The 71,118-nt window shown below is 41.4% G+C and overlaps 4 protein-coding genes and 1 pseudogene across 5 annotated transcripts; 3 read left to right on the top strand and 2 right to left on the bottom strand.

The window, feature by feature from the left end:
• Nucleotides 1-5,659: 5,659 nt before the first annotated feature.
• LOC104416893 lies at nt 5,660-15,198 on the top strand (annotated as a pseudogene).
• Nucleotides 15,199-32,720: 17,522 nt separating this feature from the next.
• Nucleotides 32,721-39,370, top strand: LOC104457398 (BTB/POZ domain-containing protein NPY5). Of its 2 annotated transcripts, XM_010072348.3 has the most exons (6): nt 32,721-33,231; nt 33,374-33,536; nt 34,084-34,849; nt 36,758-36,827; nt 37,130-38,308; nt 38,474-39,370. In XM_010072348.3, exons 3-6 carry the CDS (start codon nt 34,788-34,790, stop codon nt 39,041-39,043), a joined length of 1,881 nt encoding a protein of 626 aa, XP_010070650.2. In that variant the 5' UTR covers nt 32,721-33,231; nt 33,374-33,536; nt 34,084-34,787; the 3' UTR covers nt 39,044-39,370. The 2 variants fall into 2 exon arrangements, with proteins under 2 accessions (XP_010070650.2, XP_010070651.2); XM_010072349.3 differs by lacking the exon at nt 33,374-33,536.
• Nucleotides 39,371-44,989: 5,619 nt separating this feature from the next.
• Nucleotides 44,990-49,569, top strand: LOC104457397 (queuosine salvage protein). Its single transcript, XM_010072347.3, has 7 exons — nt 44,990-45,191; nt 45,323-45,466; nt 46,783-46,881; nt 47,680-47,756; nt 47,902-48,010; nt 48,164-48,492; nt 49,154-49,569. The coding sequence occupies exons 1-7, from the start codon at nt 45,122-45,124 to the stop codon at nt 49,244-49,246; spliced, it is 921 nt and encodes a 306-aa protein (XP_010070649.2). The 5' UTR covers nt 44,990-45,121; the 3' UTR covers nt 49,247-49,569.
• A 138-nt stretch (nt 49,570-49,707) lies between these two features.
• Nucleotides 49,708-55,895, bottom strand: LOC104457396 (formamidase). The gene is given in 8 exon segments (XM_010072344.3): nt 49,708-50,011; nt 50,441-50,548; nt 50,806-51,049; nt 51,501-51,699; nt 51,702-51,735; nt 51,886-52,076; nt 52,195-52,432; nt 55,085-55,895. Coding segments are annotated over 8 exon segments (1,356 nt in total). The 5' UTR covers nt 55,307-55,895; the 3' UTR covers nt 49,708-49,891.
• Nucleotides 55,896-57,480: 1,585 nt separating this feature from the next.
• On the bottom strand, nt 57,481-61,151 carry LOC104457395 (formamidase-like). The gene is made up of 7 exons (XM_010072342.3): nt 60,656-61,151; nt 59,925-60,162; nt 59,614-59,804; nt 59,229-59,464; nt 58,518-58,761; nt 58,162-58,269; nt 57,481-57,744 (listed from the first exon to the last, which is right to left on the bottom strand). The coding sequence occupies exons 1-7, from the start codon at nt 60,872-60,874 to the stop codon at nt 57,625-57,627; spliced, it is 1,356 nt and encodes a 451-aa protein (XP_010070644.2). The 5' UTR covers nt 60,875-61,151; the 3' UTR covers nt 57,481-57,624.
• Nucleotides 61,152-71,118: the final 9,967 nt, after the last annotated feature.

Raw genomic sequence — 71,118 nt, 5'->3', positions numbered from 1 at the left:
CGAGTTAGTGGAGCTGCCTCGAGTGGAAGCCATCCTCATCGCTTAGATTGAGTCAAGTGCGATTTGTAATGGGACCATACTCACATGCGTTACAATGTTAAAGAATTTGTCTCGAGTCTCAATGTTGGGAGTTAAAAGAATGTCTTTCCATTTTGGAAGTAGCTTTGTTTGTAGGGGTTTTCTATCATGTTTTTCTTGTATTATGTGGCAACCTAGCTTCGAATGAAACGAACAAATTGGGGCAATTAGATCTTTGTCGTGGGCCGACCGCCTAATTATTACTTGTACTTATATATGCTTATCTACCTTTGCTTCAGGTACTAACCGATCAATTTTCTTCTACTGATCGTCGACACGGCCAAGCGAAGATCCCCACCCGCACGCGCGCAAAAGTCGAATGGAGAACGATGACACCAACGTGCGCATGACAAAGATGGAGGACCAATGGCCCAACTCACCGCAATGTTGCTTGAAATAAGCCAGAAGCTTAAGGAGCCCCCCGTCGTAGCTGTCACTGGAACATCCACTCCTGCATTATCAGGACATGCTTCCCCGTCGGCGGGAGGCATGCACGTTGCTGATCTCCCCGGGAAAGAAATTGCCGGAGAAGCTCCTTCTGTCACGCCAGTCATCGTCAATTTAGATCCTCCTCCGAAGGAAAACCCAACACCTCGCCTGAGTGACGAGAGTGAAAAACGTTTGGCAAAGATGGAAGAGCGACTATGTGTCTTGCAAGGTTATGAGTTGAAAGGAGCTGATAGGTTATCTCCATACACCAAGACGAGCTTTCCTGAGAATTTCCAGGAGCCTGAGTTCACAAGAAAGTATGACGGAACGGGATGCCCAAGGACCCACCTTAGGTATTACATGAGAAAAATGGCTCGCTATGCCGACAACGTGCCATTCCTCATACACACATTCCAAGATAGTTTGGAAGGCATTGCCCTGACGTGGTTCATTGCGCTGGACATTGAAGAATTCACTAGTTGGGACGACTTAGCCAATGAGTTCTTACAACAATACCGGTTTAACACCGAGCTTGCCCCCACGAGGGAAGAGTTGACTCGCGTTGAGAAGAAGAGGAATGAGTCATTCAAGGCCTTCGCGCAAGGTGGAGGACCATGGCCTCACAAGTGAAGCCGGCCTTAAATGAGAGGGAGATGAAGCAGCTGTTCCTCAAGACTTTGCCCTCTCGAATACTTCCAAGGGTTAGTATTCTCGGGTTGCCAAACATTTTCACAGCTAGTTGAGGTAGGTAAAGGAGTTGAATGGGCAATGGTTGAGGGAAATATTTCAACCGGAGGCGCGAAGAAATTCCCACCAAGAAAGGATAAGGAGGCCGCAATTGAAGTAGCACTTGTGCAAGAGCCCCATTTCCCTCGGCCAACCGCAACACCCGCGCACAAGCCTACGATGGTTCCGTGTAGTTCATCACAAGCATTCGATAATGGCAAGAGGCCGTTTCGAAAGGGGTTTTCTCCACTACCACGCCCGCTGTCAAAGTTATTGCCCATGCTTCTTGAAAAGAGGATGGTCGCAAAGGAGGTGCCTAGAGATAACCCCCCAAGGTTCGCCGGATTCGATATAACCAAGACCTGTGAATACCACATGGGAGAAGTGGGGCATGATGTAGATAATTGTCACATGCTAAGATACAAAGTTCAACAGCTTCTAGACAAGAACATATTGACTTTCGGGAAGCTCAGCCCAATGTGCAACGTAACCCTCTACCAAATCATGTAGGGGAGTGAACTCAATTTCCGAGGACACACGGGCGAGTCGGCAACCTCTAGTACTGTATGCTTCCGAGTTGTATGAATCCCTAGTGCTAGCGGGATACTATGAAGGCCAGGAGGATGTGACCCTAGAAGAGAGATTGAACCGCGTCCGTAGGATGATAACCATGGGAGTAATCAAACGCGGAGAAGAGGAAGAGAATGTCGTATATGTGACAATGCCATCATCATTCCGCTCATCTTTCTACAACTTTGCTGGTATGCCTCGGGCGAGGAAAGCTATGCATGGAATTTCGAAGACCCCAGCTTTATACGAGGAAGGGTTGATAGCTATGATTACCCCAATGGTGATTGAATTGTCCGATGAGGAGCTCGCAGGCGATATCGAGCTGGAAATTGCTGAACCCACAGTGATCGACCTTATGGTCGAAGAGATGTCGACAATCGAAGTCACGGGAGGACACACAATGCCGGTCACGATTGAATTGCCTCCCCAGGAGGAAGACGAAATGGTAATGCTGGAGTATCATCCCAAATTCGATTCCAAAGCTGTACCTTGGGGTTACGGAACCAATGAGGTAGATGCTGTCACGCGGTCAGGCCGCTGTTACGCACCTGATAAGGGAATAGAAAAGAAGGCTGTGACCGAGGAGGAGGCAAAGCAATTTTTGGCTGTAGTAAAGTCTAGTGAGTTCAACGTGGTGGATCAACTGCGGAAGTTGCCGGCTCAAATCTCCCTCCTGGAATTATTCAAATCTTCCGAGAAGCATAGGGACATCTTGCTAAAAGTCCTTAACGAGGTGCATGTGCCAGAGTCAATTGATGAAGTCCAATTGGAGGAGTTCGTTGGGGCCGTTCTATTAAAAGACCAAATTTCCTTTACTTGATGAAGATCTCCCCCGATGGTCCTAATCATACCAAAGCGCTACATATCTCGGTGAAACATGAAAGCACTCTTGTTTGCAGAGTATTGATTGATAACGGTTCGGCGCTCAATATATGCCCGTTGGCTACTCTCCACCGTCTTGGCATTGATCTTGGGAGAATCCGTACTGGCAAGTCAACTGTGCGGGCTTTTGATGGGATGAAGAAGGATGTGATAGGGGAAATTGAGCTTGAGCTGCTGATTGGCCCTGTACTTTTTCAAGCCGTGTTCCAGGTATTAGATATACCAAGTGCTTTTAATTTTCTGCTAGGGAGACCGTGGATCCACACAGCAGGTGCGGTTGCCTCCAGCCTCCATCAGAAAGTACGATTTGTGGTGGACAACAGGCTTATCACGGTCCATGGAGAATCCGACTTCAAGATCTATCACGAGACAGCCATCCCCTATGTGGAGCCAGAGTGTACCGAGGAATCTAGCTTTCAAACCCTCGAGCTGGTATCCATGGTCCATGTACTTGTAGGGTCCTTCACAAAGGCTCCTAATTTGTCTAAGCCGGCCATAGCTGCGGGAAAGATTATGTTGGCAAGTGGGTATAATCCTGGAGAGGGCCTTGGATCACACGGTCAGGGTGTGCGAAAGCCCATTGAAGCTCATAAAAACTCGAAGAGGAGAGGCCTAGGATATGTTGAGGGGCGAGAAGTTCGTAGCAAGCAAGGTGGTCATGGCAATCGAGGGGGCCGTGGAAGGCAGAGAGGCCGAAATGCCCGAGGAGGCCGAGGTGGGTATAGAGATTGGAGTGAACGTATTGTCCAAACCGAGGAGGGTGAGGGCGATCGAGGCCCGTTTCATCCGTTGTTGGAAGAAACATTTCCGGGACCTCCAAGGATGTTATTCGAGGAAGAGGGGGACATTTATGGTGTGATTGAGCTATTCGAGGAAGACGTCATATGTGCCATCCCGGCATGCGAGGAGGCCGAGTCCTCTCAAGTCATGGTTGTCCCTTCAAAGTAGGGCGGTTCTCGTCTAGCCTAGTCTTTTGTCTTATGTCTTCTCCCCTGCATGGGATCTCGTAGTTTTTCTTTCTTTATTTCCTGTTTATGTCATTTGTAATGCGAACTATGGTCAACCCCGATCTTGAGCCGTTGGTCGTGGGCGGTGTGTGTTTAAATACGGCCTTATATTTCCTCATTCAATAAAATAGACACATGTTTTATTAAGGACATGTGGAGGCACATCAAACTAGTCCTATGATGGTCACTGAGGCCTAGGTCTCCACATGCTCCCTTATTTGACTGCCTTGCAAGGACAAGGAAATCCGAGGATATGAGGATGAGTTCTTGAAACTTTTACAAAAAAAATACTTCAAAAAAATTCTTCGAAAAATGACATGCATTATTTTTATGGTCGACATTGCTCTAACTCATTTTATTGCATCTCAGGCATTACATTATGCATAATCATAATAAGGACGCATATGACTCGGACGTGCATGAAGAAAGTCTCTCAGGTTCCGATGACACTGACGATGACGATCAGAAGGGGATTGAACGCGAATGGAATCGATATGAAGGATCGAAGCCGTTGACCGAAGAGCGAACAATCACCATAAATTTAGGTGACGCAGAGAATGTCAGGGAAGTAAGGATCGGGGCATGTCTCTCAGAGTCAGAGGCGGAAAAGACGACTAATCTTTTGAAAGAATATCAAGATGTGTTCGCCTGGACATATGCCGATATGCCGGGATTGGACCCCGAAATTGTGGAACATGCTCTACCAACAGATCTTGATATGCCACCCAAGAAGCAAAGACTCAGGAGAACTAAACCAGAATTGTCCAAGAAGATCGAAGAAGAAGTAATGAAGTCTGCTGAAAAAGTAGATTTTATCGAAGTGACACGTTATCCTGATTGGGTAGCAAATATTGTGCCTGTAATGAAGAAAGATGGGCGAGTCAGGGTATGTGTTGACTATCGTGATCTAAATCGAGCAAGCCCGAAAGACGATTTTCCACTCCCACATATCGATGTCTTGGTTGACAGCACGGCAGGATTTGAGTTATTCTCCTTCATGGACGGTTTTTCCGGATATAATCAAATCCGTATGAAGAAGGAGGATAGGAGCAAAACATCATTCATAACTCCTTGGGGAACTTTCTGCTACAAAGTGATGCCTTTTGGTCTAAAGAATGCGGGGCAACGTATCAAAGGGCCATGGTCACGTTGTTTCATGACATGATGCACAAGGAGATCGAGGTATACGTGGATGATATGATTGCAAAGTCAAGACGGGGTGAGGACCATGTTGGAGTCTTGCAAAAGCTGTTCAAGCGTCTTCGGAAATTCAAGCTGCGCCTTAATCCCACAAAATGCGTTTTGGGACGAGATCGGGAAGCCGTTAGGGTTCATGGTTAGTAACAAGGGCATAGAGATTGATCCGTCAAAGGTTAAGGCTATTTGTGATTTACGAGCCCCGACCACCACCAAGGAGGTTCGCAGCTTGATGGGGCGGCTCAATTATGTGGCGAGGTTCATCCGTCGGTTATCTGCAAACAGCGAGGCCATTCTTCAAGCTCTTGAAAAGAACGCAAAGATTGAGTGGGATATCGAGTGCCAGGGTGCCTTCGAGAAGATAAAACACTATCTCACTCACGCACCAATTTTAGTACCCCCTCTCCCTAAAATTCCCTTAATTTTGTACTTGACCATACATGATGAATCGTTGGGAGCCATGTTAGCACAGAAAAGACCAAATGACGGGAGAGAATGTGCGATATACTACTTGAGCAAGAAGTTTACTATTTCCGAGATGAACTACACAGAAGTTGAGAGAACTTGCGTGGCCTTGATTTGGGTTTTGCACAGGCTGCGGCAATATACGCTCCATCATCGAATCTTGTTGGTGACCGAAAATGATCCCATCAAATACCTCCCGGAGAAGCCGGCACTTGGTTGGCAAGTTGGCCAAGTGGCAAATCTTAATTTCGAGTTTGACGTTCGAGCACAGGGCGAAGTCCATTAAAGGTCGCGCCATAGCAGACATGTTGGCGAAAGTCCCGAGAGGTCCAGGGACATCTGATGAGGATAGTGATGCAGGGGAACAAATTTTACTTGTATCAAGTGACAAATGGACGATGTACTTCGATGGTGCAGTTAATTTAGCTGGGTCGGGTACCGGGGCGGTTCTTATCTCCCCAGACGGTCAGCACTACCCTGTTGCCGCTAAATTGACGTTCCCTTGCACGAATAATATTGCCGAATATGAGGCGTGCATTCTCGGCCTCCAAGCTGCTATTGACATGAAGATCCGAAAGATGCAGGTTTATGGTGATTCAGCCCTTATAATCTTACAGACTAAAGGCGAATGGCAAACACATGATTCTAAATTGATTCCGTATCATGATTTCTGGGAAGTTGACGGAAGAATTTCAAGAAATAGCATTTGAATACTTGCCAAGGTCTCAAAATCAGTTTGCGATGCCCTAGCTACCTTGTCTTCAATGTTACAAATAGCTGGAGGCTTGGACATTGAACCATTAAGAATTGAAATCTTTAGGCGCCCACTTATTGCATGATGATTGAAGAAGAACCGGACGGACAGCCTTGGTATCATGACATCTTGAAGTATCTGCAGAATGGTGAATTTCCCGAAGGAAGTGAAGCAGCAGATAGAAAGCATTTAATAAAGTTAGCATCGAAATTCTTCGCCAGTGGAGATGTCATCTACAAAAGGTCCTTCGACTCGACATTGCTAAGGTGTGTCGACGCTAAAGAAGCCGACCGTTTGATGAAGGAGATACATGAAGGGGAGTGTGGCCCCCATATGAATGGACACTTCTTGGTAAGAAAAATCATGCGACTCGGTTATTATTGGCTAACCATGGAGTCCAACTGCATTCAGCACGTACGACGGTGTCACCAGTGCCAGATTTATGGGGATAGGATAAATGCCCCTCCAAATGAACTTCACCAAATGTCTCAACCCTGGCCCTTTTCAATGTGGGGAATTGACGTGATTGGGCCCATTAACCCCAAAGCTTCAAATGGGCATCGATTTATCCTGGTGGCGATAGACTATTTTACCAAGTGGATCGAGGCCAATTCATATGTTAATGTTACTGCCAAGAATGTGGCGAAGTTCATTCGTCGCGACATTGTCGCTCGCTACGGGTGCCGGAGGCGATCATTACCGACAATGGCACTAATTTGAACAACAAAGTCGTAGATGGATTGTTTAGTGAGTTTCGAATTAAGCATTTGAACTCGTCACCGTATCGTCCTCGGATGAATGGAGCAAAGGGAGGCGGCGAACAAGAACATAAAGAAAATCCTATCGAAGACTGCCGAGAATTATCGTGATTGGCACGATAGACTCCCTTACGCGTTAATGGCGTATCGAACTTCTATCCGCACCTCCACAGGGGCAACTCCTTTTTCACTCGTGTATGGGATGGAGGCGGTCTTACTGTTGAAGTTGAGGTCCCTTCTCTAAGGGTCCTTTCCCAATCTGTGCTCGATGAGACCGAGTGGATGCAACGAGGCATGAACAGTTAAACTTGATTGATGAGAAGAGATTGCAAGCCGTGTGTCATGGCCAATGCTATCGAGACGAGTTGCAAAAGCCTTCAATCGAAGGGTGCGTCCTAGATACTTTGAAGTCAATGACCTGTGCTTTGAGGAAAGTGCTTCCGATTATACCCGGACCCTCGTGGAAAATTCACCCCGAACTATGAAGGGCCGTATGTCATTAAAAAGATTTTGCCTGGTGGTGCTATGATTTAGTTGAAATGGATGGCGGTGAATTGCCTAGACCTGTAAACTCGATGCAGTCAAGAAATACTTTCCATGATTGAAATCAAGGTCGAAGAACCACTTCATGCGCAATCGAGTCACATGGCATCATGCATAGCATCATAGATATCATACATATATCACATACACGCATATCTATTTGTGTTTCAGGCATCTTACCGTTCGATGAGGAAAATGGCGGAGGGAAAAGTCGATTCAAATGACCCATCAAGTCTCCGCACAAATGGTTGAATATCTCTTTTTCTTAAATGAGAGGTAAAAAAAAAAAAAAAAAAAAAAAAGGGGCGTAGCCTCATTCCCACCACCTATTTTCTGGTGCCACTATACGCGCTTCATGTCAGTAATTCTCAAAGAGGGGAGCTCGTAAGAATGATGTTATTCGGATAAAAGTTGAAACATTAATCATGCCAAACAAGGAGTGCTTAGGATGAAGAAAGGTAAGTCATTTCCAAACACATCCTTCAAACACTTCCAAGAGTTGAGTGAAAAATAACCTTCTCTTAGGACGAAGGATCCATTCGCATTGAGCATGAAGATCGAAATGACAAAGGAATTTCCTTCACCAATCCCAAACACCAAGCTGACATATTGCTAGCCCTTCAGGCCAAATAGAGATGATCCTCCAAAATACCCCTGTCGAGGACAACCCGAAATTGGGGCAGCATAGGAGGTTACAGTCGTGTTGTAAAGCAAAGGATTGGGAAAGATCCTATTACTTTCACTTGAATCAATCTTCTGGTGATAGCTTCAAAGGAATTCTCATTAGATCTTGACTCATCCCAAAGTGAAGAAGAGCATTTCCTTCTCTACCCAAACACATATCCATTGCTTTAACCAATTTGGGCCTGATTATTCATTTTTAAACCCCGAGTGGTGATCATCTCCCTTCACCGGGCAAAGCATGAGAATTGACCAAATACAATTGAGAGTCATGAGGAAATGCGAAAAGCATCTCGAAAGTCATAAGAGCTCCAAAAGTTCAAAGAGCAAAAAGTTCGACAAATTAGGGGGCATAAAAAGCAGTGTGCTCGGTAAAAGCAAGGCCAATGCCCACATAAAAAAAAAAAAGAAGCCAAAAGGCTGCATCTTATGTGAAAAAAAAATTTATTATCAAAGTCCCAGTGCCTGCAAAAAAAAAATTATTAAAAAATCATTGCAAGTGCAAAGAAAATTAGAAAAAGCGGGCAAAGCTCCCATGCATAGATGATTAGTCAATGGACTTTCGAGATGCGTTATATTTCAAAAGCCAAATGATTTGGAAGGATCAAGTGACCTGGTCACAATGCCATGATGATCATCGACTCCTAAAGACCCTGTTGAAAGTTTTAAGCCTTTCGAGCCTCTCCCCAAGCCAACATTACAACCCTCTTCCGAAGTCTCCTCTGATTGGGATGGTTTGAGTGAAAATGAGAATGCCACAAAGAAGCTACTGCTCGAAGGAGTGGAAGTAATTCTATCTTGTCTCATCTCCCAAGCTCTCGACTTGTAAAGCCGATGAAGATAGTGACAAATGTTCCTTTTTGGCCTCAAAGCAATAATTTCTTTGTGTAAGCCCTAACCGAACCTATATTGCGGTCCTTTCAAAAGACCTTTTTAATCGATTAGATTGTGCTCATTCCGAATGTTTCTGGAAGCCTTCGACGTAGGTTATGTGAGATACCTTCAGCAACCAATTATCTCCCACATGAATGGATGGGATCAAGTAGCCATTTTATTGAAAGTGCGTGAGAAACCCTTTCTCACTAACAAGCTTTAGTTTGGCATGCTTAATGAACCTTTTTCTCGAGTCGTAGCCGTTCTGATAAGAACTTGTCTCCTAGAGAATTTGATGATTAATGATATATCCATGAGCAAGATGACAATTTTGCGTCACATGAGGTTGACGAACATCGAATGTTTTCTAAAGTAGTCGGACTTAGCTTGATTATTTTGTTCAACTATTGCTGCAATTTGCCAATACATCTCTTGATGACGTCTCTAATGACATTTGCTTAAGTTGAGTTTGACAGGATTCATCGGTGAAGCCATGCGGTTTTCTAAGGGGTTAGCGAGTGCTTCCCTAAAAACCAAAGGTTTATGGTTAACCTTAAACCATGTCATTTCCAAGATTGGTGGGTTCATCCGTAAACCATACTTGTCTGCCTCTTAATCGAAATCCGTTCATACACGGTGAGACTATCATTCGATCGAAACCCGTTCGTACACGGTGAAACCTACCTCTCAGTCAAAACCCGTTCGTACACGATGAGACTATTATACCCAATCAAAACTCGCTTTTACACGATGAGACCTCGGTCATTCCCCTTCTTCTCATGACCCGGAGAGCTTTGTATCCTGGAGTCTTCCCCCCTTCTTATGACCCGGAGAGCTTTGTATCCTGGAGTCTTCCTCACTTCTTATGACCCGGAGAGCTTTGTATCCTGGAGTCTTTCTCACTTCTTATGACCCGGAGAGCATTGTATCCTGGAGTCTTCCTCACTTCTTATGACCCGGAGAGCCTTGTATCCTGGAGTCTTCATCACTTCTTATGACCCGGAGAGCATTGTATCCTGGAGTCTTCCTCACTTCTTATGACCCGGAGAGCCTTGTATCATGGAGTCTTCATCACTTCTTATGACCCGGAGAGCCTTGTATCCTGGAGTCTTCCTCACCTTTTATGACCCGGAGAGCTTTGTATCCTGGAGTCTTCCACCTTTCTTATGACCCGGAGAGCTTTTGTATCCTGGAGTCTTTCACCCTTCTTATGACCCGGAGAGCCTTGTATCCTGGAGTCTTCCTCACTTCTTATGACCCGGAGAGTTTTATATCCTGGAGTCTTCCTCACCTCTTATGACCCGGAGAGCTTTGTATCCTGGAGTCTTCCTCACCTCTTATGACCCGGAGAGCCTTGTATCCTGGAGTCTTCCTCACCTCTTATGACCCGGAGAGCCTTGTATCCTGGAGTCTTCATCACTTCTTATAACCCGGAGAGCCTTGTATCCTGGAGTCTTTTTCACTTCTTATGACCCGGAGAGCCTTGTATCCTGGAGTCTTTCTCACTTCTTATGACCCGGAGAGCTTTGTATCCCGGAGTCTTCCACCTTTCTTATGACCCGGAGAGCTTTTGTATCCTGGAGTCTTTCACCCTTCTTACGACCCGGAGAGCCTTATATCCTGGAGTCTTCCTCACCTCTTATGACCCGGAGAGCCTTGTATCCTGGAGTCTTCATCACTTTTTAGGATTCGGTGGGCTTCTGCAGCCCGAAGTTTTTCTTCACCTTATTGACAAGACGCATTTTCATAATTATGAGTCCTTTTCGTCGACCTAATATGTGCATATGCACCTAGGGTCTTTCTATCGCCAAAATTAATTTAGGTGTCGTCTGTCTTTGATTGCAACCTCTTCGAGGCTACATTCAAAGAGGGGCAGCTGTTGACACCTAGTTTTTTATCTTTCAAATAGTATAAAAAAAAAAATCAATCAAAAATCAAAATCAAAAAATTTAGCTATTAATTTCCTTTTAAAAAAAATGAAAATAAAAAATTTAGCTATTAATTTCTTTTAAAAAAAAAAAAAAGTTGTGAGGTCCGGGTCGGGCCGGATCCGGCCTTGGCCCGACTCGTCCCCTTTTTTCCTTTTATTTTTTCCTGCGTGGGCCTAAGCCCAACCCTCCCATTTACTTTTACTTTTTTTTTCTTTTCCCTCACGCGGCCCAGCTCTCTTCTTCCTCCGGCCCGGCCCGCCCCGTTGTCTTCTCCCTCGGCCGCTTGCTGCACGGGGAACCAACAAGCGAAAGCAGCTGTGATCGCGTGGGGAAATGGCGAGCCGAAAGCAGGGGGCAGAGGCGGAGGAGACATCATCATCTCGCCGGCAGGTCACCCGGTTGGGGAGAGCCGATTCGGACGCACGCGGAGCTGATTCGCGCGCACGCGAAGAGAATCAGGGGGCATCTGCACCAAAAAAAAAAAAAAAAGGAAAAAGAACCGGGAGGCGGATCGGAGAGAACCGGGGGAGCGCGAGAGAAACAGAAAAAACGGGAGGGGGAATTCGCCGAGGCCACCACCGTCAACGCGTCTCCCAACCGCCGCAACCACCGCCGACGCATCTCCGGGCCGCCATCGCCGTCGCCACCGCCATCAACGCGTCTCCCAACCGCTGCAACCACCGCCGACGCATCTCCAGCCGCCATCGCCGCCGCCACCGCCGCAGACGCGTCTTCCAAGCTGCCATTCCCGTCTGAAACCAGGTAGGCCTTTCATCGAAATTTCTGGTGTGCATTTCTGGAAATGAGTCGGCCGGAACTCATCCCGGTTAGTTCGGGCGAGCTCCGGCCACCTTCCCCGTCCTTGTTACCCCGCTTGCCGTTCGCCATGTCCCCCCGAAGTTCGGATAGATGCTCGGGCTGCGACCGAGACAAAGTCTATTAGTTTTGTTAGTGTATGCAACCTGTTTGTGGAATTGTCCGAGTGAAACTCCGCCCCTCGATTGCTCCACGTAGGGCCCCCTAGGACTGCTGGTGGCCGGAGGGATACCGCCGTGACTGGAGAGCTCGAGCCGTGTCCCCCGTCGGCCTGAGACATCGCCGCCGCAGGCATTCGCCGTTCCGGCATCCTTGGTCGCGACTGAGCAGTCGCGACCCGGGGATTGCAGGTCGAGTTGGGCCAGATCTGTGGTCTGGCCCAACTCGGCCTTTATCCCGACTTGGGCCCAAACGATGGGCCCAAGTCGAAGCTAAGTGAAGGCCCGATCAAAGGCGATCGGGCCTAGCCTAATTGGAGACCGAACCCGGTCCGGGTCTCCGACCGGGACCCGACCCGGTCCGGCCCCGAATCTTATTTTAGTTTACTTTATTATTTAGTTTTTTTTTTATAAAAAATATATATAAAAAAAGAAATTTCGAAAAATCCAAAAAAATTATTATTATTTTTTTTTTTTTTAAATTTAAAAATTTTTTTAAAACAATTTCAAAATTTTAAAAAAAAATTATTTAAAAATTAGAAATTAGTTATTTTTCTTTTTTTTTTTATTTAAAAAATTAAAAAAATTAAAAAAAAATTAAAAAATTAAAAATTTCGAAAATAAAAAAAATGATGGGGTTTGATTAGGACTTGCCATGTATTGCCATTTTAGCGTAATTAGACCTTTATGTGCTCGTATTTCGATTATGTTGCATGTTTAATTTGCATATCTAATTATGTTTGATTGCATGTGTTTAATTTTATGGCAATTAGAATCTTGATAATTATGATGTTTACTTTAATGATTGCGCACCCGCATGATCACCTCACATGTTAGTGGATAAGTATAAAATTAATCCAAACTGTCTGTCAAAAATCATTTTGTTAAAATGAACAAGATTAGGTACCGAAAGGGCACTAATTGATTAATTAGTGTAATCAAGTCCCCGAACCTAGATTCTCTGGTTGCGTAGGAAGTGAGGTATACTCCCATATCTCACTTGGTTTCTAGCCGACCCCAATAGGCTAGTGGCGACTCCTTTTGTGCAAAATTTCTAAAGAATATCCCAATGTCACGCGGGGTATGGGCTTGGGAGAGCCCACGCCTGATCATGGGCCTTAGTCCCGTCTTTTAGGCAATACCTCTAAACCTGCTCCCTCCCCCTCGAGGGTAGGTCGCGACAAAACTTGTCAAGAAAGTGCGATTGAGTCATGAAATTTACAAAAAGTGCAAAAACTAGGCAAATTGGTTCAATCGAATCATTACGTGTCTTATTTTGTTACTTTCTTAAGACATGCGGCAATGATGTGGTGCCCACCAAGCACCACGTCAGAAAAATAATAAAAAAATAAAAACTAAATTAGATTATCACACCACGGCTTGGCCAAGCCCTCTCTAGTGGCTGCCACCATAGCTGCCGGGAAGGTCCAGCAGCTACCATCGGAGAGGACTTGGCCACAGCTATTCATGTTTTTGTTTGATTCTTGTACTCATCCTAGTAACCATGGGGCTGTTTGTTAACGTTCTTTTTTTTTTTTGTTTATGAACAAATTTTCTGTTTTATTGTTCCAAGGAACAAAAAAAAAAAAAAAACGCGTTTGTTTGCGTTTTTGTTCCAAATCTATTTTTTTGTTCCCAAGAACACAATTGGAATAGAAACGAGAAACAAGAAAAACATGTTTCTTGTTTCGGAATAATTTTTAAGAATAAATTTTCTCTCTCCTCTCTTTTTCTTCTCTTTTTTTCTTCTTTTCTTTTTCTTTTTTTTGGCCGGTCGGCCTTGGCCATGGCCGGCGACCGGCCGTTAAGGGCTGGCGACGCTGTCGAGGGCCGGCAACCTCGCTGAAGCGTCATCGGCCCGGCGAGGCTCGCCGCTTGGCCGTGGCTCGGTGAGGCCGAGGCTCGTCGGTGGCCGGGTGAGCTCGGGCTCGCCGGCGCGGGGCAAGGCCGGGCGAGCTCGGGCTCGCCGGATCTGGGCGAGGCCGCCAGCCTTCGTTGGCCAGTCGCCGGCCATGGCCGAGGCCGGCGACCGGCCAAAAGAAGAAAAAAAGAAAAAAATTAAAAGAAACAAAAAAAAAACAAATTTACCAAACGTGTTTCGTTTATTTTTTATTCCGGAACAAGTTTATCAAACGCCTTCTTTTGTTCAAAAATTGTTCCTTGAAGCAAAAATAGTTTTTGCTATTTCTGTTCCTTTGGAATAATTTTTGAACAGAAACGTTACCAAACGTGCCCCATATCTCCCTCACTGTCGCTTCAAGGATTTAGGGACATTTTAGACTTTCTACTCACAGTATTCTATGCTAAGCATTGCTTGTGTTTCATGTGTAGTTTCAAAACCAAGACATGGCTGAGTTCTTTGTGCCTTTACTGGTGCTCTCATACTCATTCATGGTTCCTCGGCTTAAGCAAATCTGCGAGCAGCAACTTGAGCAGGGCCTACTAAACATGGAGAACGTCATTGATATCTTTCAGCTTGTATTGCTCTGTGATGGTCCTCGTCTTAGCTTCATCTGTGACCGCATGATCGTGAAGAACTTCAAGGACGTGTCGGCCACCGAAGGATGGGCTGCAATGAAGCAGAGTCACCCCTTACTAGAAAAAGAGCCACTACAGTGCGTCATTGACGAAGACAACGTAAGCATTGGAACTTATTATTTGCGTCTCATCATTCTTTTCCCTACTTTGGGTTCTATAAGAAAAGTGGACAGAAAGGGACATCAATTCGAGATCTAATAAAGCAGCAAATTAAGGGGAGGATCAGAAGGAAGAATGAGAGGAAGATCTACTTGCAACTATGTGAAGCAACGGAAGCTCTAGTTCATATTGTAGAGACGGGTGCCAGACGATCGGGCCCCATGACAAAGTCTTCAGGAAGGATCAGCCGCCGTGCAGCTTTGAGGCTTGCAAGGGCCTAGAATTGCTGATCCGCCACCTTGCAGGCTGCAAATTACGGGTTCCGGGCGGTTGCATCCACTGCAAGCGAACGTGGCAGCTGTTGGAACTGAACTCCCGTCTCTGCGCTGATTCAGATGTTTGCCGAGTCCCATTGCGTAGGTACGTCCCCTACGTGCAATGGTTTTGTTCACTTGGTTCGGAAAGCGTCGTTTCACTCTGAACTTGCATCTCTTCAATCTAATTATAAACATTGTAATGTCAATCGAAGTCTTTAGTAAATGGAAGTTTTTCCATTATGTGGGAACCAAGGACAGGATCAACAAACAGAACAAGAAGGACAGGACCAAGTGGGGAATACTTCCGAGAAAGATCTTGAGGACGAAGACCATCGGTGTAGCACCGTTTTTACATCGGCATATGGGAGTTGATTAGGAGAGCAAATCCCCGGTTTCTGTGGGATGTCAATCCAAGTGTAACATGTAATGTTTATATGCAATGAGAAGCCAGCACTGAATCTGGTGGTTTTGGATGCATCTTGATCGACAGAATGAAGGAAAGAAAAATAGATTGCGTTCTCTTATACGTCTCGACCTTTGATGAATCTTGCAAGCCTGACTTGAACAAATCAATAATCTATCAGACAATTAAAAAGTCGACACCGAGGTGAATGCTCATCATATATGATAGGTTCACGTGATCTTAAATACATGTATGTAAGGGCTTTGAATTTAAGGAATTCCAATAGTAATCTATTCTCTTATTCTTTGGTTTGTGCCCATTAGGGAATGATCCGCATGTCCAGGTTTCTAAACTTCTGGAAACTGAGTAGCCCAAACTGCTGAACAACGTCGCCTGCATATGTCGAGATTCCCTTGGCAGAATAGTTGATGGGTTCACCAAATCAATTGCAGTTAGCTCGGTGGAACAAGCGGAGACTGTGGCGCTTGTCCAAACCCTAGATTTTCTCCTCCTCAAGTTTCCCCCGAAAAAAAGTACACTCTTTGTTCTGAGGAGTTCAGCTGGGATGCACAACCACTGGTGGACCGGGCCAAGACAAAGATGCTAGCCTTACCGGGCCTAACACTAGCCCATTGCAACAAAGAGACTAACAAAGTAGCGGATTGGTTTGTGAAAGCCCATGGCATGAATTTTCTTCCTACAAATTGGGTCTCCCAACCCCCGTTTGCTCTGTTAGATCTGCTATGTGCTGATGCTCGTGATGTATTTACCAAGCACTCGGCTAATTAATATATTTCATCCATATTTTAGACAAAAAAAAAAAAAAAAAACTGCTGAACAACGTCCACTGCGAGATAGGAAACATAGATTACAGCAGACATCGTTGTTCGAATCGTCATGCAGACTTCAGGATTTAAAAGCGTTTGGAGCGGGCAGAACGCCATACATCCACGAATGCTTGGTCAGTGCGTATCAGGTGCGGAATTAGCTCGGGTCTGGTTACGTCGGAATTCAATCTAGTGCCGCTTCACCATGCATTTTCGTGGGATGAGATGCAACCACAAACGAATCCTCCCAAGTTCAAATGCCACTTTCCGCCTGGTAACTTGGACTCTGACAAGTGATTTCAGACAAGTTGCTGATGATAATGACATAGCAGCTACCTCCAGAGATTCTCAGCTCCAAAATATAGCCATAAAATAGAGAGAGAGAGAGAGAGAGAGAGAGGAAATAAACAAAATAATAAAAAGGATGGTGACCGGTCGGAAGCTACTCTATTCTATCAGAGCCAGGTTTCGATCCTGGGACCTGTGGGTTATGGGCCCACCACGCTTCCGCTGCGCCACTCTGATTTGTTGATACCATCTTCTCACAAATTATATATAACGTATACAAACGCAAAATCTTCCTCCTCTCACCGCAGTAGCTGAATTGTGCAGGACATCATTTGGAGACCATGAACAAGATCCGAGTTGAAGGAATTCCGATTCAGGTCCAGTAAATCCACGAAAGGTCACACGTCGTATTCATAGTCCAGAACGTTTCATGTCGAATCGCAGCTCGTCGATGGTGCTCATATGAGATGCTTCTAGTGCTTCCACTTCGCCTACAAATTTTGGCGCTCTCTCAAATCTGAGTGGGTTCGGGTTGCTTTTCCATCGACTTCTGCAGTGCGGAGCATGACCCGTTATCTGGAACTTTATATCGAAAACTTTGATTTTCTCGGACAACTCTCTTGATTGACGAGAGAAGAAGAAGAAGAAGAATATGCCATGACCATGGGCCGACTGATCTGAGTTGAAGCACTTCATAAAAATTGCATTCCCTGTTACTTCTTAACATTGAGAAGATCTCATGAAACTGAAAAGCAAAACTGGAAAACGGAGTGCACCCTTTTTACGTTGCTCTATTCGGTTGCTAAAAAGCATCAGCTCACACCAAACTCTTGAAAGCTACCGGAAGAACAGCAAGATTGTAATAGTAGTGTCAACAAACCACGGTCTCTCCTCCAACTGGATTTCGTTTAGAGCTGATTAATCAGGCCAGGAATTCCCGTTGTGCTGATCGATATAAATGCTTCGCATCGTGCCTTGCTTGCAATGACATCGAACTACTCTTGCAGAGAATAACATCCTCGGTTCGAGTGATCTACTGAGTCACCCATACAGGACTTGCCCAGACACACCGCAGACGTGCTAGGTTGTAAAGACTAAAATTAGTTGACTAAACTGGGCCCAAAATACAGACCAACAAACTGGGCCCAAAGCACTGAAGTGTTTCCCATAAGATCCGTGGATTTGTTGTCTTAGAGTAGCCGAAAAGGGAAGGGTCGAACCAAATTGGGTTGAGGGGAAGATCTCTATTCAAGGCTAATCCAAGGGAGCCGTGCTCAAGATCTTGTGCTTTAATTCTCATGCTAACTTGCCAACATGTGGATGATACTATTCACCATGCTTCATCCTGGAGCCCCTTTTGGCTTAAGCATGTCAAATCCTCTGTAGACGACTAGGGTCTTGTGCCCTGTAGGTTGTCAAACCAAATCTTCGGTATGCAGTACTTTTAAGGTATTACCTACCTCAAGTTAGCTTTTCCGTCAAGTAAAGATAACGTTTTTATCTCACAATAAAACCTTTTAAAATAGTTGACAAGGTTATTGTAGGACTCAACGTTATGTACAAATAGTTATTTACTAAGGATAAAAGACCGATAGTCAAATTAAATGGGATTTTGGTGTTTTCTCTTTACATTAAGTACTTGATACTTGACACTGGAATAAATTGAGTAAAAATCCTGAAAAGACCATGGATAAAAATGTGTCAAGCATAATCAAGTCTGAAAATTCTCCCTTCTCGTAACTGTATATATGTGGATTCATGAACTCGAATGCATCGCCCGGACATATGTAGGATAATACATATGGTGAAAAGAGATTCATGGGCGATTCCAGAGACTCGAGGTCGACCTACCATCATCGACTCGCACATGATATTGTATTATTCGTTTGTCTTTGAAGAGAGGGACTAGAAAGAGGTTGGAAGGTGCGTGCATGTGAGGGCGAAGGGAGGAGCCCATGATGGCTTTGCATGCTCCTAGGCTCTCTCCAGTGCCGATTGGCCAGGAAAAAAACAATCGAGCATGATTCGAGCAGCCACTTTGGGCACTTTCGACAAAAGGAGGGGGCCTGCGAGAGAGTCCTAAAATCGGGAGATTCAGGACCACCCCTCTCTCCGATTCCCATGTGTTATAAAAAGAAGTTCATGCAATGTACTTGTCACAGTCCCCACTTCCATATCCCTAGGGCATTCTTCCTTGTTCTCTTTTTCTTCAACATAGGTTGGAGAGATTTATAAAAACCATCTTCATCCTTCTGCACCTCGGAATCGTTGAGAATGTACATTTTTGTTTCTCTTTTCAATTTAGAGGGCAAAAGGTGTAGGCAAGGAAAAAATTAGGATGGTGATTAATACAAAGTTCTAGAACTATCATCGTTCTCCCCTCTCTAGGTTGAGATTTCTCTCAATCTAGCAATAGATAGATTGATTCATTTTATCTTCAAATTACTATGTTTAGATATGCATCTTGAGTCTTCACTACTATTTTAAGCAAAATATACTTTAGATCAAATCTTTAAAAAATTGTCAACTCTTTTTTTTTTTTATAATCCATAAGCACAAGCACAGATGCTTTGCTACGTAAAAGTCTAGGGAATACCCTGTAAATTGCCATGTTCGGGGTGCCCCTAATCTAGTGTACTTTGTATGTAATTGGTGGAATTTGAATTGATGAAAATCTCCCGATGCTCCATTTAGTTCAATCTAGCAATAGATAGATTGATTCATTTTATCTTCAAATTACTATGTTTGGATATGCGTCTTGAGTCTCCACTATTGTTTTAAGCAAAATATACTTTAGATCAAATCTTTAAAAAGTTGTCAACTTTTTTTTTTTATATCCATAGGCACGAGCACATATGCTTTGCTACGTAAAAGTCTAGGGAATACCTTGTAAATTGCCATGTTTGGGTGCCCTTAATCTAGTGCAGTTTGTATGTAATTGGTGGAATTTGAATTGTTGAAAATCTCCCAATGCCCCATTTAGTTGCCGCACTTGAGGATTGACATCTCAATTCTTTCTTTTAAGAGAGAGAGAGAATGAAGAGATATTCCTAATGTAAAAAAAAAAAAAAAAAGCGTGCATTTTGATTATTCTAAGATCATGGTTTGCGTTTTGTCAAAGCTAATAATAGTTACACGAGAAATATAATCATTTTGATAAAAAAAAAATCGAAATCTTCATAATGCTCATCCTCAAGCATTGGGGCACAATGCAAATGCGCGTTAATTAAACAAAATTTGAAATCATGTGAATATAATTGAATCGTGCTTAAAATTGTCCATGTCTTTATCGTGAATTATAATGCATGCCTAATATGAAACGCTATCTGGTGTGAACTACAATCATGTCAACATAAAATTGCACTTTCCGTGGCTGGATCTCCTTGTTGATTGATTGAATGATACCTCTCGATTCGTGGGAGATTGACAATTAGACGGCCTAAAATTCATGTAACATGTTGACCTCTTCCAAAAGAGAATTCAATATGAAGGTGTGTTGCTTATGTTCTTGCATTCCACGACTGATGCGACCTTCGATGAGAGAGAGACCATTTTCAACAGATTCCGGTTTTCATGCGAGCCTAGGATTGCGTATCTTGATGCACGAACGTCAACTCCTAGCCTCGTGTCAACCTTTCGGAGGGCACTTTGGTTTTATGAATTGATTGATTAAATTAACAACGTTGAAGCGTCGAAGCAAAATAAAATAAAATAAAATAAAATGTGGACTAGCATCGCAGGATTTTGTGCCATGGGTCAAGCAGTGGATTAACTGAAATAGTTTATTCACTCTTTATTAACTTTTGTGTCTCAAATGCTTCTTCCTTCCCCTTTTCTCAACCGTAATTCTTTTCTTTATTTTTTGTATTTTCAGCAAATTTTGAAAAAATTTACACTATTTTTTCCCATTATTTTTCATTTGTTACGATGCAATTATTTCGATTGGATTTTTTTCTCTATCTTTTCATTATGTAAAGATTAATAAACCTCAATAGAATTTGTCATACGACTCATGCGGGATCCGTTTCCCTTTTCTATTTTATGGATTCTTCTTATATGTCTCAAATCAAGCCCTTAAATTAACTTTCTTGTGTCAAAACCCTTATGTTAATTATCTCAGTTTGCCCATGATGATGAATTTCAAGCAAACATTAGTAAATCTCCGACCTCGTTCGTATGCAAATTTGGAAAAAAATTTCATTCTATTGTAATTGAAAAATTACTAGGATCGCTCATCTTAAACCATCAATCATAGGTGCAACCTTACAGATCCATTCTCATAAAAAAAATTACCGATAATGCCTACGAGCATTTCCATAGTATAAGGGATTAAACAAATCATTACTCAACCAAACCAAGAATACAAGAGCATTGCCAAATGCTTAAGTTACAATTTTTTTTCCTTTTAATTGGCAATGCTTTAGTTACTTTGATCATTGAACCAAAACCCTTTTGCTGAAACTAATGGCGTTCAAAGCCAGGACTTCTCCGAGCACCGATTACTGCGCCGGGTTATCACTTAACAAAATGATTTCAGGAGATTTTGCAGTTAAGCAAATCAACATCGACCATCACCTACCATCATTAGTTTTCATGTACCTCATTCAATTAAACTATGTGCTACACTTGCAAGAGAATCCAGTCCCATGTGCTTTGTAATAATCGTAAGCAAGGCAGGGAGAGTAACAAAAGGCACATTCCTAGTTGGAAATCTGTGGGTTTTCAATCGATATCAGATTTGGATGGATCTCTAGTTTAACCCATCTTTGACTGCCATTAGCTACGAAATGTATTTGTGATCCATCTCCCAGGCAAAGAAGAAGATGGTGGATTCTCATTGGTTATCGAGCTACGCACCAGGAGAGAGATAGGTCATCCTGGTTGGAACCCAAGGCTTCATGTGAAAACGAGGTTGGAGATCCGAGTCATTGGCGTTATCATCAACTTGGACTTTTTCAGCCTGTTCTAGATATTATCATACCTTTTGAAAGAATAAGAAGTTAGCATCCACGCAACGTTAGGTTGATTCTCACACCAAACCTTGCTCATTAACTCTATTCTTCAACAGGTGCATGAACTCGTTGCTGTTCACCTTTGTCAACCCGGATTACTGTGGGATTGGTTTTTCTAGAAGGATGCGGTCGATCGTTAGACCCACATCACAGGGTATCATCGAGTGCGACTGCCAATGATAGCTCGCCTGCTATTTGTACACGATGGAGCCTACTTTCAGAATTACGTAAAAAGCGAGAGAACACGTTCTCGAATAGATACCATACGATCACCCTTGATAATAAAACACATAAAAAGGCACCAGAAAAAAATTGGTCCCCCCACTCTTTTGTTCTTAAGGATATTAACTAACTCCATCATATGGGAGTAGATCTTTCTCCAAGAAAGTGCATAAAGATAAGGTAGGGCATGACCCTTCAACTATGGCAATGGCAAGACCACATGGCAAGGGTCAAACTTCACAAAAAAACAGGCCAAGCACAAATTGACATCCCCATTGTCCAAACCCACTTTGCTTGAGTGGGCATATATATCCCTACAGCAAGAGACTGTGACGAGGCATATGAATCATTCAATGCGCAAGGTCCAGCATGCCCTTGTGTAGGACCCTACATTGGTCATTTAAGATCAGTACACAGAATGAGACCTAACGATGCATGAACTGTTCTATTCCAAAATCCCCTCGTTGCATGAACCCGACCAGTCTCGCTGTTGGATGGGATCTTTCCCAAAGATTGTGGCCGGATTTTATCAGGATTTTTAGTGTTGATTAGGACAGACCAGGACGGACATTTCTTCAGGAACCAATCTCAATCTAGCCGTAGATCCTCTCACACGCTGACACTAGCATTATGTAAGAGAGGGTTTTGCTTTAAAAAAAGATAAGGGTTTATTGTGCAGGTGATGAGATTCTTAATCAGGGAATTAAATAACTCCAGCATTTGGAAAAAAAAAAAAAAAAAAAGCTGGGAATTAGTATTGGGATGTGTTTTAAAAGGAGTGAGGATATGACCAAAACCAAGAAATTTGGTGCACATTCTTGATGGGGTTTAGTGGCATCGGGAGGAGTAGATTGGAGCAGTGCATGTGAGGCTCAGTAAAGAAGACAAAAAAGAAAGAGAGAGAGAGAGAGAGAGAGAGAGAGAGAGAAAACTAAATAAATCAATCAATTGATAGATAAAATAAATGTGAAAAAAATAAGTAAAGGTACCGAAGAGGATGTGGTCACTGTTTGTCCACTAGAAGAAAGGGAGATGGTTCCTATTGGACTAGTCAAGTAATTAAATAATTGGGTGATCATGTTATACTTCTCGAGGTCACATATCAAAGTGACTCCATCTGATTCATTGAATCACCAGGGAAGCTTTTGCCCTTTCTTCTACTTTACTATTGAATATTTGCCCTTCACTCTTGACCATTTGCTGTTTTCTATGCCCTCTGAAATGAGTGATCATAAAACAAATTGGGGTTTCATTTTGTTGTTGGTTAATAAGCCTCGTCATCACTTTTTTTGGGACATAGGATCCTTAGTTTCATGAAAAACTTTTTGTCACTGGAAAATGTTTTCATGAATTTCAATTTCAGAAAAAATAACCATTATATGGTGTTGATGTGTGCTGAAAGCAAGTTGAAAATGAAAATCAGTTTTATGGTTTTTAATACTAAGTAAATTCCACTAAAGGCACCTTGTATTGTTAAAATTGATTTCAATTCGAAGGGAAAGTAGTTTTTTTCCGATTTGAATTTATTATTTTCAGTTTATGGAAAACGCTCTTTATTGAAAGGTTTTTTTTTTTTTTAATCAAACAAATCAACCCTATGGCCATTTCAAGATATTAAGTTTTGATTAAAATACTTACTAGATATACGAGTGTGTAGATAAACTTTTAATTTTTGCTTTTTGCTTTTTTACTTAATTTAAATTTTGCAGAGGATGGACCTTGACTTTCGTTAAGCTCAAAAAACTACCATTTTCACAATGTATAAATGTAGACAAGTGGAATCATAGCTGCTTTCTCATTCTTTTTAAAACTTATATAATCTTTTAGAATGTATATATTAAACTTCTACAATAGCAAAAAGCACCAAAAATCGACTCATTCCCAGATTTGATCAAAATCCAAATTTCAAACAAGTATGAGAATTTTATATGTGAACCTATGTATATAGTATGGAATTTTATGGGGTCACAGAATAAATAAAGTCAAAGTGCATCCGATGCAATATCTGGATTAAGTAAAAGGTAAAATGCAATTTGTTTCTATAAACGCTAATTTGGGCAGGAAAGTAAAAAGTAGCCTGTTGTTTTATGAAAAACACACACAAAAAGTTTAGGACATAGGTTAATTTAAGTACGCAGTCTGAATATTGCACTTGTTGTAGTAGAGTGTTATCTCCCTAAATGCAGATGGATGTTATTGAACTGCCTATATCTCTTCCACCAAAGTAAAATTTGTTGAATGTGCCTTCACTTTGCAACTGCAGATCGTGGTCCGACACGAAATGAAGTGTGCAAATCTCTGGGACAAAATCATCATTGTCCACAAAGCTAGATGGCCAAGACCAACCATTCGAGTCGAACACATGGTGGACGCCTTCCAAGAAACGAGCGTTCCACCAAGCTTGAGATGGCACCCCGTTTGAAGCCATGGGCTTTAGGAAGGTTCTCCCTCTAATCCCAAAAATAAATTGCGAGTTTTCAAATAAATATAGAGACTTTTAACATGCCCGAGTCAACAAGGGATCTTGAATTTTGAGGTTGCAAGACTTCTCGGTAAAGTTGAGGGTTTCTTTTACGAGAATTGGGTGCTAAACACATGATTTCGAGAGACAATAAAGTGTATGAATCTCCATAGCTTTCGATTTCTAATGACTCTAATTATTATAGGTCTCTGTAATCGAATCATGTTCTTCATCAATTAAAGCGACGACAATCAAGCAAACTCTGAAATTATGAAAGAAGTGTCACGCCGTTTTCATTTTCTACTTCTAAATTTACATCGGACACTTGGATAATCATCAATAAAATATTATTAAAGGAGGGTAATCTAGACCCTTCTTGAAGAGACTAGAGTGCAATCTCTACTCTCACCCATTTTCATACTTACATCCTCGCTTTCCACCTCAAACGTCTTTCTCCTTTTTACTTTTGTGTTAGCTCTTTTTTTTCCCACTTTTCTTTTTGTCGGTATTTTTTCCCACTTTAATATTACCTTTTAAATGACATAAATCTTATACAATCAATCGAACCATGTTTAGATCTTTTGTTTGAATTCTCTACTCCCACCAATGACCAATCTTTCTCACTCTTGCCCTAACCCATTTTTTTTTAATCTTTTCTTTTGGTTTATTTTTCTTTAATTGATTATAATTAAGCACCCTATATGAAAGAATATGAAGAATCGAGAAAAGATCAAGAGTATTCTGTAGAAATTGTATTTTTATTGTATTGATTCAATGTACAATTCTCTGTAATTATAATACAAGGTTGAAATAATAAAGGGAAGAAAAGGTCTGAATAAACAATTGATATCAATCCCTAACTAATTTATACACAAATACAATCGTCCGAGATTCCTTCCAAGTATGTCTTCGGAATCCACCAAATGCGTATCTTCCAACACTCCCCCTCAAGCCGGCGGCTGGTAGATATCCAAGACGCCAAGCTTGCTTAATAGATATGTATGTTGTCTCGACATAGAGGTTTGGTAAAAATGTCGGCAGGGCTGTTCTCATGGTTCCAATTCCTCTTGTTTCAATTATCCCTTGCTGAATTTTTTCACGAGTGAAGTGACAATCCACTTCTATATGTTTCGTTCTCTCGTGAACTATGGGATTCGCTGCAAGTTTGAGTGCCGCATCATTGTCGCAAAACAATTTTGTCGGACTCTTCAATTTGACTCCTAGATCCCGAAGTAGCCCTCTTATCCATACGATCTCACATGTAGTTTTTGCCATAGCTCGATATTCGCCTCGGGCCGAGGATAAGGACACGCCGCTTGTTTCTTGGTCTTCCAAGAAAGAAGAGAATTTCCAAGCTTAATACAAAACCCGTGATGGATCTTCGGCTCATAGGACAAGTCGCATAGTTCGCATCACAATATGCTGCCATCTCCATGTTGCATTTCCTGGATAGGAGAATTCCAAGTCCTGGACAACCCTTCAAATATCTCACAACCTTTAAGGCAGCATTCATATGAGATAATTTTGGACTATGCATAAACTGACTGAGAGTTTGTACTGCATATGAGATATCTGGTCTAGTCATTGTCAAGTATATGAGTTTTCCAACAAGTCTCGATAACTCGAAGGATCCTTAAGAACAGGATCATGACTTCCGATATCCCTACATCATAGTCCTTGGTAGTCAATTTTGCATTTTGCTCAATTGGAATGACAGAGGGCTTGCATCCTGGATAAACCCGTTAAAATGATTTCTAGCACAAATTTCCGTTGACTAAGAGAAATCCCCGATCTCGATCGAGCAATTTCAATACCAAGGAAATATTTTGGTGCTCCTAGATCCTTGATATGAAAAGTGGAATGCAAGTACTTTTTGAATTTTTCGATTGCACTTTTATCATTGCCCATGATAAGAATATCATCTACATAAATCAATAGGTAGATTGATGACATACCTTGATTCCATGTGAATAAGGCATAATCATATTTGGATTGATTGAATCCTGTAGATATAAGGGCATTGGCAAATTTTGCATACCACTGTCTGGAAGCCTGCTTGAGACCATAGAGGGATTTGCGGAGACGACACACTCTATTCTCCCCCTGTCTCCGTAAACCTTGAGGAATTTCCATGTATATCTCCTCATCTAAGTCTCCATGAAGAAAGGCATTATTCACGTCCATTTGATGTAAGGGCCAATCATGGATAGCAGCAACAGAGAGAAATGATTTTACAGTTACATCCTTGGCTACTGGAGAGAAGGTCTCATGGTAATCGAAACCTTCACGTTGAGTAAATCCCTTAGCCACCAACCGAGCTTTGTAGCGCTCTATGGAACCATCAGCTTTGTATTTGATTTTGTAGACCCATTTGCATCCAATGGGTTTTCTGTTTGGAGGTAACGCAACAAAATCCCAGGTTTGATTTGCAATCAAGGCCTTCAATTCAGCTGCCATGGCTTCTTGCCATTTGAGGTCAACAACCGCTTGTTCATAACTCGGATGGTTCTTTTTCCTCCGATATCCGACTAACACAACATCTATGTTCCGGCGAAAGTCTATGAAACGAAACATAAGATGAGAGTGGATAATGAATACCTGGTGTGTTGAGCGTGGCGCACACATAATCCTTTGTCCAGCCGGTGGATGTACAGAACGCCTGCATCATCGAGGATAATCCACTTGCAATTGAGCGGGTGATGAAGATTCTTGAGCATCCACTGGTGTTGGAACGGGATATGAGGGCGATCCATTGTCAATTATGACTTCTTCTTCTTCAGTTGATGGGTGATCCTCATTGATTGGAACTCCAGCATCATCTGATGAAGGTATCTCATATGGTTGATGGATCATGACTGGAGATCTTGTCATAATAAATCCATTATCAGTTGAATCTTCTATGGGATGAATGGAATGTTGTGAGATCTCTGATGTATCTTTCAAGGATTCTTGGTTGTTGAATGGAAAGATTTCTTCATGAAAATGGACATCTCTGCTAACAAAGAATTCCCGGGTCGTCAGGTCCAGGACACGATAGCCTTTCTGCAAATTTGGGTATCCCATGAAGATGCGGCGTCGGCCCGTGGGCCCATTTTGTCCCGGGTGATAATATCGTTGCATAACATAGACACCCGAAAATTCGTAGATGTTGTATTTCGGCTATCTCTTGAAAAGCAACTCAAATGGAGATTTTCCATTGAGGACTCGTGTGGGCATCCGATTAATGAGATATGCCGCAGTTAGAATACACTCACCCCAATATTCTTCTGGGATGGACGCTTGAAATTTTAATGCTCTTCCAATTTCGAGGAGATGACGATGTTTGCGCTCCACTACCCCATTCTCGTTGTGGGGTATATACACAAGAACTTTCGTGGAGAATCCCATTGGATGAAAAAAGGGAATTGCAATCATGGCTGAAGAATTCTCTCCCATTGTCTGTCCTCATGCGCTGAATAGATTTGCCAAATTGATTTTTGGACAAGGCAATGAAGGTTCTCAAATTTGAGAAAACCTGTCCCTTGACTGCATCAAGAACACCCACGTGGCACGAGAATAATCGTCCACAATTGTTAAGAAATATCGTGACCCATCGTGATTCTGTGTATGGTAAGGACCCCGATATCGACATGGATCGAGAAAAAATATCAAGCGCACGATTTTGACTAGAGGGAAAAGGAATACGAGACTGTTTTGCAAGGGGGCATATTGGACATTTAGAGTAAGGAAAAAAGTGCTGTGACCCAATCTTGAATGCATAAGGAATTCTTTATCATTGGTATTTGCATTACACAATGACATTTTATTTGAAAAAACAGATGACAAATCAAGATTACTTGGGAAATTTTTCCAAAGGTACAATCCTTCGAGAGACTACCAATGCCCATCACTTTGCCGGTCGAAAGGGCCCGAAAGAAGCAATTGTCGTGGTCAAACAATATTCGACAAGAATTTTCTTTACGTGCTTTGGAGACGGACATAAGATTGAATCGAAATTCGGGACATAAAGCACATTTGTGAGAGTAATTTGTGGGGTCGAGTTGGACTTTCCCGTAATTGTAACATAAGTAATAGTCCCATTGGGTAATTGCACGTAAATGGGAAAATCCAATTTTGGATTTATTTCGAGAAAATTGCCTTCTCACAAACTATGTGATCACCGGCCCCCAGTCAATTATCCAATTATTTCTCGAGATATTATTGACTAGGCAGCGAGAGATACCTGAAAAATTTCCCCCTTTGTCTTTGGCGGTGTCCAATTTGTGCATGGCCTGCATCAAATGTTGATATTGCTCATATGTAATAGATTTATCAACATTGGACCCACTTACTTGATTGGCTGTAGAAAATTCCTTTTTCTTTCCCTTTTCTCCAGGTTTGCCGTGTAACTTCCAACAATTTTCTATAGTATGGTGTGGGCGACGACAAAAATCGCAATATAATTTACCCTTGCCTTTGGAGAAATTTTTCGCATATGCAGAAAAATCCCACCGTCGGATCCCTTCCCGCCGCCTCATCTCCACCGTCCGATCCAGCGGCGATCAAGCCCTTCGGCCGTCGGATCGTCGCGGATGATCTGGACCGCCCATCCCTTCATTTATAAGGGGGCGTCCTTCATCAAACCGGAACCCTAGCGCCTCCCGCATCCCTCCTTTTCGTGCGCTATGGTTTTGGTTCCCGGATTCCGCGGCGGATCTCGCCGTTCTCCTCGGCTCGCGAGTGCAAAACTTCCGCTCCCTTCGTCGGCTCAGGATGCGAGTCTTTGACTCTCTTCCCGGACGGCAAGTTGGAAGATTCGCCCGAGCGGTGGCGCGGCTCCATGGCCAAGATCCGGGACCGAAAACTCGGTACGAGTCATTCAAGATAAGGAGAAACCGGGTTGCCTTTTCTCTTTCCTTCATGGAACGATATTGCGCAAGAGTCTCCTCTGGTCCTTCAAGTCTTTCTTCCGCGGCTTCGAGATCGTTCCATAAGGATGATAATTTGTTATAACAGCCGTCACGGTCATGTTCCCTTGTTTTAAATCGCCGAGTTCCCGCAAAGAGAAAAGATTCGTGCCCGATCTAACTTTCCATACATCCGTTTGATGTTGTCCCATATGGTTTTCGAGTCTTCCGTTGGTGGTAGTCCGGCCGCAACTTCGGAGAAATACAATTGCCGATCCATGTCCTTACGAGCTGGTTGCATTTTCTCGTAATCGAGCCACGTTCATCGGTAGGAATCGGAACCGCCCGTCGAGGAACTCCGCCCTTGTCCTTCGTCACGAGGGCGCGCCGGAAGTCTCGGGCCCACTCGTGGTAATTTTCCGGTCCGGTTAATAAGTTAATTAACTTCGCCATTCGGGGCCGTCGGCCGAGACATGCGGGGGTCACCGGCCTGGTCGCCGTGACGGCAGCGACGGGGAATGGCATGAATCCGGGTGCAAGATTCGGGTAGGGATTTGTTCCCTGACCCGATTCGTTTGAGCCGTATTGATAACCCGCATTTGTAAATCCCGGGTAGGGATTCGTTCCCATACCCGGTTCTCCCGGACCCGCTTCCGACCCGATTACCTGCTCCATTCCGGGGTTCGAGTTTGCCCGTTTACGGTTGGTGGGCTCCCCGGTGCCGGACGTGGGTTCCTTGGTGGCCCACATAAACGATGATGTATTCGGGCTTGATCCGAGATACCACGGGTAGGGTATCCAATGGAACGGTTGACCCGCAAAGGGTTGCCCCAAACCGAACCGAGCCTGTGTGGGTCTCCATTGAACCGGTTGATTTTGGATTGTTTGCTTTGTTGTGTTTCAGAACATCTTGGATCTCGTAGCTTGATGGTGAAGCATCTCGGGTTGGATTGATTATCGGCCATGGAAGAAATTGAAGGTAATAATAAGAACAGAAGCTCTTATCTTCTTTCTCGAGAATGGTTCCTAAAGCGATCTGTTGAGTTATTTCGAGATCAACTTTCACTGGCAACCAGGAGCGGAAGCGAGGGAAAAATCAGAAGCCGAAGCTCTGATACCATGAAAGAATATGAAGAATCGAGAAAAGATCAAGAGTATTCTGTAGAAATTGTATTTTTATTGTATTGATTCAATGTACAATTCTCTCGTAATTATAATACAAGGTTGAAATAATAAAGGGAAGAAAAGGTCTGAATAAACAATTGATATCAATCCCTAACTAATTTATACACAAATACAATCGTCCGAGATTCCTTCCAAGTATGTCTTCGGAATCCACCAAATGCGTATCTTCCAACACTATATAGCATATTTTTCATTTACGTACCATTTTATCTTAATATGCCCCTATGTATCCACAACTAACATATCAACAATTATGCATATATACTCTATAGGGTGTACTTCTATGTGGAAAATATGGCTCCCAGTTAATGTCGAATTTTGATATTTTAAATTATGTTTACATTGAAATTACGTGGAGTTGTTACATCCATTTACGTGATATAGAAGCAAATAATATTTAGATTAGCTATTTATATTAATATTGTTACTTCCATATAAAATGGTGTTAGTTCGTTTGGACGTAGTTAACAAAGCATACTCAGTCTGATATGTTCAGCTTGAGTTTAATTGGTCTATCTCGATTAAATAAAAAGATCGTATCCAATCAGCTCATGATCTTCTATCTATAAAGATACACTAATGGAAGGTTTTGGGAAGTATATGTGTCCCTTCCTTAATCCCTCCTTCCAATGCTATTACTTTACTTCATATTCACACAACTCACCTAACCTGTTTCTTTTACTTAATTTATCATGTAAATTTGCAATTTTTTTTAAAATTCTTATCACTATCTTGATTTACAATTTCTTAATTTCCAAGATAATTAGTTTCTCTTCAACTTAATCATAACTTTTCTTTACAACAACATATAAGTAATCTCAATTTCTACTATTCACATCACTTTTTCGTTTATACTAATTTGTGTGCTCGGTATTGCTTAAAATAAAATCAAGAAATTTTGTTACCTTAGAAAAGTATATCTAACGGCTGAAATATAATAAAATTTCTAAGTGCTTTTAGATCTTAATATTTATATATCTTTAAAAAAAAAATTAAGATCATGAGTATCATCAATCACGCTGAGGAAATCAAATGATTGTGAGTTTAAAGCTTAACCAACAAGACGACAATTATATCAAAAGAGCAAGTACTAACCCTGTCTCAAATGTAATTAGATAGTGAAATCTAAAATTCTAAGTTTACATGTGTATACGATAATAGTTATTTTCATTGATACTTGGATTAAGTTTCCAATTGACTTATGTTAACAAAGAGTGATAATGAATTCAGATCAAGCAATAAAAGCTCACCATATTTAGTTTTGACAAACAACTTAAACCTTGAATGTGAAAAACTCTAGAAACTTCAAATGCAAAAAGTTGGCTACTTGTGTTTGCAAGAGCTTTGGTTCTACGCATTTTCAGTTATTTCATTATCGCATTGAATGGACTCACCTAAATTCATGCACCATCATAAGTTTTTCCTCTTAAAAAAAAATACAATAAAGTATTCGTCAATTTTGATTACTTAGTTTTATTATTATTAATAACACGGTTCACTCATAAATGAAAACTTATCTCACAATGAAGTGCGGTTTACAAACTAGGGGTTACTTGAAACTTCTATATTAAGAAAAAAAATCTTAAAATACAAACAATAACCAACTATTTCATCTATAAATTTTCAAAATGACTTATCCTATCCGAAAAATAATATATCACTGTATCATTGTTTTCTTTTGCAAAAAATGCTAGGAGAGTAGCCGTTTGTATATAGGAAGCTTTGAGCCATGTGTCATAAAAAATGGTGGGGCGAAGTGACGCATACAGTTATCCTTCTAGGCATTAGTATGAGGATTGTGCGTCAATTATGAAATATTTGATTCAAATCATAGCTACTTTCAATTATGATAGTTTGAGATCGATGAGCCTGGCATCATAACCTCATTAACTCGACAAAAGTTAATATATGTTTTCACACGAAATAGTAAAGGCCAAAAAGATTAATTGACTAGAGACTTGCTCATGATATAACTCAAACTTATATAGATGATTTTGGTAGATTTCTCCAAATCGATACGAAACAATTGACCATTTTATTTAAGCTTTATTTTTTCCTCAAATCAGGATTTTTTTTTTTCAAAAAACATCATTAAAGAGTGAGAAATAATTATTGTCGATATATTCACTATTTAAATTATATTTAATAGTTAGTTCTTCGAATATTCAGGGATTTTTTTAAATTATGCTTGACAACTACCCTTCTAAGCACATTGGTTATCTTGCAGATTTTTTGAAACACACGAAGGAATCGATTCTCACAACGCGCATCTGGAATCGCGGGCACACGAAGGATTATCGTGGGACCAATGCGGAATGGTTTGACCACGATGTGTATGCTCTGTTTAGTTTTGATGTATAAGCAAGACCAAGAAGACACGCAAGAACCGTAGTTGTTTTTCATTTTACCGTAGCAGAATACAGAGTATGAATGGCATTTAATACAGGAGCAAAAAGGATGGAGGAGGGAAAAAAATGAGATGGATGCCATTATTATCAAAGTACGAGAGAGGTGGATGGGTCGTTTTCTAGTACACAGTATCTGCTTTCCTCTCTCCCTCCATAACGGAGGATAGTCACCTTGTACATCTTGCAGGGGGCAACAAAGTTCTCCCTGTCAGATTGGCGTGCATTGCCTTGTAGAGAGAGAGAAAAAGAGTGGGGCAGAGAGAGAGTGGGGTCCCCATGGTTCTCATCTTGAAAAAGGGGAAAAAGCTTCATCCTTTGCTTTGCCCGAGCTCCATTAGAAAGAGGGCGACAATAAAAAATGCATCTTTGCAAAGGCGAGTTAACAAGAAAGGATGGAAAACGATTTAGAAGCTTTTAATATTTTTCTGGGGGTCGAAAAGTTTCGAGCATTTATATTGTGGGTAGTGAGAAAAAAAACTGGGTTGTGAACAGAGTGAGGGAGGGGAAGAGAGAGAGAGAGAGAGAGAGAGAGAGAGAAGTGGTGGTGGTAGGGGCGGTGGTGCTGATTCAAAGGAAAGTTAAGAGACTGAGGACGGGAGAGAGAGAGAAAGAGAGAGAGATGGAAGGGAACATTTGGGGCTTTGGCTTTTTGTGAGCAGTGAAGTGTGTAGCTCCGGTGGCTGTCAAAAGGGGGAGGAACAGCTCATCTTTTCGAGAGTAGGAGTTTCCCTTCTCTCTCTCTCTCTTTTTTTAATTTTTGGCGGTTTCATATACTTGTGGGTGTGTTCTTCTTGTTGTCGTTGCTGGGTCGGGGTTGTCTTGCTGAGGTGGGATTGTTCTTGGCTTTTGGTCACTGCAGGATATAGTAGTGCTCTCTTTCTGCAAAAGGAAGGAAACGCTGTTGGTGTTTGCCGTGATCATTCCTGCTTTGATTCTCTGTACCTGTTGTCAGAGAGAGGGAGGGAAGGGAAGATAAGAGAGGAGGAGGAAGGAGAGGGAAGAGCAGTTAGGGCATCAGTTAGGTGGGTATTGAGAGACCTTTCCTCTGATTTTCCTCCGTCTCTGTTATTGAAACTCCATTCTTCTCTTGTAAACAATTTGAAGTGGTTCAATGTAAAGTGTCCTGCTTTTTGCTGGAAACTTTTTCAATTTCTAATTGGTTGGTTTTCAGGTCGGTGACCTTCCTGGTCTTGGCAGGTTGTATTTCCTTGGTAGTTTCTCCTTTTAGAGCTGAGTTGCGCATGATCTCTCTCATTCGCTGTGCAAAATTGGCACTTTGGCGACATTTTCGGTGTTGGGTTTTTCGAGCTGAGCATGTTATCAGTTGGGTATTTTTAGAACGTGGGGAGCGTTTTTTTAGGTCGATTCGGGGGCTGTGGTCCGAAGCCCGGTCCTTGATTTGCTCTCACCTTCACCACTAGCTTGAAACAATCTTGTTGGAATTGATGCCCACTTGTTAGTGGTTATCCTGATAGATTCTCTTGAAATTTGATGCCTGTTGTCTAATGTGTCGGAGGTTTTGTTCAACTCGTCATCGATACTAAAAGTTTTGCCCTTCTGTCCTTGCAGGAGCTGTTGTAGTTTCAAGAAAGCAAATGGGGACGCAAGATCTGTGAATTGAAAGCGGGGTCTGTTCTGGGTTTTGGGTTTTTTCCTCTTGAACTTGTGGCTGGGTGAAGGGTGTCTCGAATCTGGAGTTACATGTGCAGGAGAGAGTCTTAGGGAGGATAAAATAAACAGGATTAGGAGACAGATAAACAAATAACAAGGTGTTGGTGGTGTCAGGTTTTGTGCAAGTGGGTGTTTCACATTCGCAGTGTGGCTTTGAGAATTTTTATAAAACCTCTCTGAGGATGTGTTGGCTGTGTCTCCTTTGCTGACCCTTTTTGCCCGGGGACTGTGCTCTTTGTTGCTAATTTAGGGGGCAAGTTCTTTTTTCGGGTCTCTTACCATTCAAGTGAAGTTTAATTTATTAATTCCATTTCACACTACTACTCCAGTGGCCTTGGTTTGTGGGAAAGATTCGGTCATACTAAGAAATACACATCCACTTTCCCAAAAATTTCTCTTCTTTCATTCTCACTCTCATCTCGTGTCGCACCACCAATTTTAGCATCCAAAAGTTCGATTCCTTCACCGGGAGTTTCTGTACTTTTTCCCCCTGGGGGAGAGAGAGATTTGCGGCCAGTGGCGGCCGGAATTTATGCGTCGCAGGAAGCTCTGAATCAGTTTTCGGAGGATAAATTGGAGAAGTAGATCTTACGTTTGGCAAGATGAAGTTTATGAAACTTGGATCCAAGCCGGATTCTTTTCAGGGTGATGGAGAAAATATGAGGTAAATCTTGAGATCCTCTTTAGGGAATCTAACATTTCTGGTATATGTTTTGGCTGAGATGCTTTTTCGTCCTGTTCTTACTCTTTGGCTTTGCGTTTCTTAATACTGTCGAGTGCGATGCGTCTGGTTTTGTACTTCTATTATTACACAATCGTTTCTTTAAGATTGCTTTTGCAGTCTATTTGTTGCCCAATTTGTTGGGGTGGCTTTAAATCTCAGGCTTGAGCTATCTGTGGGTAACCAATATTTTTCAGACCTGGACTTTTTTGTCTATAACTAAAATGACGGCTAACATTTGGGGAGCTGATTTTACTTGGTATAGGTTTTATGTTCCTTATTATTTTATTACTGCAAAGACTCAGGAAAGATGAGGTTACGATGCGGTGATTACCGTTTTCATAGTTGCTGTATTACTCTGCCCCTCAACTGTGATGCTAAAGGACAGAAAGCTGAATTTCTCCTTCATCATACAAAATAAAGCTCTAGGTTCATTTCCATTTCCACCCGGATTTCGATGTCTGCATTATGTTCTTGTGTCTTCATAGTTTATCATCTTTCTTCCATATGTTTGCTGCTTCTCTAGCCTAATTATGTTTACCTGTAGATTTCAATATGATTCTGGGAACTTTTATGTTTAACAATTTTTATTTTTTTCAATAGAATTGTCTGAGGTGAATTCTCAGTGTGCTTTTTCTTTCTATGGATTCAATCAACGGGACTGCCTAAGCAAAGTGATTATTTTTGGGGGTAGGAAGGCAGGGGCAATTTTAGTAGGCATTTCAAGTTGTGGTTTGATGCAGTAAACCTATTGCTTTACTTGGCTATCATCCCTGCATGTCAATAGGACTCAAAGAGACTGATTAGTGCATCCGACTTCTAGGCTAGTTTCCAGCGGATCTAACATCTAATCATGCAAGCGTGAGTTTAATGCAGCTAGAGATGAACAATGCTTTTGCCTAATGTTACTTATGCAGTTGCATGAAAGTTAATTTTGCAATCATGTGGCGTCTGAGGTAAACTAATTTGAACAGATGAAACTGCCCATCGACACTTTTGACTCCTGGTTTAGGTTTAGATAATAAGAAACATCGGGGAGTAACATCTTGATTCCGCCTCTCAAATCCAAAGATAGTTTCCTCTTCTGCTCATATCAGGAGCTGTTCCACTGTCCGTTGGCATCTTGTCTGTTTGACAATAAATTTACACTCGTCTGATTGAGGTAGCTAACTTCTAGAGGCAGCTAACTTATAGAGGTTATCAAGAAAGCGGTCACATGATATTTTAATTCCTCTCATGTTCATGCACTGCTGGTGTACTATTGTTGCTCTTTGGACCGGTGGGTCATACTCATAGCAAAGCAAGCTGATATTCTCAATGTTTGGTCCGTGTCGGGCTGTAAGTATACATAATTTAGCATCAGTTCTCAGGTTGACTTTGTCCCTTTCATCAGCACTCTCTGTCTCCAAAGTTATGTTGAGAGATTCGATTTACATGAAATAAGCATCTGCCTGTCGGTTTGTATTTTGAGATTCGTATTTACGAAAATAGCCTAGCCGCTAGAGCACCTTGTAAGTGCCTTCAAGATCTGCCTCTGCAATAGAGAGGTTCTGGTCACATCAGCTTTCTTTGAAAAAGAAAGAAGGAGGTTCTTTCATCATGTTTATGCTTTCAGAAAATATATTTACCCACGTTAGTTCATGACCTGAATGATGGCCGATTGTAGCATTACTTGTTCTTTTGATTCTGCTACTCGAGATTTTTTTTCTTTGATACGACATTGCTAGCCTAAGTTGCTTCGCATGTGCCTCTATTCTCTGTATTCTGCTTGTTTTATATATTGATTATCTACTTGCATACCTATATAACAGTGAAATTCTTCTTGTTAACTGCCTCTATCTTTGTTTACAGGTATGTTGCAACCGAGCTGGCAACTGATATTGTGATCAGCATTGGAGATATCAAATTTTATCTGCACAAGGTAAGAGAGTCAAATCGTGATTATTTAGATGTACAATTTGCTGTATATTGACTTGCCATGTGGTAATAGAATAAAAATCAGGTCCTTGAGAAGTTTTATTATAAACCACAAATGGAGAGTAAACTGTAGTCCCCATTTTTAATTATCAATTGGAAATCAGGAATCAAATAAAGCTTGTAAATCATCTGGATGGACCTCTACAAACCACACAATTCAGAGTTCCTTCCATTCTGATCTACTTGTGATCTGGAGCAGCTACCTTCGATGATGTTATGTATGATGAATATGTCTGCCTCTTGTAGTTTCCTCTTTTGTCAAAGAGTGCGCGGCTGCAGAAGTTGGTCGCAAGTGCAAATGATGACAACAGTGATGAAATCCAGATTGGAGATATTCCAGGTGGACCTGCAGCCTTTGAAATATGTGTCAAGTTTTGTTACGGGATGACGGTCACTCTCAATGCATACAATGTAGTTGCGGCTCGTTGTGCAGCTGAGTACCTCGAGATGTATGAGACTATCGAAAAGGGGAATCTCATCTACAAAATTGAGGTTTTCTTTAACTCGAGCATTTTCCGCAGCTGGAAAGACTCGATCATCGTTCTCCAAACCACAAAATCCCTTCATCCATGGGTCGAGGAGCTTAAGGTGGTCAGCCGCTGCCTTGACTCAATCTCTTCCAAGGCTTTGATCGACACTTCCAAGGTGGATTGGTCTTACACTTACAACAGGAAGAAACTCCCTTCAGAAAACGGTAGTGATTCTCACTGGAACGGGGTAAGGAAACAGCAGGTGGTCCCAAAGGACTGGTGGGTTGAAGATTTGTGCGAACTCCAGATAGACTTGTACAAGCGAGTGATTACAACAATCAAGGCAAAATATATGATTTCTAGTGAAGTGCTAGGAGAAGCATTAAGTGCATATGCACTAAGACGGTTGCCTGGTTTTGCCAAGGGTGTGATCCAGACTAATGACATGGCGAAGCATCGATCTTTGGTGGAGACTATTCTCTGGCTGCTTCCCATGGAGGAGGGAAGCGTTTCGTGTAGCTTCTTGCTTAGGTTGCTGAGAGCGGTAATTTTGTTGGAATGTGGAGAAATGGAGAAGAACGAACTGAGAAGGAGAATTGGCCAGCAGCTCGACGAAGCTGTGGTGCCTGACCTTCTGTTCCGGGCCCCTGATGGCGAAGAGATGCTCTATGATGTAGATACCGTGCAAAGTCTAGTCGAGGAGTTTATCATGCATAATCGGTGTGCTCAGGCTGATCCTTCTCTTGAAAGCGAATTCCACGAATTCAAAATGCCCCATCAACGAGGTTCGGATGCCATGGCGAGGGTGGCAAGGCTGGTAGATGGCTACCTTGCTGAGATTGCACGGGACCCGAATTTGCCGGTGTCCAGATTTGTTGGCCTTGCCAATCTGGTCTCAGGTTTCCCGAGAGCAACTCATGATGGGCTTTACCGTGCCATTGACATGTACCTGAAGGTGCGTTCGTGCAAAACAATCTCCGGTTCATCTTACAATTTTTTGCAGCAACTTAAAAGTGAATTCTTTCGTGGATATGCCTGTGAAAAAAAAAATTAGATGAGAAAGAGATGATACTTTTGGTTCTTTGGAAATGCGCTAAACTCAAGCTTGGTCTTTGTGCAGGAACACCCGGACATCAGCAAGAGCGAGAAGAAGAAAATCTGCAAGATGATGGACTGCAGCAAGCTGTCCGCCGATGCCTGCATGCACGCGGTGCAGAACGAGCGGCTCCCGCTGCGTGTGGTGGTGCAAGTCCTTTTCTTCGAGCAGATGCGGACCACCACGACGACCTCCTCTGGCAACACCACACCCACCCTGCCAGGGCCCATCGCCGCGCTTCTCCCCGGTGGGTCCCACGGGAGCTCAAGGTCCGCCACCACCAACACCGAGGAGGACTGGGACGGCGTCCCGACCGCAGAGGAGATGAAGGCCCTGAAAGGCGAGCTCGCCAGCCTGAGGCTGGGAGAGAAGAACGGGAACCACGACGGCCTCAAGAACAGCAGCAATGCCACCGAGAAGGCCAAGATGAAGGGGCAGCTCGTCTCGAAGATCTTCTCGAAGCTGTGGTCCAGCAAGGAGAGGCAGGGGGAGCTCAGCAGCTCGGACACGTCGGAGAGCCCCAGTCCCAGCTCGGGGAACGCCGGGGACACCAAGTCCACGCCATCGAGGAGTAGGAGGCATTCGGTGTCGTAGGTTTAATGTGTAGAGAGGGAAGAGAATTAGTTTTTTTTTTTGTCCCAAGTACAAAAGAATGAGAGAGAAAGAAAGAAGGTAAATGAGGAATGGGTCTGTCCATTTTTAAACATTAGGGAGATTAGAGATCACTTGATACAGGTTCCTTTGTGGAGGTGTCATTGTGATTCTTTGGGCTAAAAGAGGCAGGTGGGTTCCTGAGGGGGTGGTGTTTAGGGACTGTAATGGGGAAGATGTTCCTTTTCTTTTCAATGGGGATGGTGGTTCTCAAATGCTGCATTGCCCCTCAAATGTTACAGATGTGGCCTTCAAATCCCATTTTTTAAACCCAATTTTGGATGGAGTGATTAGCAAGGAAAAGAAGTGATAGTTGTGAGAGAAAAGAACAAGAAAGATTGCAAAAGGATTTCAGTTTTAAAATTATTGAGATACTGGTGAGGGAATGCAAATAGATGTAGAAAGAGGGTACAAATGAGAGAAAAAGTATTTGAGTGTCTTTGTCGACGCACTTATCCCTTCAAATCCCTTCACACCGTCCTCCATATTTGGAGAGATTAAAGGAGATTGCAAAAATTCTAATCAATCTTTCATATCTCTAGTTATTATGGGTGACTAACCCGAGAACACGACATGAATAATAGAAATGAATTATGGAAAGAAACACGAACTTGACGTGACAGAATATGATTCAATTCGAAACTTGTTCAAATTGAAACATTTTCACTTACTATTTTTTTAATTATGTCAAATTTTTGTAACAGCATGAAATGACTGGAATGATTGATGTGATAAAGAATTGTTGGCCTGCTCCTGATACATCCTAATCATTTCTCCTGTCTCTTTCCTTCCGTCCAAACCTATGATTGTGTCTTTGGATACCTTTCTTTTCCCTATCATCTATTTTAACAAATTTAGTGTCAAATTTTAGAAAGGGGATAGTAGGCGAGAAAAGGAAAATGGAGGCTTTTAAGATGTGTTTTTTATTATGGTAACATTTTTATTATGATATAATATTTTTTTTTTTTTTTTGTAGAAATATTTTTTTCTGTTTGTATTCCCTAGAATAGTTTCTTAGTAAAACAACGTATTTGGTAACTACGAATTTTTTTCATTCTTAAATAAAAAAAAACACAAATACGTTTTGTATGACTCACAATTTTTTTTTTTGTGTCATAAAATTTCTTTTAATTTTAAAGTTTTGTTAGATTTTTCTTTTTTCTTTTATTATTTTCCTCTCTTTTTTTCTCCTCGACTAGTGACCAGTGACAATGATTGGTGATCGCAAACACGAACTTGACATGATAGACTTGACATAATGGAATATGATTCGATTCAAAACTAATTTAATTGAAACATTTTCATTTACTTTTTTTTAGTTTTGTCAAATGTTTGTATCACCATGAAATGATGGGAATGACTGATGTGACAAAGAACTGTTCACCTAGGCCTGCTCCTAAAACATCCTAATCATTTCTCCTGTCTCTTTCTTTTCCATCCAAACCTATGATCGTGTCTTTGGATACCTTTATTTTCCCTATCATCAATTCTAACAAATTTAGTGTCGACTTTTTTTTTTTGTCAATCCTACTCTATTCCTACTCTACACTCACAAAGGAGATAGCGGGTGAGAAAAACTTATGGAATCTGGAGGGTTTCAAGATGATTAGTGTGACTTTAGAAAGGGGGATAACAAGACGTTTTTCTATTATGAGATAATTTTTTTTAAGAAATGGTTTTTTTCTATTTGTATTCACTATAATAATTTCTTAGTAAAACAACATGTTTGTTAGCTACATAAAATTTTTATTCTCGAAACAAAAAAAGAACACGAATACGTTTTTGTATGACCCACACATTTTTTTTTTGTGTTGTAAAATTTCTTTTAATTTTAGAATTTTGATAGATTTTTTTCCTCTCTTCTTTCTCCTCAACTGGCGACCGGCGGCGACTGGTGACAACGATTGGTGGTTGCAATCGGTGATGGCAACATGTGGGAACAACGGGCAGCAGGTCTCCATCATCTGATTAAAAGAGGAAGAAGAAGAAAATAAATAAACGAACTAAATTATTTCTAGAAATTGTTCCTAGGAAAAGAAGTTATTTTTCTCTATTTCTTGTTTTTGTTTCAAATTTATCCCTTTGCCACTTTTCTATTATGGGAAATAGAAAACTTAACTAACATTTTAAATGGACTTTGGTTCTTTTTTTTAATTCAAGGAACAAAAGAACATAAAAAAAAAGAAAAAAAAAAAGAAGAGAACGTTACCGTGTAGGCCCTTAGGTGATGTTGGTTTGCTAGAAACTGGCTAGTGCTTGACTTACCAAAATTACCCTAAAAAATCAAAGAGAAAAAGCTACACATTTATATAAGGCGGTTAATTCAGTTCAAAACTTTTTAATTTGATCAATTTAGTCTTAAATCTTTTAACGATTTTCCAATGTGGTTCTTTTAACTAATTTTGATATGAAATTACCAACATAAACTATGTTTGCAATTCTTTAAAAATTTCTGATTTTTTTCTTCTTTTCCTTTCATTTTCTTTCCTTTTTCCTTTTTTTTTCCCTGTTTTCTTTCGCTAGCGTAAAAAAAGTGTAAAAATCATTCATGTCAATACTTGTGCATGTAAGATAAGATGGCTAGCATTTGTGTCTTCAATTTTTGACTAAAATTAATTAGAATGACTATATTGATAAATCGTCAAAATGTTTAAAATTAAATTGGTCAAATTGACAAGTTTATAATTGAATTGGCTACTGTACAATATGGTTGGGATTTTTAGGACAATTATCCCTCTCCGAGACCTTAGAATGGTAAGAGTAATAGCCTCCGTTTGTCGGGACTTCCATTCAAAACTCATAAACGTGGATTCCATCCAAAGACCAATTTCAACGAGCATAAACAGTTCGAGAACTAGGATTCCATAAAGCAGACGTAGAGAAATAATCTTTCACGGAAGGAATTCCAGGAGTGTTCACTAGGCAAGGATGTCCTTGCACTGGGAATTTTGTTTTGCACGGACTGATCTTGGACAATTTAGTTAATGATTTTATGTATTTTAAGGGACAAGAGGTCGTGTTATAAATTTATAATTGGATTTTTACGCTTGCAAACATGTATTACCATCGGCTAGAGCATTAAAATAATGTGACATTTAATTAGAAGATATGGATAATAACAACCGACTATCTGATCAATATAAATGTCAATCAGTCGTCGATAATTGTCCACACGTCCAACGCTAGTGTGGACGCCCATCCAACCTCCCCCACCACCAGCCACTGTCCGTCGACATCTTTGACTGCCTTGCCGACAACGATGACGCCACTTGCCAAAGTCCAGCGACGCCCTCTTGACCTCAAGCATCCATGGCTGTAGGATGCCGGATGTAGCGACCATGGATACAAGCTCAGACGGCCAGGCTTGCCATAGCCTCGAGCTCAAAGCTTCGAGCAGGCACGGCGACTGCGAGCCTAAAATCTCGAGCACGAGCGGCCGAGCTCAGCGCTCGAGTAGCCGTGGAAGGCTATTAGCATGTCCGAAGAAATCTAGTTCAAATCATCAGCAAACCATTTTGCATTACAGATCGTGTGGCATGATTCGTGCCGAATATTTATGTGACATATCTTGGGTTATTGACTTTGGAAAACGATTTTAAAAAAATCAATATGAGGAGTGAACCGACAAAGCCGAAGAAAATAACCCCGATTGTCCCGGGCAAAACAAAAAGTAACTCGACTTTAAATCAAAGTCATCCAAAGTGGCCGCTAAAATCGGCACCAACCTAGAGTCGAAATTGCGAATGCTATCGTATAGTCTTTTAGTATTTTCTTCCTAATGTATAACAAAACCTGAAGGTCAATGGAATCGTTCCTTTGACTCGTGAAGTTCTCTCGGTCCCAAATCATCTATGGGAAAATAATACTAATGATCTTTCAATTTTGGCTAAATATGTAATGTAGTCTCTGAACTTTTAATTTTTTAATGTGATCATTAGACATTTTATAAATATTCAACTAGTCCCTGAGCTATATTGAAGTGTTCAATATTATTCCAGAACTTGAATTAATGAAAGGACAACAATGAATATTTTCATATAGTTTAGGAACTATGTTGAACCACATTAAATAAATTAAAAGTTCATTGACTATTTATTGCCATCTTTAACTGCCTTGCCAACATCAATGATGCCACTCACGAACGTCCAATGATGCCTTCTCAACCTCGAGCATCCCTGGCTACAAGATGTTGGATCTAGCAACCATAGATACCAGTTCAAAGGGTCAGGCTTGTCATAACCTCGAGCTTAAAGCTTCGAGCAGGCACGACCACTGTGACCCGAAAATCTTGAGCACGGGTGGCCGAGCTTAGCACTCAAGTAGCCATGGACGGCTCCTAGCATGTCCGAAGAAATCCAGTTCAAATCATCAGCAAACCATTTTGCGTTATAGATTTCGTGGCATGATTTGTACCGAATATTTATGTGACATATCTTAGGTTATTGACTTTGGAAAACAATATTAAAAACAAATCAATTTGAGGAGTGACCCGAAGAAGCCGAAGAAAATGACCCCGATAATCCCGGGTAAAACAAAAAGTAATTCGACCTTAAATCAATGTCGTCCAAAGTGGCCGCTAAAATCGGCACCAACCTAGAGTTGAAATTGTGAATGCCATTGACATAAACCATCATATAGTCTTTTAGTATTTTCTTCCTAATGTATAACATAACCTGAAGGTCAATGGACATGTGAAAGGGCGATTGTTCTTGAGACTCGTGAAGTTCTCTTGGTCTCAAGTCATCTAAGAAAAAAATTGATACTAATAATATCTAAATTTTGACTTAATGTGTAACGTGATATCTGGACTTTTACTAGACATTATATATATATTCAACTAGTCCTTGAGCTATATTAAAATGTTTAATATTATCCCTAAATTGAAATTAATGAAAAGAAAACATTGAATATTTTTATGTAATTCAAGAACCATGTTGAACATCTACGAAAAGTCTAGGGATTATATTAAACAAATTAAAAGTTTAGGAACTGCGTTATATATTGGTCCATCTCATCTATGTGTGATGTGATACGATAAGCCAAATAATGATCATTTTATAAGATCTTATGAGATCATTGTCTATTGTACAAAAAACTTAAATTATTAAACGAAAGTGTGATTTATTATCTAAATATTCTAATATTTCTCCTCACATTTAGTTCATTTTTTGGGCCTAATTATAAGAATAAAAATATTTAATTGAGGAGGCAAATGAGACTTTGAAAAGCAACTTCAGTCTCCCCTTCATCACTCTGGTTTGCTGCTGTTAAAGATTTAAATTCAAGATTTCAAACTTTGATATGGTATAAGATTTTTATGAGATAGTAATGTCCATTGTTTCGAAATTCCAAAGGGATTGAGAAAATCAGCGCATATGACGCACTGGATATATACGCACGTTTCCCATAACGCACTGGAACGACAAGGGTCATATATACTTAGCTGTATAGATTTAAAACATAGTCAAAGGATTTAATTTAAGTCGGTGGTTTGGTCGCAACGAGAACATAGAATCGCAGAATACCGGGCCAAAGTGGGCCCCCCCTCCTCCCTCCCCCTTGGCGAGGGGCAGCCCACGTGAGGTCGGCTCCGCTGAATCACGCGAAATTTCGCGTAAGCGGGGCGCGCACGTGGCAAGCGGACTGCCCCCCCGGGGGGGCTATAATCCCCTGAGCCGGCCTCACACGAGACCGATTCACATGAACCGTCGGATCATTCCGACGTCGATCCAGATCCGCTCGATCCAGCGCGGAAGAAGGGAGATGTTGACCTGAAGTTTCCCGTACCTTAAAAAATTGAAGAAAAAAGAGTATAAAATGCCGACCGGCAAGAAACAAACAAGAAAGCGGGAAACTTCAAATTGAGGAAGCGATAAGTCACGGAAATTTCCCCTTTTTTTTCTCCCCGAAAAAACGCATTTTTAAGGTTTCCTCTTCCGGGTTCCGCGTGCTCCTCGCTTCCGTTCCGCGGTCCGCGTCGCGCCTCGAGTTTTAGGGTTTCGCCAGCGCCGCCCGCCGCCGATGGAGGAGGTCAGGGCGACCGCCGCCTGGGTCGCCAGCCGCGCCTCCCACGTCGTCGTCGACTCCGCAGGTCTCTCCCCCCTTTCGACTCGCCTCTTCGTTTCTATTTTTTTATTTATTTTTTTTGTTTTTTTGTTTTTTTTGCTTTTAGCCTACGTGTGTGCATGCATGCGACAATCTGGGCGTGGATGTTTGGCGCAGGGATCGAGAAGGTCGTGGACACCATCGGGGACTCGATTCCGAAGGTGGAGTGGGATTTCGAAGGGATCCACTACTTCGACAATGGCCCCCTCACCGTTCAGTACCTCTTCGTCCTGGATGCTCTCAACTTCTGCTTTTGGCCCGGTAAGATATACTGCTTGCTTTTCTGCTTTTCTGTTTAGTCTGGATTGTGTTTTCGGGGTCGCGGCGGTTTCAGTATAGGCCTTTTATTTATTTTTTATTTTTTATTTATTTATTATGGTTTTGAGGGGCTTCGGCCTTCAGGGGTCGTTCGGTTAGTGACGAGGGCTCGTTTCGATGGCCGGTTGCACGCATTTACTAATCGGGCTGTTTTTTTAATGGGAATTGGTGATTGGTTAAGAGAAATGAAAAAGAATGAAGGAAAACCGGCTTGAATATGAAATGGTGACTTGGACAAGTTCACATATTTAAGGTAAAAAAAAAAAAGTTTTTTTGCCCCACACTAAGAGAGTGACATGAAAGTTGACTTATTTTCGGTTATAATAGGTGAAGTAGTTGTCCCTTGGATGAGTGACGTGGCGGTCGCAGGTTTGTGAAATGGGAATCTCTTTTAAAATTCAGGAGAATGCCTCCTTATTTGATTATTTTGGTCGAACCTTGTAGGGCAGGAAGGGAAGCTCCTGGTTTGGATGTAACATGCTGTGCTCCTCTATGACTATTTTCAGAGTGTTGGATACACATTAGACGTTTACTTTTATTGGGGTTACTTAATGATTTTATGTTGCAAAGAAGTAGATGAGTTGGTTTCAGTATAGAGAAATAGTAAATTTGCGCGATATACTCAAAGATTGGTAGCTCTCAGGTAACATTGTCTCTTTTGAGATCCTAAACATCTGAGGATGCTTGTTGCTGATTTAGCAACAAGATCCTTCAAAAAATACCTGCAGGAGTCTCTGTTTTTGCCATTTTAGAATTGCCTTTCCTTTCTTTTCTTTTTTTAATTAGAGAAACTGTGTGATGACCCTCTCTATTGTCTCTTGTGTTAATCTGAACTCTGAATGAAATAATGTTTTGCATCTTATTCTTTTAGTGGATTAAGATCCAAGGACCAATGAGTATAACAAAAGATGAAAGGATACATATATCCTGCACTGAAAATAGTGAAAATAGAATAATGGAACAAATAAATGGAAGCAGAGTATAGAGCACTGCCGTGCAGAAATATGCGTGTTATCTTAGTGGTTGTGACATTTCATTTATGTTCATGAAGAGTGCTGATACTTTAAATCATAAATGGTGTTTTGCACATTAAAAGACTGGGAATTTTGTTCTTATCAACTAGTAAATTGCCGTAACTTTTGCTAAATTGAAGGAGAGGACAATTTAGTCACATTACCTGATCAATATTACTGAATAGGAAACAACATGATTTTTCAACCTTTAACGAATATCTCATCTCTCTTGTTTCTGTGTAATAGACAAGGATTTGAGTTACGATCATCTGGCTTTGGGGCTGAAGGAAGCTCTGGAAAAAGACAAATCTGCATTTGATGCTGATCGCCTGCAAAAGTACACTGGTACTTTGACTTCCTCTTATTCTGTTTCTACTGCTCCCCATCATACAATGATTTGGAACATTGCCGTTTATATGTATATTGTGCATTGTTTTGTGATTTTCTGACAAGATATTTGATTCGATTAGCATTGATACACTATGAATTGATGTATTTAACCATTGTGCATCAATTGGTGGTATTTTGTGACATGTCTCATTTCATGGGTCATTCTTTCTATCAGGTTCTTACAATAGGTTGGTGAATCCAATCCAGTTAGCAAAACAAAAATTAGTAGATTCTGGTAGCACTGGCTGTGAGATTTTAGTTTTTCTGCTAATTATTGTTGTTTGCTCAGAGGCAAGCAAATGTTCATCTTTGAAGCAATCTTTAAACATTTTAGCACTGGTAAAGTCAAATAACAAGATAAATAGTGTGCCTGATAATCTTGAATTTTAATTGACCTGAACTTTGGGTATTTGTCCTGAATTTTGTGAATAGAATTAATAATATTGCTTTAAACTTCAACTCCATAATAGCCTTTCTGGCTTGCCCGTTGTTTTGTTCCTCAAGTTAAACATTATGTGCTATGACGGGATGAGAATCCTTAGACTCTTATTTATTCCAGTGTATATTTGGATATGCCTAGCATCCCGGACAGATTTTCTCTGCTTAAGATAGTTTGTCTTGCATCTTCTCTAGAGGAGACTTATAATTAATTAATTATGCATGAGACGAGATTTTAGAACATATCTTGGTAATTTCATCTATGCAGGTTTGTTCTAACTAAGAATCAATTTATGAAATGGTTCACTGACTTAGGTCCTCAGTTACGCGAGTTGTTGAAGTGGCCCAGGCCCCTACCTTTGGAGGATGAACGGCTTCGTTTATTGCATGAGGTATGCTTGATTTTAAACGATTTGAATGTTAGATTCAGTTCAATCCTTCTCTTGTTATTATTTGTTTGTTTATCAATTTGGATTTCAAATCTACTGTTGATGGTAGAATTTCATGCATTTGATATCTTGAAGTTTCATCTTGTAGGTTGGACACGAATTAGAAAGAAGCTTTAATGGTAAAGCGTCAAATCTTGTGAAGTCGTGTGGGAAGTCAGCAGGAAAGCTTGTAGCTCTTGTTGCACGTCACTTTCCAGGTATAAAGATTGTATTTTTCTTCAGTCGGCTATTCTTCTAAATCCGTTGAAACTATGATTGGGTACTTTTTAAATGATATTTGCAAAAGGAAGACATTTGTTTTCTAAGATCATTTAATGCAAATGCCAATGCTGACCATATTTCTTTGCTAGGATTTCGAGATCATTCAGTGTATAAAGGCCACCAAGTATTCTTGTATAAGAGAGCTCAGATATTTGCGGCCGATCTATGGGGTGCATTCAAGGGCCAGGGATACGGTGAATTTCATGATATTGGTTCGGTTACTATTTTTGCAGACTACATTGTACCAGCTGTGCTTCGACAGCTAGGAGTCCTAAAATATAGTTCTGCCCTGATGAACACTATTGAGGCTAACAATGAAATAGTTTCTGGCACTGAGGAGGAAGTCGAGTTGCGAGCATGCTCTGTATATGCTGTGGAGAAAATGAGAGAGTTGATGAGTAGAAAATTGGGAAAACAGGTGATCACTTCATTCAGCTTTATCTTTTACCCTTTCAGCTTTTATTCAGCTATGGCATTTTGTGAATGAAATTAATATTTTCTGAATCACACTACCTTAAGATGATTGTCTAGTAAATTTATCTATCTAAACAATTTGGATTACTTCTATTAATACAGATCAGATGATTAGTAAGTGATCTGCGTAAGGAAAAGATGAACATCTTGTAAATCCAGGCAATGTAGTAGACCACTTTCATGTGTTGATATCAATTTATCAGCGTGATAGTTGTTGAACTTTCATCTGAAGAGGCAGAGATTAACTGGCCAAATTTTAGACCAACTGTTGACATCTATCATTGATTTTAGGAGATGATTGGCATTGTCTTTATGGAGTAAATATGGCCGCTGCTGGTGTAGAAATTGATTCAACTGACAATTTTCTTCCGTATATAATAGAATGTGTACATGTCATCCAGCAGCTAAGTGAAGTTTTGCTATTCTACCTGGGAGATCAAGAAGTGCACAATTGTTAATTCAATCAATTGTCCACATTCTTTACTTTGTTCTCTAGAAGATCAGGACTATTTACATGCAACTAATCATGAAGAAAACTATCCTTTTCTAAAGCGCCTTTCAAACTCATCTTGCATATTTCCTTAGCTGAAGGTTTCTTTTCTCAGGTTCTGAGTGTGGAGTTAGATCTTTGGCTTTGGTCTTGCGGCATCCAGAGCCCATCACTCCGGCACCATCGAACACTTTCGATATACTATTGATCATATTCCTTAAGCCATCCTGCTCTTGCATATTCAGCTACAGTTCCTTAGATTATTTCGTTCAAGAACTGCAAAGGTTGTTTAGTGTTCGCTTTTTCCTCTCCTTAATCTAGTTGGAGAAGAGGTCTCTTGTTTCAAAATTTTGCATAGCTTATAGGTATTAACTTGTTCTAACTGATGTAAGATATGACTGAAGGGTTTTTGCGCATACCCTATGTGTCACTTTTGGCATTTTTAAGTGGAGTCCAAGTTATAGTATCATCTCTGGGCTTTTTTGACATTGTCATTCGAAGGAACAAACATCAATTGATTTCTCCTCGTAACTGTGGTGAAATTTTTCTTTCTTGTGGGCTATGTGCATTATTTTAAGAGCAAATATGAGTAATGAGGCATGCTTGGTCCTTGGAGAGTGTTTCTGGGTTATGAATGCCGATGATGTGATGGAGCAGCAGACGTATCTGTATTGGATTGTGCCTTTCTCAGTAAGAGGCTCATCCATTATTCAACCGAGATGTACAGGTTGTCCAGAAATAACATATTTCTTGCTTTCACAGTTCTACTTATGTTTTGTAAATGTGGAATAGGAAGAGGGGCAATTACATATGTTATACTTAACTATTGTGATTTTGGCCACCTGAGCGAGGACTACATAGTGGCACTAAGGTTCTTAGTTATAGGTAGATTCCCATCATAAGTGCATTTCAGGACATCTGGCTTCCTGACTAGCCGAGGCCCAACTGGAATCTTGTTCTTCGGACGAATATCCTGCAATAAAAACACTTTTTCTTAGATGATATGCCATCTGGACTTTTTGAAAGTGATCCAGATCTGTTGACTGATTGATAGGCAAGAAAAAACTCATGAAGGATAGACTTCATGTAATGTCTGGCAATCTTAGTTATGGTGACTGAAGTGAAAAGAAGAACAAGGACATGTACATTGATGGATGAAAAGGTGGTGGAAGATGGAAAGAAGATACATCCAGCCATCAAAATTATTTGGTAGTTTGACGATTGTATGTGTACCAGCAGAGTAGCATCTTTCTTCTAGTTTCTAGTTGTTGCATTATTTGCCACTTTATGAGCGAATTATCCATAGATTTTAGTGGAACGTGGTCTTTTATGAGAATGTGTATTGTTCATCATCGGAGGAGGATGTGGAGCTAATACGTGTAGAAGTTTATATCAGAAGTACCTGATCAAAGATTGATGTGGGGATGGCAAGTGTTGCTACAGCATTAGGGGAATCCACAATTCCGGATATTCTTCCTTCACATGGGCAGCAGGATAGTAGAAGATACATCTGTCAGGATGTGTTTGTCAGTCACACTGGAGGGACTATAAAAGATTACTGAAATTTGAGGATTGGAAGTCTTTGTTTTCTGTTTTTTATGGTATTGATCCGATTTACCATGGATTGCATGATCATAGCAGTTGAATGATGTGGACCCGAAGTGGGACCACTGCAAGATTCAACCAGTCCTGCTGGATTGGACCCAGGCGAGAATTTTCCACATGTGTTGAATAGCGATTTTAGTTTTCTGTAAGAGATGTGCAAACCTGCTCCTTGGAGTAGCCGAATTTAGAGAGGTAGTCGATGGCATTGAGTACAGCCCGCTTGTATGCAACGCTGGCGTCGAGGTAATGCTGCCTCCCACTCTCATCGACACTGATCCCCTCGAACACCAGCCATTCTGAAAATCTCGGCTCCACTGGTCCTATCTCGAAGATTGGGTTCACGTGGAGAAGAGTTGGTCCCATTGGTGTCAGGTACTCTTTCATCCCTCCCCTGATGATTTCACATCTAATTGAAGATGAAGCCAACAATGTCGTTTAGCACCCAAAGTAAGGAAGATTTATATGTTGCATGATGAGTGAGAGTGAATTTAGAAAGAAAAAGGTTAGTCAAACTTGGGATAAAAAGGATGAAGGTTATAGATGCTCTGTAAATCATGAGCCTGCAGACATCAGTCCTTGCCATGAGCATTATGTTTGGATATTGAGCATTTACTACCGAAGCTATAAGAGTTTTTTTGCTGATGTCTTAAATTTCCATGTGACTAACGCAAATATTTGTAGAAGTGAAGTTTCTACTGTTTTCACCGTTAAAGATTACTTTGTTACTTCTCAGTTAATTCATGAATTTGCTTCTTGACCATTGCTAGGGGTGCTATTTTACACTTTTAAATCAATAGTCACTGCTCCGATTGAACTATAATTTCACGTAATGTGAAGAGATGAGAAATGAACCGTACTTGAGCTCTAAGAAGCCACTCATCTCGATTGCCCCACAGAAGGAGACCTCACCATCACCTTGAGAGAAGTGCATATCGCCAGTGCTGAGGTTTGCTCCTTCCACAAATACAGGGAGATAAACCTTTGAACCTCTACTTAGATTTTTGATGTCGCAGTTTCCCCCGTTCTCTCTTCCCGGAATTGTTCTGGCAGCTTCCTCGCGATCCTTTCCCATTCGGGAGTGTCTCCTTGAATCTAAAGGATGGTTGATATCAGGACCGATATTCAGTTTAAGCAGTTAGTAAATGACTTTTTTTGCAGATTAGATTACCCTATGCATGCTTTAATATGAATGGCTTTGTATTGCTTGCGTCAATTGCTATGAGTCGGTTAATTACATCGTACCTTGCCAAGGACACAGCCTTTGGTTGATGGTAAGTTTGCTAGTGGCCTTGAATGCAAAACCTCGCATAGCTTGAGTGTCTGCAGTCCATTTTCTTCAACCTCCCTTTCCCTGTCGTTCCATATTTTTAGGAGCTCCTTAGATGGTGCAGTTCCTACTATTCCAGGGTGAGTCAAACCTGGAAACCTCACACCTAAGATTCATGCAGGAAATTGTCATTCCCCAGGCAAACCAATGATATATTCAGCATACTACTACGCATCAGGCATTAGGTTTGAAAGATATAAAGCATGTAGAATTAGGATACATACCCGGTATTTGCGGTGAGTAAGCATAGATTCCTTCAAAATACCATATAGCTTTGGTTGCACTTGGGAAATGATCCGTCAGAAATCCGCCTCCATTTTCTCTGTCGAATGTTGCTGTGAAACCCCACTCATCACCCGGTAGAGGACCCAGGTTGCATATCTCGACAGCGAGAAGATCACCTGGCTTCGCAGGAATTCCATCTGTATCCAGGACTCTGATCGGTCCACTCAGGTAATGAACCTGGATCATAAGTAAACGACCAGATCAACAACTCTACCGAGGTATACACAAGACTTAAAAGCTCCCTTAAGAAAGTCTCTCATAGCACATAGTCTCGACTCCTCCTTAATTTTCAGCTGTCCTTTTATTGCTTCACCTGATTTATAAGCCAAGAGGTGGAAACTGCTCTTTAGCTTTCTTAGGAGTGGCTGGCACTTACTGATGAGAGATCTACAGATTTCACGTCGAGTGCGGAGTCATCATCTTTTATAGCCCCTCCAGTCCAGTCCACCATCTCTATCCTAAAGAACTCGCCGCTCGTAACCGCTGCGACCGCAGGTATCTCGGGGTGCCAGCGGTTGTGGAGAGGCAGTTTTTGGTCCCATGGCTTCTTTTTCAGGTCTATTGGCACTACTAGTCTTGGGGTCCGAGGAGCCATTGATGGGGGTGTGGATGAAAAGTTGCAGAGAGTTTAGAATTTGAGAAGCGATGATGGGGAGACTTTTTGTACCGGATGAAGTATGTGATTCATCGGGATAGAGGAGGTTTGACTTCTCTAAGATTGGCAGGAGATGACAAAACTGGAGTGACCCCATTTCAGATGGTCCCCCCAAGGAAAAAGTCACCATAGGGTGAAAAGGACCACCTTTATTTTGTCCTCACAGAATAATATAATGCAAAGAATCCCAATTAGGTCAAGTTAGTATATTCACAAAACGGGTCCGACCCGTGTTGAAAAGCGGATAGTATCCGCGGCAGTAATTTCCTCAATTCGGCAGTAACTATATTGGTGCATTTAGTACTATATCTCTGTTTTAGTAACTTTGTAGGGGTAAGAACAGTGGTGGTGTCAAAATTTTCGTACGGCGCTTACTTGAGTGCCAATTCCGACAAATCATATTACATGGATTTTTTTTTGAATTTTTCTTTTTTTTTTTTTTTTTGCTCAACCCTTGCCGACCCTAAAGAAAAAAAAAACAAAAAAAAAAATCAGAAAATTTTAAAAAATAAAATATTAAAAATTGTTTACGTTAGTAGATGCGAAGCCATGTCCACGCCAGTGAAGTCACGTCGAATGACCGGCATTGCCACGTCGGATTTTCCGGTGAGATAAATTGGCATTGGCACTCAAATGAGTGCTGTACAGTAATTTTGGCATTCCCATTATTCTTCTCCCTAACTTTGTGAGCGGATATTGCAAGAATGGCCATGGTATTGAGCTTTTTGAGAAATTAGTCTTGAGATAGGTATTCAATAATGAGACTAGGAAGGCTGGATTTCTCTGATTGTATTGGGTATTTGGAGCAAACAACAAAGAACGTCAACCCATTAATAGGTGCGTTAAATACTCAAATCCTAAACTTTATGTGAGTAGGTTTTCGATGTTGCATTTTTTTTAATGTCGCGGTGCATCTATGTGACAAGTGATGCAATTCGTATGCTCTAAAAGTGACACAATTACCCTCCAAAATCCCATCATTAGTTATTTACAGCCCCAAATCATCATTGAGACAACCCTAGAAACCCTAAGTCGCAGTACATTCTCAAATTGGATAAGACACGAAGAAAGTTCTTTGGGAAGGAAAATAACAGGGCAATAGTAAAACATATTCATTTAGGCTTCCTTTATTTCATGAAACAAAATGAGTAATTAAAAAAATATTTTCCTAAAAATGATCACGTGCATCGTTTATAGAAATAAACAAACAAAAACTATTTTTATCGTTCACGAAAATATTTAAATATAAAAATATTATGATAAAAAATGTCTTTAATTAATTAATTAATTTAAAAGATACAAATAATTATTTTTAAGAAAATATTTTAAATTATTTATTTTTCTCGAAGTGAATGGAGGTTTGATCTCACGCTATTCCTCACGAAATCATGCGAGAAGGGCTTGCATTCCTGCAAAAAAAAAAAAAAAAAAAAAAAAAGGATGCACGACACGGGGTTTTGCCGTTGATTGTAAGTTAGGATTTTGTTTAATGCTGATCTCAGGCTTCCTTTTCCCTTGATTTGGGATGTGAAAGAGAGGAACTCGGAAATAACTTCCTAGAGAAAATAGTTGTGCCATTAGCCATGTACACGCACGGTAAAATTAAAAAAAAAGGCCAGTCATCATAGTCGCATCGACCCTTCAAATATCACAAACGCTTTGATGACGAGATTATGAGTTTTTAAAATCTTAATATGAAAGTCGGGATACATATTACGTGAATTAAATAATAGATCGACTAGGTCACGTCAACATAGTTATGTATTACTCCTCCTTCAGCTCTGACGGTCCCCACAAGGAAAAATCATCGCAGGACGAAAATGGGACCTATCACTTCGTCATTATCCAGCAGAACTAACGTTCCAAGCGTCTCAATTGTGTCAAATTAGTATATTCACAGAGCAGTCCAAGCTCTCTCCTGAAAACCCCAACAGGAAGAAGAGTTTTCTGAACTTGGGATGCCTCTCTGGGAATGATCCACTCGGATTCAGCTTGAGAAAAGAAGATTAAAGAGGTTCCTAACTGTAGAATGACTTACTATTGTCCTTAATTCCCCCATTCTCTCTCATCATATGAAGGCCTCGTTATAATGATGAACTTCGTAAATTCGATCAGATAAGAAAACAAGCGAGAGACGCAACGGGAAAATTAATAGCCAAATTCCGAGAACTCACGATGGACATGTTGGCATGCTTGATGTCGTCGATGGTATACTCGCGCGTGATCCCGCCGCCGCTGAAGTCCACCATCTCCACCCGGAAGAACTCGCCAGTCCGCACTTCCGCGACCGGCGGGATCTCCGGGTGCCACCGGTTGTGGAGGGGGAGCGCCTGCTCGTGGGGCTTCTTCTTCACATCTATTGGGATGACCAGCCTCGGACCATTTCGTTGAGCCATTTCTGTCTTCTCTCCGAGTTCAAGAATTGATAAGATTACTTGGGGAGCCGAAACCTCATGGAAGTGTGGCTATTTCTTGGTAAGCAGGAGATGGCACAAGGACTCAAGAAGAGGTGCTTTAGATATGCAGAAGTGGAAGATATTGAGGGACATTATTGACACCTCCAAGGGTTTGATTTTTCTTTCTCTACGAGTGGATGGTCCACTCTATACCGATGGAGATTGGGATGGGAAAACGATGATGGGAGATCAATTGTCGTCACTCTGCATCGAGCGAACATCCACCACCTCCCTTGCTCTATCAAGACACGACGTACCACGACGATGCGATTGGACAACGATGCCGCCAACAGCAACCACCACAACAATGAGCTGAGGCTTTTCACTTCCACTACACTGATTTTTTATATATTGGTAGGTTTTTGATGGCCCAGTACAATGTGCCACTGAGGATTGTGATGATAAATCGGTCTACCTCCGATACCAATTGACGAACAATGGAAGCGCGCGGTGAAGATAGGTTTAGAATCATATAGAAAGAGAAGAAAATCGGATACCAAGAAAGGGGAAAAGGAAGTAGCGAAAGTTGGAGGAGAAATAGAGAAACGCCAGTTCATGTGGGAAAGAAGAAAGGGCAAATGCACGATATTCATTAATCAAATCATAAAGTATAAGCTGTCTAGAAGCAAACCCTAATAAAACACTAGGAAAATAATTCTAAATAAGGTACTTTAGTAGAAACATATATCCTTAATCAAGGACAATGTCAAAATAACTAGATCAAATAAAGAAACAAATTGATAAATTGATGGTTGGAGAAACCCGTTCTGCATTAAATCATTCACTTTATTCTCATCTTATGAAATGTCGCTTTATACTCGAGTGATATTAGAATCATCGCACAAAACGTGGGGTCCTCGATTCATCTGCAACATAGACCGGAAACATCATGAGCATTCAGTCTTTTAGGGATAGTTTGATCTCAAAACTCGTAAGCTTTTCCATTTTTAATTGAAAAAAAAAATTTAGGGTTTAGAGATGACATCATCTTTAGCGAATCGAATACCTATTCAGTGATACTTTTTGACATTGGTGGCTCTCCATGATTCTCTCTCCAAAGAAAAGGATAGGCTAAAGACCAAGATGGTCGGGTGATATGTACTCGACAAGGCTTCATCATTTCTTCATCGCTAAAGTCGATTCACTCGGTTGTCTGAATTCGATTCAACATCGTACACATTTATGCTGATGCAACCCATTCACTCGGTTGTCTGAATTCGATTCAACATCGTACACATTTATGCTGATGCAACCCCCTCCTGATTAGTTGCAAGTTCATCTTGAGATGCCAGAAAGCTTTTAGTGCTTGTGAAAAGCTGAACGACAAGCCTTTTGCTCCGATCAATCGGATGGAAACTCGCCACGATCACATTCGTTCCACACCTTAGCCTTTTGCGACGGAAAGATGCTTCTGTCTAATCCTGATTTGTTTCCCCACTAGCGAGCCCTGAAGATCGGAATCTTAGGACTATGCTGGCATTTGTGCCGACGTTTTTAAGATTGTATCGGTTCCGGAATTTTTGTTTGGAGTCTATCAATTTTGAGGTTTTGGATGATATTAACTTTTAATTATATTATATTAGATGTGGTCACTCCTTATTGTACTTGTTTAATGGAACTATTTTTTATTGGTAATTTGTCATTGAGGTTGTAGTTTTACCTACCGACTTTAGTGATAATGGAAAATGATGTCTATTCCACCTTTTCTTCATGGCAATTGGACTGATTCTAACATTTTTTTTTTTTTGAGAATTTCCAAAGCCATCCTAACTTTTATGCGCGAATCAAATACCCTCCATATTTTTGAAAACCTACAAAAGCCATATTCGCTTTTGCAATTTCATTCCTTGCATCTAACATCACTTATGATTTTAATCTAATCTACAGATTTGCAATTTCATTTCTTGTCATCTTTTTCCAAGTTTACCCCTCTGCTCGCCATTCGAAAACTATCTACCAAGATAATCCACCTATCCTAAACCCCGAACCAACCCAACCCAACGCGTACAACTTAGCCCTTCTCCTCCTTGTGCCGCCCGCGATTGTCATGTCACGTCGCTGAGCCCCTGCCCAGCCATCTCAGCTGTCTCCCTCTCTCCCGTCTCAAGCTCAAGTGTCGAATGCCACCCAAATTGTATTGTCCAAAGTAACATATTGTTTGCTTTCACAATACTTATACTTCGTAAACGTGGAATAGGAAGATGTGCAAGCACATATGTTTTCCTTAACTATTGTGATCTACGACACCTGAGCGAGGACTACATAGTGGCACTAAGGTTCTTTGTTATAGGTAGATTCCCATCATAAGTGCACTTCAGGACATCTGGCTTCCTGACTAGCCGAGGCCCGACTGGAATCTTGTTCTTCGGACGAATATCCTGCAATAAATAGACTTTCTTAGACGGTATGCTATCTGGACTTTCTGAAAGTGATCCAGATCTGCTTGCCGATTGATAGGCGAGAAAAAACACAAGGAAGATAGACTTTGTGCAATGGTGGTATTAGTTATGGTTGACTAAAGCAAAAAGAAGAACAGGGAAATCGAATGTACTTTGATGGATAAAAAGGTGGTGGAAGATGGAAAAGAATACACATCCAGCCATCAAAGTTATTTGGTAGTTTATCGATCTAATATGTACCAGTGGAGTAGCATGTCTCATCTAGCTTCTACTTGTTGGGTCATTAGCCACTTTATGAGCGAACTATCCGTAGATTCTAGCTGAATGCGGTCTTTTATCAGAATGTGCTGAGTTGATCATTAAAATGAGGAGCAGCTTAGTTTCTGACAGAAGTACCTGATCAAAGATGGCAGTGGGGATTGCAAGTGTTGCTACAGCATTAGGGGAATCCACAATTCCAGATATCCTTCCTTCACATGGGCAGCAGGATACTAGAAGATACATCTGCCAGGACGTGTGATTCTGTTAGTCACGCCAGAAAGACTATACAAGATTGCTTAAATATGAGGAATGGGTTTCAGTTGGTAGTCCTTTTTTTTTTTTTCACATTCTGTATTGATCCGATTCACCATGCATCACATGATCACAGCCGTTGAATGATGTGGAACCCAAGTGGGAACCACTGCAAGATTTAACCGTGACCCAGGCATGTGCTGAGAAGTGATTTAGGTTTCTATGAGAGATGTGCAAACCTGCTCCTTGGAGTACCCGAATTTGGAGAGGTAGTGGATGGCATTTAGTACTGCTCGCTTGTACGCGACAGTGGCATCAAGGAAATGCTGCCTTCCGCTCTCATCAACGCTGATCCCTTCAAACACTAGCCATTCTGAAAATCTCGGCTCCACTGGTCCTATCTCGAAGATTGGGTTCACATGCAGGGGAGTTGGCCCCATTGGTGTCAGGTATTCTTTCATCCCTCCTCTGATGATTTCGCACCTAATTGACGTTGAAGCCAAGAATTCCGTTTAGCACCCAAAAGTAAGGAAGACTTAACATTAATGTGTTGGCACGATGAACGAGAGTAAATTTGGAAAGAAAAAGGTCAGTCGAAACAGTGAAATGAAATCCCATAGGTTATAGATGCTCTATAAATCCTGAGCCTGCAGATATCAGTCCTTGCCAAGAGCATTGTGATCGGATCTTGAGCATTCAATACCGAAGCTATAAGAATTTGTGCTTGCCAATGTCTCAAATTCCATGTGACTAACACAAATTTCTTCAGAAGTAAGTGGAGTTTCAACTGTTTTAACTGTAACAGAGTACTTTGTTACTTTTCAGTTAGTTTATGAATTTTGCTTCTTCACCATTGCTGGGGAAGCTATTTTGCGCTTTTAAATCAATAATCACCGCTTCTATCGAACTATAATGTTAGGTCTTGTGAAGAGGTGAGAAATGCACTGTACTTGAGCTCCAAAAAGCCACTCATCTCGATTGCCCCGCAGAAGGAGATTTCACCATCACCCTGAGAGAAGTGCATATCGCCAGTGCTGAGGTTTGCTCCTTCCACAAAAACTGGGAGATATATCTTTGAACCCCTTCCTAGATTTTTGATGTCGCAGTTTCCCCCATTCTCTCTTCCCGGAGTTGTTCTTGCAGCTTCCTTTGCAATCCTTTCCCATTCAGGAGTGCCTTGTTTAATCTAAAGGATGGTTGATGTCAGGACTGGTCTTCAGTGTAAGCAGTTCATAAATGACCATTTTGCGGATTAGATTATCATATGCATGCTTTAATATGAATGGCTTTCTATTGCTTGCTTCGATTGCTACGAGTAAGTTAACTGTACTGTACCTTGCCGAGGACGGAGCCTTTGGTTGATGGTAAGCTTGCTAGTGGCCTTGAATGCACAACCTCACATAGCTTGAACGTCTGCAGTCCATTTTCTTGAACCTCTCTTTCCCTGTCGTTCCATATGTTCAGGAGTTCCTTAGATGGTGCAGTTCCAATTAATCCAGGGTGAGTCAAACCTGGAAATCTCACACCTAAGATTCATGTAGAAAATTGTCATTCCCCAGGCAAACCAATACAGTAATTTCATCATGTTACTATGCATCAGGCATTAAGTTTGAAAGAGACAAAGCATGTAGAATTAGGATATATACCCGGTATTTGCGGTGAGTACGCATAGATTCCTTCGAAATACCATATAGCTTTGGTTGCACTTGGGAAATGATCTGTCAGAAACCCGCCTCCGTGTTCTCTGTCGAATGTTGCTGTGAAGCCCCATTCATCGCCCGGTAGAGGACCCAGGTTGCATATCTCGACAGCGAGAAGATCGCCCGGCTTCGCTGGAACTCCATCTGTATCCAAAACTCTGATCGGTCCACTCATGTAATGACCCTGGATCAGAAGTAAATAACCAGAATCAACAGCTCTACTGAGGTATTCACTTTCAACAGGCTTAAAAGCTCCCTACAGAGAGAGAGAGTCTCTCATAGCACAGTTTTTAGTCTGTCTTGATTTTGAGTTGTCTTTTTATTCCTTCACCTGATGTGTAGCATCATTTTTTATGACCCTTCCAGTCTACCATCTCTCTCCTAAAAAGCTCGCCACTCGTAACCACCGCAGCTGCGGGTATTTCAGGGTGCCAGCGGTTGTTACTACTAATCTTAGTGTTGGAGGAGCGATTCAGGGGGTGCGGACGAAAAGTTGCAGAGAGCTTACAATTTGAGAAGCGATGATTGGGAAGTTTATGAAACCAAATGAAAATTTGTGATTCATCGGGACAGAGGAGGTTCGGATTCTTTCGGATTGGTGGAAATCGTAAATTCAACTACTTGAAAATAAGCGAGAGACGTGACCAGGAAAACCAATAGCAAACTGGAGAACTCACGATGGACAGGTCGGTATGCTTGATGTCCTCGACGGAGTACTCTTGCGTGACCGCACCGCCGCTCCAGTCCATCATCTCCACCCGGAAGAACTCACTGGTCCGTACCTCCGCGACCGGCGGGATCTCCGGATGCCACCGGGTGTGAAGGGGAAGCGCCTGCTCGTGGGGCTTCTTCTTCACATCTATTGGGATGATCAGCCTCGGACCATGTTGAGCCATTTCAAGTTTTCTTTCAACTTACGAATCGATGAGTCCACTTGGGAAGCCAAGATATTTGGATAGGTAGGCGTATCTTGGTAACCTAGGAGATGGCGCAAAGACTCAGAACAATCAAGAGCTTTAGTTAATTGACGAACAACAAATTCAAAGGAAGTTGAGGAAACATGAGAGGACAAAGATAAGGAAGATATAAGTGAAATAGCCGTGATCCAACCACTTGAGTAGAGGAACCATTAGCTAAAATAACTTGAGATGAGGACTAGCGTTATGGTGAGAGAAGAATGGTTCTTGCAGGTGCTAGGAGACAAAGTAGAGAAAAATGCCATGCTACCTATACGTGTAAGAGTGGCATTGGATGAGAAGTTAAAAGCCTCTCGTTGTTGAACACGCTTGATAAATTGTGTAGACAAATCATCCTGTGGCACAGATTCGGAAGAACTATCCCCAATTGAGATAAATGGATTTGTATCGCCATAAAACACATTTCCAGCACTCCCTTTAGACATAGTAGCATTATAGTAACCAATCGTTGAGAAATACATTTTATCGAAAATTTTTATTATAAGATATAAGTTCTGTGGCGATTCTGGATAGGAAATATCACTGGTGCACAAGGGAATTGATATTTTCACTTGAAGTGGAGCTGGACGTACACAAATTGTGCCGGAATTTAATCGATGACAAAACCCGAGAACGTAAAGATATATAATGGCGGAATTTAATCAATGACGATGCATTATAGTTAAGAAACACATCAGAGTTTAATCAACGACGCGAATATGTAAACTTTAACTACAATGCATAAATTGAAAGATAATAAAAAGACAACATGTTTTTTTTTATTATAGGGAAAATGTCGCAAATGGTCCCTATACTTTTACTTAATGTGCAATTTCGTCCCTGAACTTTCAATTTGCTCAATTTGGTTCTTGAACTATTGATAAATGTCCAATCTAGTCCTTGAACTTTCGATCGGTTCAATTTGGTTCCTAAACTATTGATAAATGTCCGATCTAGTCCTTCATTACTGTTTTCCCTTCTTCTTTTTTTTTTTTTTTGCTTCTTCTCTCTTCCCTCTGCCGACGTCTAGCGAGGGTTGCCCTCGCCGGCGTTGGGCGAGGGGCTCCCTTGTAGATCTAGCGAGGGAGCCCCTTGCTAGCGTCGGGCGAGGGAGCACCCCGGTGTCGGGCCGCCCTCGCTTGCGTCCGGCGAGGACGACCCTCGTCCAATGCCGGCGAGGGTCACTCGATGCCGGACGTCGGCTTCCCTCTACCGGAGCCAAGGGAGGGAAGAGAGAAAAAGCCAACAAAAAAAAAAGAAAAAAAAAAGGAAAGGAAAAACAGTTATGAAGAACTAGATTGGACATTTATCAATAGTTCAGAGATCAAATTGAGCCGATCGAAAGTTTAGGAACTAGATTGAATATTTATCAATAGTTTAGGGACCAAATTGAGCAAATTGAAAGTTCAAGGACGAAATTGCACATTAAGTAAAAGTATATGGACCATTTGTGACATTTTTCCCTTTTTATTTATTTATTTTTATTTTTATAGTATATGAACACTAGCATTTATAGTGTTTACATCATACTTGCCTATAATTAGTTCTTCAGCAATTTTACCCTTGTCTTTACATTTCCGGAGTTTTCATTCCAATGTTCACTTCGCCACGACTTCTCATCTTAAGATGAATAACTTCCTCATCGTATCCACATCGATATTGATGACTTCGTTCTAGTTGACTGTTGTTTGTTGTTGATAACTTCGTTCTAGTTTTGTGAAAAGCAAAAATCATCGGCAAAAAATAATAGTCGTAACTTGATGAATAGCAATATTTTCAAGTTGTCAACATTTATCTAAAAATGCTTAAATATCTCAAGATATTGCTATTCATCAAGTTACGACTATTATTTTTTGCCGATGATTTTTGCTTTTCACAAAACTCTACTCTCATTGGCTAAGTCTATTACTTGTCCATAATAACAAAATTGTGTCATTTTTTTTTTTTTTTGCGAGTGAAGCATCTGATCTTGTGGCTTCTTCTTCAAGTCAATTGGGATAACCACCCTTGGACCATGTCGACCCATTTTTTCTTGTGAAATAAGTCCACCAGGGAAGCTATAAGCTTATGGAAGTATCCAGCCATCGATTATATACATGAAGTAGGGTAATGGAATAATGATGATTGCTAGGTAAATTGTAGCCATCCGGGCGATTAAACAAGCCAATATTTGGACTGGCAGCTTTATTATATTTGCAGATTCTGAAGCGGTCGTCTCATTGGAGATTGATCTTTTCTCGATTGAGGTTTCTATTGGCTATCCTTCTTTTTTCAATGTTGTTCGTCGGTTCTCTGTACTCTTGTGCGTCGGATGTTTACATGTGACCGTGATGTGCGAAAAAAAGAAGAAAAAAGCATTTATAGGTGGGAGTTCTCAAAATCTTGATATGATATTAATCGAGATGCTTATCACAATAATTATATGATGGATTGATTGTGTCACATTGATGTCGCTAATGCGTAACACCTTCTTCAACCCAGATGGTCCCCAAGGAAAAGTCGCCACGGGACTACAAATGGACCCTCACTTCGTCATTATCCAAAAGAATTGACATTCAAAGCATCTCGATTGTGTCGTATTAGTAGATTTACGGGGCACTCCAAGCATCCCAACAAGAAGAAGAGTTGTCTGAACTTGGGATGCGTCTCGGAATGATCCACTCGGAATCAGATTGAGAAAAAGAAGGAAGAGGTTCCTAAATCCGGAATGACTTACTATTGATCTTAACTCTCCCTTTCTCTCATCATATGTAAGTCTCATTCTAGTGATAGAAGCTACAGACCCTGGAAAACATAGATTCAATTAGATAAGAAATAAGCGAGGGACTTGCCGGGGAAAAATTAGTAGCGAACTGAGGAACTCACGATGGATGCGTCGGCATGCTTGATGTCCTGCGTGATCCCGCCGCCGCCGCCGCCGTCCACCATTTGCACCCAGAAGAACTCAGCGGTCCGTATCTCCACAACCGGCGGGATCTATGGGTGCCACCGATTGTGAAGGGGAAGCGCTCGTGGGGCTTCTTCTTCACACCTACTGGGATGACCAGCATCAGACCATGTTGAACCATTTCTAGTTTTCTTACAACCTACGAGTTGATGAGTCCACTCGGGAAGCCAACATACATGAAAATGTGAGGGAAAAATTACCAAAAAAGTTATAAACTTATCATGATTATACTAATTCAGTACATCCGGCTAATTTTGGCCGAATTACGTTGATGTGGACATTTTTCTAATAATAGATTGAACTTCTTTTACATTTTTTTTTTCATTTTTTGCTGTCGATGGCAGAGAAGAAAAGAAAAAAAATGTAAAAAAATTTCATAATATTATTAAAAAAAGAAGTCTATGTCAGTATCGTTCGGCCAAAATTAGTCAAACGGATTGAATTGACATAAATGTAAAAGATTTAGTATTGAATTGGCTAACAAAAAATAGATTTAAGATTAAATTGATACAATTATAGTAAACTTATGATGTTTTTGATAATTTTTCTGAAGTGACGGTGTATCTTAGTAACCTAAGAGATGGCACAAAGACTCAAAAGAGTGCTTTGGATATGCACTCTCTAGTGGAAGATTTCGAGGGCCATTATTGACACCTCCAATGGTTTGATTTTTCTTTCTCCACCGGTGGATGGACCCGCTCTAGTACTGATGGAGCTCTGTCCACCATGCTTTTCGGATTGCCTTGGGAAAATAACGTTGAGCGGTCGCTCTTTTTCAATTGAACGTCCACGATCTTCTATTGTGATATTTACCCTCTTCGATTAGACAAGACCTACTATGACTTGATGAGATCAAACGGGTGGTCAGCTGGCTCTAATGTCTGGAAGATGGCGAAGACTGTAAGAAAGTGAGAAGGAGATAGTCGAGAGAAGAGAACGGGAGAATTTTCCCTTGTATTCTGTATTGATCAATGTACAATGTTTACATTGTTTATAATACAAAGTCTGTATATGAAAAGCAAGTGAATATTTTACAATATTTGTATCCGATTAGATCTGATACTAATTGGATGTAGATCCAATATTAAATGAATATAATTGATCTTCGGATGATATTGTAGAATCTTCACGCGTATCTTCCAACACTCCTCAAGCTGGTGGCTTGTAGATATCCAAGACGCCTAGCTTGTTTAGGAGATACGTGTGCTGACTTTGACACAAGGGTTTGGTGAACACGTCCGCCGGTTGCTCTTCTGTTCGGATCCCAAGTGTCTCAATTATCCCTTGCTGGATCTTTTCTCGCGTGAAATGGCAGTCTACTTCTATATGCTTCGTTCTTTCATGAACTATTGGGTTTGAGGCAAGTTTGAGGGCCGCATCGTTGTCACAAAATAATTTGGTTGGTCCTTCAATTCGTACCCCAAGATCTCGAAGCAATCCGCGCAGCCATACTATCTCACATACGGTCTTCGCCATGGCTCGATACTCTGCTTCTGCTGATGATAATGAAACAGTTGGTTGTTTCTTTGTCTTCCATGAAAGTAAAGAATCCCCTAACTTGATACAGAACCCTGTTATGGATCTCCTGCTCATTGGACATGTCGCATAATCAGCATCGCAATATGCCGTCATTTTCATATCACATTTCTTGGAGAGAAGAATTCCAAGTCCTGGACATTTCTTCAGATACTTTACCACTTTGAGTGCTGCACTCATATGAGACTGCTTTGGATTGTGCATAAACTGGCTAAGAGTTTGCACAAAGATAACTGATGTCCGCCTGGTCATAGTCAAGTAGATGAGCTTTCCGACAAGTTTCGATAGCTCATTGAATCTTTCAAGATAGGATCGATTCTTGAGAGATTCCAGCATCATATTCTGGCCGTAGTCAATTTAATATTCTGCTCTATCGGAATCACCGCCGCTTACATCCCGACACCAGCCTTCCGATATGATTTCTAAGGCAAATTTTCTCGGGTCGAGACATATTCCTTGATCTCGAGCGAGCAATTTCTATTCCAAGAAAATACTTTGGCGACCCTAGATCTTTTATATGGAAAGTAGAGTGCAAGTATTTCTTGAAACTTTTAACAGCCTTCTCATCATTTCCCATAATCAAGATATCATCTACATATATCATCAAGTATATAGATGACGTACCTTTGGTCCATGTGAAAACAGCATAATCAAATTTGACCGTTGAAAACCAGCAGCCTATCGTGACTCGTAGAATTTGGCATACCATTGTCTCGGATGCTTGCTTGAGCCCATATAAGGATTTGCGGAGACGACATACTTTATTCTCCCCGTCTCCGTAAACCCCGTGGTATGTCCATATAAATCTCTTCAGCTAAATCTCCATGCAAGAATGCATTATGGACATCCATCGATGTAATGGCCAGTCCTAAGTCAAGCTGCTAAAAGAAATGAACGGACTGTAACAGCTTTTGGCTACGGGCGAGAAGGTTTCGTGGTAATCAAAACCTTCCTTCTGTGTGAAACCCTTTGCTACTAGCCGGGCTTTGTACCTTTCAACCGAACCATCAGATCGATATTTGATCTTGTAGACCCATTTGCATCCAATGGGTTTGCGATGTGGAGGTAGACTAACAAAATCCCATGTCCGATTGTCCACCAAAGTGCTCGTAATTCTTCTTTCATCGCCTTTTGCCATCGCGGGTCGACTCGCCTCTTCATAGTTTGAAGGTTCTTGTTCTTCGAAAATGCGAGCAATACAACATCTATGCTTCTCGGATAACCGATCGAAGGAAACATAAGAGGAAATTGGAAAAAGAATACCGGATTTCTCACTCCACATATGTAATCCTTGGTCCAAGTTGGAGGACGTGTTGTTCGTCCGGACCGTCTTGGCTGAATGTCCTCAGAAGAAGACGGATTTGCTGGAATATCCATAGGCAGGGTCTCCAATGTAATCCTCTCATTTGGTTCTTGATCCGCGTTTTCTGCTAAAGGTGTCATTGGCAGAATGGACGCAGGAGCAGGACTCGTATGAGCCGAGGAGGGAAGTAGAACATATCCGGGAGCATTGATGGATTCTTCAACATTTTGAGTCTGAGAATAGTCCTGTCTGTTCCTGTCTGATTCCTTTATAGAGAAAGGAAAAAAATCTTCTTGGAAAGAAACATCTCTACTAACAAAGAATTCTCCTGTGGAGGGATCATATATTCGGTATCCCTTCTGTAGGGTAGCATACCCCATAAATATGCGGCGAGCTCGTGGACCCATCTTATCCTTAGGTCCTACTATAGACGCATAGCATAGACATCCAAAAATCCTTAAATGATTAAGATATGGCTTCTTCCCAAAAAGAATTTCAAAAGGGCTTTTACCATTAAGAACCTTGGTGGGCATACGGTTGATCAAATATGTTGCAGCTCAATACACATTCCCCAAAAATTATCCGAATGAAACCCTGAAATTTTAAAGCCCCGGCTACTTCCAGCAAATGCCGATGCTTCCTTTCCACTATTCCATTTTGTTGAGGTGTGTATATGCAAGAACTCTCATGCAATATCCCGTGAGATGATAATAATGAAGAGCATTCATGATTGAAAAACTCTTTCCCATTGTCTGTCCTAATTTTTTGAATAATTTTCCCAAATTGGGTTTTCGACAGAGAGAGGAAGGTTTTTAAGTACAAAATGACTTGACTCTTAGATTGCATGAGGAAAATCCATGTAGCCCTTGAATGATCATCCACAATGGTAAGAAAGAAACGAGAGCCATCATGATTCAGCGTATGATACGGTCCCCAAACATCCATATGAATTAAAGAGAAAATGTCGGTTGCACGACTTTTGCTCAATGGGAAAGGATTGCGAGATTGCTTTGCAAGTGGGCAAATATGACATGGAGAATAGGAAATGAGGAACTATGACCCAATCTGGAATGGAAAATGAAATTTTTATCATTGGTAGTCAGATTACACAATGATTGTTTATTGCAATGAAAAAAATCCAGATTCTTGGATGAACCTCTCCAGAAAAATAGTCCATCTGATTGATTACCCCATCCCATCGGGCTTCCCAAATCAAAGGGCCCAAATTGACAACTATCAGCATTGAATGAAACTTGACATGAGTTTTCTTGACAGGCTCTAGACACAGATATAAGATTGAACTGGAATAGGGGAATATATAGCACATTGGTGAGAATGATTTCAGAACTAAGATTAACAGTCCCGGTTGTAGTAACATGAGCAGTATTCCCATTTGGCAATTGTACTACAATGGGATTAGCCAGTTCTTTGATAGTAGTAAACAATGTTTTCTCACATGCAATATGATCACTGGCTCCAGAATCAACAATCCAAGTATTTCTCGATATATTGTTTATTCGATAATGAGAAATACCTGTAAAGCTGCCCCCCTTTTTTTGAACATCCAATCTCAGGTAATGTCTCGCATCAACCGCTCATATTCAGCTTGAGTGATTGGATGATTTGTACCCGCCGTCCCGTAAGTTGATATGCTTTATCTTCTGATATTTCTTTGCCCTTTTTTTCATCAGGTTTGCCATGCAGCTTCCAAAGCAATTCTCTATGGTGTGATGAGGTCGTCTGGTAGTCACAATATAATTTGGCCTTATTTTTGAATTCGGCCCATAGGAATTAGGCCCATAAGAGCTCCGCCCAAAAGAATTAGGCCCGCGAGAATTAGGCCCATACGGATTTGGCCCATGGCTTCGCGAAAACTCCCACCGTTGGATCCTTTAATGAGCAACCCATCTCCACCGTCCGAGATCTCCATGTGTTCGCGCCTTTCCAGCCGTCCGATCGTTGCGTGCGTCGTGACCGTCCGCGGCAAAACCTTTAAAAGGCTTAGCTTCCGCGAACGCTAGGTTTCATCGCGTTTCCTTTCTAGGGTTCGCGAGGTTCTCTCCGTTCGTGCGGCGAGAGCTAGGGTTTCCGCCCCTTTTCCTTCTGGTCGAAGCAAGCCTTTGGCTTTCTTCCCGCACAAAGAAGCTAAAATATTCGGCCGATTGAGGGTGCCGGTTCCATTGCGAGTATCTGTGACCTGAAATGGAGGTAAGAATCATTAAGGATGAGGAGAAATCGAGTCGCTTTCTCCCTGTCCTTTATCGCCTTATACTGTTGTATGGTTGTTTCGGGTCCGATTAGTTTCTCCTCCGCCGCTTCTAGCTCGTTCGAGCCCCGACGGCTTGTTGAAGCACGTTGTCACGTACGTGTTTCCTTGCTTCGCCCAGAAGAGTTTGATGTAGCGAGAAGATTCTCGCCCGATCCAGCTTCCCGTACATTTCTCTTATATTATCCCAAAAATTTTCGAATCTTCTCGTTGGGGGCAACCCAAACTGCTATCTCTGGGCCGATGCGATGCCTATCCACGTCCCGACCAATTGATTGCACTTTTTCCATTGTCGCCCTAATTTTTCATCGCTTGGAACCGGGACGGTTCCGTCGATAAATCCTCTTTGTCTTTTGTTATGAGGGCTCGACGGAATGCGCGTGCCCAATTCGAGTAATTTTCGGATCCCGTAAGGGAATGACCGATAATCTGCAACTCGGTCCGTCGGCGTTGGATACATATAGCGCGTCGCCGGGTTACGGACGACCCATGGCGGCCGCGAATGGAAAAGGTATAAACCCCGTTGGGAATCCTGAATTTGTAGACCGTCCCGCACTCGAATTTTCGATCCGCCCGTCTCGCCGGCCGATGGTTGCGCCCGCCCTGGTGTTGGCCGGTAGGCCTCCGTCGATCCGCACACTCGGTAGCCTGGGCTGTGATGTACTGGTTTAATCCTGGATCCATGGGTATGGCATCCATTGATAAGGATACCCCGAGAAAGGTAACCCCGGGATTGAACCGAGCCGGATTTTGTTGCCATTGTGTGTGCTGAATTGGTGTTTGACCTTGGATAGCCTGTCTGCCGATCAACAATGGATGAGTCTCGATCCGGACGAAACGGTGGTGTCGACCGATCTCCAAAAGGTGAGATGATTTCTTGTGGGTTGGTCATGGTGAAATTCTGTTTTGTAAGGTTGATTCCCTTTTTTTTTGCATTCCGAATTCCTCAAGATCGCTCCGTTCGCAAGAGTCGCAAAGAACAAAGACAGAAAAGAAAAAGAAGGTAATTCGAATAATGATGCGGAAGCTAGGTCGTGAGTCGAGACTGCTCGATACCATGTAAGAAAGTGAGAAGGAGATAGTCGAGAGAAGAGAACGGGAGAATTTTCCCTTGTATTCTCGTATTGATCAATGTACAATGTTTACATTGTTTATAATACAAAGTCTCGTATATGAAAAGCAAGTGAATATTTTACAATATTTGTATCCGATTAGATCGATACTAATTGGATGTAGATCCAATATTAAATGAATATAATTGATCTTCGGATGATATTGTAGAATCTTCACGCGTATCTTCCAACAAAGACGGCGAGGCGACGACAATGATAATAGCTACAACGATGAGCTAAGCCTTTTCTTTTCGTTTCTTTCTAATCCTTCCTAAACTCATTTTGTGCATGTATTGGTACTTGATCGGCCAACACCATGTGCTACAAAAGGATCATGGGGGAAGAGTGGGCCTTAGCTCTGACCCCAATTGATGCTTGTGGCAAAGATAGGCTTAGGATCATGGAAAGGGGAGGAAAATCAGATAGAGAGAAAGGGGGAAAGAACATAGTGAAATCTGGAGAAGCAAGAGAGAAAAATTCGGGTGAGTGATGCCCGGGCATGGGATGGCAAGGGCCGCCCTTGCCTTGCCACATCGAGTTAGGGCAACTCTCACACAAGGCCGACAAGGGCAATCCTTGCCTTCGCTAGCCTAGGCCCGCGCATCCTCGCTTGAGGTTGGCAACCTCCACTAGCCATCGATGAGGTATGGCGGAGGGCAAAAGGGAAAATAAGAAAAAAAAAAAGAGAAAGGAAAAGAAAAGTAAAAAAAAAAAAAAAAAAAAAACGAAGGAAAAGAGAGAAAAAAAGAAAAATAAATATATAATTAAAATTTTGAAAAATATTAAAATATTATTAAAAAATGTTAATGTCAATGCTTTGCCGGTTGCCCTACGTGGCAAGTGGGGTAAAATTGATTAGATGATTCAATTGGTAAATAGTGAAATGTTTAAGATTTAATTGACAAAATAGAAAATTTTAAGACTAAAATTGTAAAAGTGTAATAAGTTTAAGATTGTTTGGACAATTTTATCGTTTAGTGAAGTGAATCAACATCATTTTAGTGATGCTTTCTGCAGCGT

The sequence above is a fragment of the Eucalyptus grandis genome, chromosome 8 (genome assembly GCF_016545825.1).
Source record: "Eucalyptus grandis isolate ANBG69807.140 chromosome 8, ASM1654582v1, whole genome shotgun sequence".
NCBI lineage: Eukaryota > Viridiplantae > Streptophyta > Magnoliopsida > Myrtales > Myrtaceae > Eucalyptus > Eucalyptus grandis.
The sequence above is the reverse complement of the archived record's forward strand: the minus strand, read 5'-3'. Positions and strand labels throughout refer to the sequence as shown.

What these genes read in the sequence shown, in the direction of transcription:
- LOC104457398 (XM_010072349.3), top strand. Translation starts at nt 34,788, where the DNA reads ATGAAGTTTATGAAACTTGGATCCAAGCCGGATTCTTTTCAGGGTGAT. An exon ending in GGTGATGGAGAAAATATGAG is followed by an intron (nt 34,850 to 36,757) that starts GTAAATCTTGAG and finishes CTTTGTTTACAG; the next exon opens with GTATGTTGCAACCGAGCTGG. An exon ending in CCATTGACATGTACCTGAAG is followed by an intron (nt 38,309 to 38,473) that starts GTGCGTTCGTGC and finishes GTCTTTGTGCAG; the next exon opens with GAACACCCGGACATCAGCAA.
- LOC104457397 (XM_010072347.3), top strand. Translation starts at nt 45,122, where the DNA reads ATGGAGGAGGTCAGGGCGACCGCCGCCTGGGTCGCCAGCCGCGCCTCC. An exon ending in CAACTTCTGCTTTTGGCCCG is followed by an intron (nt 45,467 to 46,782) that starts GTAAGATATACT and finishes TCTGTGTAATAG; the next exon opens with ACAAGGATTTGAGTTACGAT. An exon ending in TCGCCTGCAAAAGTACACTG is followed by an intron (nt 46,882 to 47,679) that starts GTACTTTGACTT and finishes TCACTGACTTAG; the next exon opens with GTCCTCAGTTACGCGAGTTG.
- LOC104457395 (XM_010072342.3), bottom strand. Translation starts at nt 60,874, where the DNA reads ATGGCTCAACATGGTCCGAGGCTGATCATCCCAATAGATGTGAAGAAG. An exon ending in AAGGCTCCGTCCTCGGCAAG is followed by an intron (nt 59,465 to 59,613) that starts GTACAGTACAGT and finishes ACCATCCTTTAG; the next exon opens with ATTAAACAAGGCACTCCTGA. An exon ending in CCACTGCCATCTTTGATCAG is followed by an intron (nt 57,745 to 58,161) that starts GTACTTCTGTCA and finishes TATTTATTGCAG; the next exon opens with GATATTCGTCCGAAGAACAA.